The sequence below is a fragment of the Nannobrachium achirus genome, assembly GCF_963921795.1.
Source record: "Nannobrachium achirus genome assembly, chromosome: 16".
Classification (NCBI taxonomy): domain Eukaryota; kingdom Metazoa; phylum Chordata; class Actinopteri; order Myctophiformes; family Myctophidae; genus Nannobrachium; species Nannobrachium achirus.
In genome coordinates this window covers 18,616,494-18,688,582 of record NC_137823.1, presented here as the reverse complement: position 1 = coordinate 18,688,582, position 72,089 = coordinate 18,616,494, and the positions used below count along the sequence as shown (strand labels likewise).

The window sequence follows — 72,089 nt, the reverse complement described above, 5'->3', positions numbered from 1 at the left end:
AGACCAACTCCATGTCCACCCAATGCAGAAGTCAGACAGCCCAGCACCCCACACCTTCACAGTAATACCAGAACTCAACCAGGCACCCAACATCTTCACAGCACCAGTGAAAAGCCCAGCAGCAGTATCACCGCTCACTACAGTTCCCACAATCCTCCCACCGAAAAGACTCCAGATGTGTAGGTGTCTGTCAGGCAAACTAATGAACACTTCTATTCATTTCAAATGACATTCCAGGCAACAGTCAATAGATATGTCTTAATGGAAGTATAATAGAATCATTAGTAAAAGAGAGACGCAGCATGCTGGCTAAGGGCTGCAGCATATACTTCAAATAAACACAACATCGATGCTGATGTCGAACAAAGTTCTTATAATTCCTCATTTCCTAATTTTGGGTAGTGAATGCTATAGTCCCTGCCTACTCAGTAATCTGCAACCCCCCAGCTCACTCAGTCGCTCGAGACACTGAAGCATAGAGTCTCGACCATATTCACACCGTGGCTGTTTTGCTATTAAAGACAAAAATATGTTTTCCACACTTTTAGAGCATACAGTATCTGTAGTGATAATATGGCCATACCAGCAGTAGCAAAAAAGGGGAAACAAATCCTGTGTTTGTGTATTATAAAAAGATAAGTACAGCCCCTAAACAAAAACGTCTTGCGTGATGACGTACGTTAACTCTACTTAATTCACAAGGTCAGAATGACTGACAGGTGCCTGTGTCAGTCAACTTCAACTCCACCTACTCCCGCGAGCCGCTGGTTAGCGTGGCTACCCCTTCCCCCGCCTCCCCGTTCGTCCTCCCCGCACATCAGAGCCAGTATGTTGTGCTGGCTTACCTCCGGTTCAGCCAATCATAACCTGACTCCGCCAGATGGTGGCAGTAGTGCGTATACTGCATATACTGCCCTACTTTTACCATATGGAATTGCTCGGGCAGACCAGATGTTTTTCAAATTCTTTAGCAGGTGATTGGATGGGGTCGTCTGTCTATCACAGTCTGGGAGTGCCAACTCCAACCACTCATATTGGCCTGTCTGCATGACGTTACACTCAGAATCCGTCTCCTGGGTTTCCACGTGGTCTGCAGTCAGACTCTATTGGCTCAGAGCCGCTCAGAGCCCGCCCGTAGCTGCCGCTGATTCGTCCAGTCTGGGACTTTACCATCTGAGACTGCTGAGAGTTGATATCACTCCTAAAGTAGGGCGGTAAACACTGCTGCCACCATCTGGCGGAGTCAGGTTAGCCAATCACAAGTTGCGGCAGATATCTCATCTCCTATGAACACAATTTTTTTTCCGTAGCCGCTGCCTTGTCAGTCCATATGGGAGCGACGCTGTGAGACTCAGCGTCGTTCATCAGCCCACCCGTCTTTACATATTAATGTCTTCATTAGTTATGGCCCGCCTACTTTTTGACTGTTAAATCACATTCCTCCCAGCGCTATGTCCCTCCTTCCTGGAAATGTTTCAATAGGAAATGTGTCACCATAAGGAAGTGGAGCAAGTGGAGAACTTACAATACTGTTGGCAGTAAAAGAGTTAAAGCATAATGTGGTGAATTAATTTCTAGGGTGGAGAATCCTTTGACTGCAGCGATAAGGAATGGAGACGCTAACAGAGTCAGAGCACTAGTTAAAGTCCCGGGATGCAACCTAGTGTCCAGTGCAAAGCCTGTAGTGGACGGCTGTCTGGTAATCCACCAGGCTGCCGCCTTTGGCCAGGAAGCCTGTCTCAGAGAACTGCTGACAGGTAAAACAAACACTATGTTTTCTTATTGTCCAGCTTGAAGAATATTTTGACGGGAGACGTGGTTCTTACCAAGAGTTCAAAAATGTTAATCCCTATCCAAGTGGATCAAATTTCGATTTTGAGTGTTAAATATTGTCGCTGTTGTCGCTTTTTATAAATCACTGGTATTGAAAACCCTTTGCAGTACATCTGTGTGCGGGCTTTACACATATTGAACCAATGAAAAGTATTAGAAAAGTGCTTCTGACTGAAAGTGTAATATTTTGGAAATTTCTATCCCGCAGAAATATATATTATTTGATTATCAAACTTCAAGATTCAAGATTCAATATGATTCTATGATCACAGATTTGATATAATGGTAATCCAAATCAAGTTTTCTTGGTTTGAACTACACAAAATCTGATTTACTCTGAATAATAGGGTGAACTGTTTTGAACTCTTTGGGGATTCTTTGATCTGCTTTCAGTTTAGTTAAGTGTGTCTTTCTTCTTCCAGCCCAGCCTGGTATGTTGAACAAGAAAACAAGCAAGAAGGCATTGACAGCGCTGATGTTAGCTGTCGCTAAAGAGCATGCAAGCTGTGTCCGTCTGCTACTGGAGAGAGGAGCTGATCTTACAATTGTGAACAGCCATCGAGAGACTCCCCTGTATAAAGGTAGAAACACCACGCTTTGTGCTGCAGTTTGTCTTTGGTGATGCAGGAATAAGCAGTGCTATGTCTGTTAATTGTGTTATTCAGTGGTTCAAGACACTGTTCCGTGACCTGACGAGGCAGTCTTTTCAAAACATCAGCCTCTGCATTTTAAGAAAGTAGCTAAACAAAATATCCACCATTGATTTAAGTAGTTCAGAAACCAAATCACAGACAAACTATAAACCTTACTTCAACAGAAGCTATCTTGTAGCCTACGTGTTTACCAAACGGTGTCTGTTCTCCCCAGCGTGTGAGAGGGGCAATGCAGAGCTGGTGGCCATACTGTTAAGCCATGGTGCATCAGTCCACACCCCGTGTTCCCTGGGACGCACAGTGCTTCATGCAGCTGTTCTACAGAACGACGTGGAGATCTGTGAGATGTTGGTTAAAGCCGGAGCCAAAATCAGTACTGCCAGCATCTACGGCATGACTCCTCTGTCCGAAGCTGCTCAGAGTGGAACTGTAGAGACACTACGCTTCCTTCTCAAACATGGTAGGTACATGACACACTTTTATATCCTACTGGTACTGATGGTTTTCTAGCCTCGTAAACCAGGAGCCTTCTGAGATTCGAACAGAAGATGGTAGGAGTCAGTTTACTAGGCTAATGGTTTTCTAGCAGTACAAGAGGTTATTTCAAGGGCTGACAAGTAGGCAGAACGACAGAAGGACAGACTGTGTTCTGTTGTGTGTTCAGGTGCTGATATCAACGGTGCTGCGTCTGACGGTGCAACACCGCTCTATGAAGCATGTAAGAATGGTCATGTGTCGACCGTGGAGGTGCTGCTGTCTCTCAAAGCAGACGTCAACAGATCCAAAAAGACTGGTCTTCTGCCCATCCATGTGGCCGTGCAGAATTGTCACTCACGGTCAGAACACTTCTGTTTTCAATCTGTCACTCACCTTGAAGAATGAAAGTGCTTTTAGAAATGACTAAAAAAAACAATGTATTACTAAGCTGCGTCATGCTTAGTAATGTTAATACTACCGGGCAGTGTGCGTGTGTGTGTGTGTGCGTTGGCTAGGAAAGCGAATGAAGGGTGCAGCAGAAATTATGGGACCTGAGTGTACTTGGACTCCAGGCCACTGCATCCTGATCTGTCACGGACCATGTGGTAGCTCTCTGTGCACCAGTCTCCCAACGTTAAAGTCAAAGGGAATCCATCCTAACATTCCCCTTTAAGTCCTGTGGTGAACAGCAAGTGGTGACGGAGCCGTGGGCTCTGGGGATGAGGAAAAAAAGAACTCTTCAGTTGCTGAACCCATGACATAGCAGCCCTCTTAATTGAAGAAGGGGCCTTACCTTGCCTTGCCTCAAACCCAACTGGCAGGCGAAGATCAACTGAAAGAGGAGAACACACCCACGGGGGGATACACATTATTCGTTAAAGCAAAGTCTGCTGATGAATCCAGGATCAGTGGGGTTGGTTTTCACCATCAGTAACAAGCCCATCAGTGATCTCTCCAGATTACCGACTGATGGCCCAATCATCAAACAATTGGCTTAGGAATGTGACTAAAACTAAACAATACAATACCCATGAATTCAAGGCTTCATGAGGTGTCCAAGTCCAGAGGATCTTTCAGCCAGGCCCTACTCCTCAAGATCTGGAAAAATAGATGCTGGTGGTGGGGGTGGGGTTGTCTGTATGTCTTTGTCTGACTGTGTGAAAAAGTTAAACTTTCGTGCATTACATTATTATAAAATAACTTATCGTTTGAAACTGAATGATCAAATTCTTGTCATTATGAAAAAAAAAAAAAAAACGCACAATGTGCACACCGGACTGTTTGTGTTCCTGTTGTTTTCATACTTTTTGCTCCTTCAGCATCGTGTCCCTGCTGATTCCTGTCACCAGCCGGAATAGAATAATTATGAGCGGCATCAGCCCGTTGCACATCATTGCCGCCGAGCGCAACCGCAATAACATCATGGAACTTCTCCTGGAGGCGGGATTCGACCCCAACTGCCAGCTGTCTGAAGACCGACGTAATAAGTATGCGGACCACCGAAGCACGGCGCTCTTCTTCTCCGTCTACAACAGCAACCTGGAAGCCGTTGAGATGCTGCTGGAGGCTGGAGCCAACCCCAACCTGGACCTGTTCAACCCCCTGCTGGTTTCTGTCAGGAGAGGCGCTATGGAGATGGGGTCTCTCCTCCTGAAGTACGGAGCTGACGTGAATGCCTCCATCTCCACTCAGCCCTCTGCATTTCCCTCTGCGGTGCTCCTTAGCATGGACCACCTCCCCATGCTCAAACTGCTGCTGGACCATGGCTGCAACGCTCGCTCCTGTTTTCACTGCGATTACGGCAGCAAGCCTCATCCCACGCTAACACACAGTGACGAGCAGAGGAACTGGAACAGTGATGCTCCATGGAGCCGTCTCCAGGTGAGACTACTCTTACACTAAGTTTATATTAATGATTCAAAATGAATGTTTCTTTCGATTGTTATCATGGTAATAATCCACCAAAGAATTTAGCAGAAGCTCTTATCAAGAGCAATGCACGAGTGTGAGTAAATAATCATGCAAGTAGTGCAGAGAGAACAATCTAATGCCTCAAAGAAACCAGGACACCAGGAAAGCACTGAACCTATCATTTGTCCAAACAATATTCGTGGTCAAGAAAAAAAAAGTAACCAGCATATTACAATATGCTGAAGGCATACATACCAGAAGGGATACATGGAGACAATTTACAATTTAAGCATTTAGCAACGCTCTTAATCCAGAGCGATTTACAATAAGCAAGGTAATACACAAGTTTTGTGGGGACGTTTTTAATCCGAAGAATGTTCGTGCAAAACAAATGCTTGCAATGGATTCAGAATCATGAAAAAAACCTACCCCCAACTTTGATTGGCTCCCGCAAGGTTTCCCAAGGAAGTTGGGTTGGAAAAAAGTTGTGATAATGATAGTAGACACCTTTATGAACACATTTTGTGAAGAAAGCTATTGGTAAGCATTTAGTTCCCAGATTGGTCAAAAACTGGGTTTCAGACAGCGTTATTAGTCAGAAGTTGGGTGGTCGTGATATAGGCTATGTTTATTCAGCCCAGGCTTCATTCTGCCAGCAGTGAAAGCTGCGGTCAGTCTTATCTGTATGAGGTGGTGAGAAAACATTCACTGTAAGATGGCAGGCAGGCATGCAGCGCTCTTCAACCTGAGTGAGTTGAAATGATGACCTCTTTGCATTATACTTTGTTTTCTATCCTGTCTAGTTCTGTGAGGCTGTGTCCAAGCCCTCCATCCGTCACTTGGTGGGACCTCTGGTTTCTCTGCTGTTAAACTACGTCAGCCACGTCAGGCTGTGTTCCAGACTGATGGAACATCTGGTCTCTTCTCCACTCTGGACCGAAATCAAGATCAAATCAGGTACGTTTATTATCTGCTCTCCAATGAAACAGACAGTGTAGGAGAGACAGATGGTAGGACAGCTGAGAAGGAGACCGTGTAGGAGAGAAAGAAAATAGGACAGCTGAGAGAGAGACAGCTGAAGGCTCTGGTGGGATCTGATTCTAGAGATGGTCGGTCTTGTCCTTTTTCAAGAACTAGTTACAGTGATATGACATATACAGGTGTGTGTGTGTGTGTGTGTGTGTGTGTGTGTGTGTGTGTGTGTGTGTGTGTGTGTGTGTGTGTGTGTGTGTGTGTGTTTACAGTGCCTCCTCATCCTCTCATGCAGCTGTGCAGACTGAGGATCAGACATCTGGTTGGTGTTGGCAGGTTAAAGCTCCTCAGGGATTTAGATCTTCCTTCCAGACTCATCAAGTTCCTCTGCTATGAAGAGGACTGTTGTTCACTGGACCTGGACACTTAAATAATCCTCAGGTTCAACTCTTTCGCCTCTTGATTGTCTGATGACTTCACCTCCTTCGGTCCCACACAGTCTCGAGTCTACCCCATGCAGTATATGGATAGACCTTGTACCTGTAAATAACCATTAGATGTGTTTACCCACAGCTCACCGAACGCTCAATGTGTTTATAGGCAGAACTAGAAAAGTGTGCTCCTTGGAATCCCATGCACGCACGTCTCCGCCAGGCTGGGTTGCCCACCCAGGGCCCAGAAACGTTGGAAGACAGTCGTGGGCCAATTGGAATGGGATCTAAAAAATATATGCCTCTTACGTCTTGATCACATGACCCCAGAGATGATGTGCTGGTTTGTGTGAGTTTTGAACAGGATCTCAAGTAATAGCAAAAATGGATTATTAAGGAATCCAAGAGAAATATACAGTTGAAGAGTTATAGGCCAATACATGAATGGGTCTGTTATAGTGCCACCATGAGGCAAAGTCAGTTGAAACCGTCAAAAGCTGTGAAAAATGCACTTGTTTCTTAAGCACTTTAATTTGTAATGGTGTCTTTTTTAGTGCCCGGGTAGCTCAGTCGGTAGAGCTCTCCCCTTTGCACCGCAAGGTCATGGGTTCGATTCCGGGCACCGCCAACTCAGCGTATGAGTAGCACAGCTTGGCAAGTCGTGCGGCAAGTACTGGGAGCTGATGGTAGGTGTGGCGCTCCACCTCAGCAGTCCATCTCCCAGGGGTCTAGCGCATTGTAACGGGGACAGACTCCCGCGTGTTACCGGCTGATACTGACAATAAGCCCCTCCTGACCTACTTGTGTGTCTTTTATTTATGTTGTGTTTTATCCTTTCTTTTAATGTTTTCCTGTTTTAATCTGTAGATATTGTTGTTGTGTTTTTTTTGTTTTGTTTTGGAAGTTGATTTATAAATAAACTCCACCATACTTACCGAGTAGGAATGTGTGTGTAAAGATTCCCAAAGTTAATAGAAACTATAAACTATATTTTTTACGTACAGTACTGTAAGTAGTACAGTACTTGAATAAATGTACTTAGTTACTTACTTACTAAGTTTACTCAAGTAAAGAATGTGAGTACTTTTCCCATCACAGCTGGTTTCATGCATGTGCTGTGGGAGGGGCCACTCGACCACAGATCAAGTATCTGTGAGGTCATGTGACTGTTCTAAGAATAAAGTCACAGAGACAGAGACAGTCCTGTATGTCTGTCTGACAGAGAAGAGAAGAGAGATTATAACCACAGCCTTCAGTATACACGTAAGAGAAACATAACATTAATACTGTAGTTAGTTATGAGTAGTGTAATATGGTTACTTAACATTAACAGTGTGGTCAGTTATTGGCCCGTCACTGTGTGTTTCTAGGGAGGGCTCAAACAGACTTCCTCACTGTGTCAATCTAAGGCAGCCAAATCCAGCCTGAATCAGATCTGTGCCACATCCAGATTAGAATCCGATTGGTTTAATTGGTCACATGTTCAAATGGAACAAATCAGATTCCAATCTGGATGTGACACAGATCTGATTCAGGCTGCATTTGGCTGCCCAGTGTAAATGTGAGTGGGATATATGGGTGTGGGGTTGCTGGACCATGTCCTGAATTTCAGGGGTGTTATGCTTTTGATTTCTTTGTAGGACATTACCTGTGCTTTGTACTGGCTGCGGGCAGCAACCATATGAATGAATGAATGTTTATTTCGAACATTAAAGGGTCATTTTACCATTTCAAAATCAACTTACAGTATGCCAAGATCAAACCCAGTTTAAAGTGAGCGGCTTGAGAAGTTTGTAGCAACACATAATGTAATAACGGCTCAGAGTTGCTACACAGCTATACTTTGCGCGTGCGTGTATGCGTGCGTGCGTGTGTGGTGGTGGGGGGTGGGAGGGGGGGACGTAGAAATATCGAGATTTCACTGGCAGTGCCAACAAGGTGCCAGTTTTCCGCATGTGTAGTTAGTGCTATTTGTAGAAGTGTAATGTACACTAGCAACATCAAAACATATGCACATGCAATAGAAATATGAAAACACCATTGCTATTCTAGCTCAGCTCAGACCAGTGATCTTGTGTCCAGAGTGTCAGCCCTGCGTTTGGGAGGTCATACCAAAGACTATAGAAATGGGACCTAATGCCTCCTTACTAGTACGTCCCTGTGATATACTAGCATCATGACCAGGAGCTAGTATGTAGTATCATGGCTGGAGGATGTACTTGTGCATCGGGCTGCCTCATGCTACAGAAACAGGAGATGGGCTCCTGGCCTATGCTCAGCATAGCTACTTACTTGTTAATCTCCCCTTTATCAGCATCCTCATGGAGACAGCTGGCCTTTCCGTGCCAGAAGACTCTGGTCCATCGTTGGGGTTCGAGGACTTTTCTGTCTACACCAACCTGTCTGATGAGGAGCTGATCCAGATAGCCATCGAACGCAGCCTCAGTGGAGACCACAATAACCCTCCATCCACAGACACCAGACAAACTCTACGTCCTCCGCCCAATGCAGAAGTCTCTCGGCGCATAACGCCGCACCTTCCCAGCACCAGCGCTCCACCCAGAACCCAACGCGATGACAGCACCAACGCTAGGCCCAACCCCCTACAACAACACGATGTCCCCGGCATCGCTCACTATAGTTCTCATAATCCTCCGACTACAAAGCGTGCCAACCGGTAGGTGACAGAAAGACGAATGAATGAACACTTCTATTCTACTTCATCACATAACAAGCAAAAGTCAACAGCTATGTCAATAAGAGGGAGACCTCTAGCTGGCATATTAATGTACATGCTGCCTTACTCTATGGTCACGTAATAGGACAGCACGGGTAGTAGGTGAATATTGGAAACATTGTAATGGAACAAATCAATAAACATCAATACATCAGTAACACACCAATAACAATACAGCCAGTGTTGAACTAGTTCAAGTTTTAGTTCACAAATTTTAAAATAGTAGTTCAGCATTTTGAACTAAAGTTCATGGTTCCAAAAAAATTAACTAGCATAGTACTTTTCACTTTTTTTCCCCAATACGTTGCTGCAAGCTATTTGTCAAAATTATCGGCACAGCCCATATAGAACCACACACAGCAATTATTTCATCCAATTTTACTTGAACCAAACAAGTGCTGTTCACTACGCCAGAATGAACGGGTTCGCAGATAGCGTTCGTCTAGTGGAAATACAGTATGTTCAGTTCACGTTCGCCCAAAATATGAACGAGTTCATGGACAATCGTTCATTGAACGCTTTCAGGCAAAACACTGAATACAGCAGTTATTCAGCAGTAACACATCATGTAGGTGAAACCGTAAAAAAAAGTTGTAGGGCTATTGAGCCCCACAAATTTTTTAGACCTCTACAATAATTCAAACTTTTACCTGTTATGAAAAACATGTTGCCTTTTAGCATGTTTAGGCCCCTTATAATTCCTTCCATTTGAATTTGGTTTCACACTGGTCCAGTGCTCAGGCCCTAATAAAAAATAAATTAAAAAAAGCAAAAGAAGAAAAAGATATTCATAACGGCTCCTGAATAAGATTGATTGATAATCTGTCGGCATGAAGAGTCAAGTGGGATTGTAAGACATTACAGTGTATGTGGATGTGGATGGTTTTCTAGGGTGGAGGATCCTCTGTTTGCTGCCATAAGAGCTGGTGACGTTAACAGAGTCAGAAAGCTGGTTAACGTCCCAGGATGCAACCTGCTGGTGTCCAGTAAGCCTGACTGCCTGGCGATCCACCACGCAGCCGTGCATGGCAAGGAAGACTGTCTCAGACTGCTGCTGTACAGTACGTTAACACAAACACTTGTTTTCTAATCAGAGTTGTCGCATCAAATTCTGGGCCCTGGGTACAAGGATTCACTGTGGGCCCCCCATGAATGTTCTTCATAGGGGTTTAACCCATTTAGACTGGGAACGCATTATTATGCATTACTTTGTGCTTTAACTATTGAAAAATAGCAGATATACAAGCTCACAGCGCAGCAGTGCCGTGCTGCGAGCTTGTAGATCTGCTATTTTTGAAAAATCTTTAAAAAAGTCTTAAGATTTTCACGACTTTTCAAAAATAGCAGATCTACTGTATATCTGCTATTTTTCAATAGCTATATGTATAAAATAATGAAGGCCCCTCCACCTTGGGCTCTAGTAACTCAGTCCCACTTTCCCCCCCTTGTGACACCCCTGTTTCTTATTGTCCTGCTGAAGAACACTGTGACAAGAGACATATGGGTTTTATTATTGGATGTTCTCTCTGTCTAGTTCAGTGTATCTTGTTTTCTTCCAGCCCAGCCTGGCATGGTGAACAAGAAAACTGCGAAGCAAGAGACAGCGTTGATGTTAGCGGTCGATAATGAACATGTGGGCTGTGTCCGTCTGCTGCTGCAGAGTGGAGCTGATCCCGACATTGTGAATGAAGATCGAGAGACTCCTCTCTATAAAGGTAGAAAACACCACAGTATGTGCTTCGGTTTGTCCTCTAGTACCACAAGTACTGTTTATTTTACAATCACCCCTAGTATTGCTGGTTTTCTTGCAGAACATGATTATTGTTGGTGATATTGCTGGTTTTCAATCCTATACCAGGATCCCATTATGCTGAACTATACTACTGTTTGCTGCTCCGTCAGTGAATCACGCATCCACCTCATGTCAATGCACAACATTTTGTCACCTGTCGACTTCAGTTCCTCCCTCCCATAGTTCCTCCTTCCCATTCCATCCATGGAGGCAGGTCACAAAAAGTTGAAAGTAACGCATTTGGTGTAACACTCACCACTCACTCACATATGTGTCTGTGACATGTCGCTGATTGGCTTGGCTGTGGCTTTCACAGACAGCTCAGACTGTTGTTCAACACGCTGTTTAAACAAACGCTGCCCATTCAGCTGTGTCTCTCCTGTCGCTGTTCTATAACACACTGTTTAGGGAGTTCACATCTTATTTGGGGGGAATGGCAGTTTAACTCCTGCTTCTTAAATGTGCCGTGTTTAGAAGCTCTTTTGTTTCTTCTCGCCCTAAGGGCGTCTTGGTTGTATGCAATGTTCAATGTTCAGACTACTAAGGGACTAGTTAGAGCTGGGGCAACAAAATGATGCAATTAAAGGTGATACACCATGCATTTAAAAAGTATTTATGTCATATTGTTTATGTCCCAAAAACGTTTTTGAGCGGTGGTCACGCCGCTCCTATACGTGGCCGTGTGTGTAGACGTACGTGTATGTATGTGGGTGCGTCCGTATGTAGCCTACAGTACCTTTTATGACCACACATGTTAAGGGAGGGGCGCTGTTTTCAGGCCAGGCCAGGCCAGGCACAAAAAAAGCGGCCTGAACTCTAGACTTTTGCGGCCCGAGGGGAAGGGGGGGGGGGGGGGGTTGGTGGGTAAACCACCGCTCAGTTCACACGGGTGTGATTTTTCAAAAGGTTTGAGGCTAAATTACGACTCCTGAATAGAGAGCCTCTCATTTTTGAATGGCTCTCAGAGCATTTTCAGCTGCAGTACCACCTTTGGCCTGAACTGCGCCACCCCCCCCAAAATCTTTTTGAAAAATTCCTTTTTATTTATTTTTTTCTTTTCTTTTGAGCGGTGGTCACACCGTCTCCATAGCGTGGCCGTGTGTGTATGTATGTGGGTCCGTATGTAGCCTACAGTGTATGTGGGTGGGTGCGTCCGTATGTAGCCTACAGTACCTTTTATGACCACACATGTTAAGGGAGGGGCGCTGTTTTCAGGCCAGGCCAGGCCAGGCACACACACACACACACACACACACGCGCACACACACACACACACACACACACACACACACAGGGGGGAAGGGGGAGGGGGGGGGGGGGGGTTAAAAATCATTTTTTTTTTTTCTTTTTTTTTTTTTTTTTCAAAAAAAGCGGCCTGAACTCTAGACTTTTGCGGCCCGAGGGGAAGGGGGAGGGGGGAGGGGGGAGGGGGGGGGGTTGGTGGGTAAACCACCGCTCAGTTCACACGGGTGTGATTTTTTTTTATCTGGTTTGTAACGCCAAGGTTAAATCCTCCTTTACTTCATCCGTACCATCACCAGGCTGTAGGCTCATTTTACTACTTATATTGATCCCATATGACTGTCCATACAAACACATCCATTCCTTGGTTGTTCCACACAAGCCGCCACAGTCTCATAAATCGTGTTTAGAGGTGAGCATTCGGCTTAATCAAAGTGACTGTAATGGCCAATCACAGCGTGTCTTGGTAAAACACATAACAGTATAACATTTGTTTAGCAGAGTGTGGCGATTTGTGTAGTCAGTCAACAGTAGCTATTGCATACGTTACAGTATCAAACAGTGTGAGTGTTCTCCCCAGCATGTGAGAGGAACAATGCAGAGCTGGTAGCCACGCTGATAAACCACGGCGCAGAGCTCAACACCCCGTGTAACCTGGGATTCAGAGCGCTGCATGAAGCCGTCTGCCAGAACAACGTGGAGATCTGTGAGATCCTGGTTAAAGCCGGAGCCAAACTCAGTCCAGTCAGCAACTACGGCATGACTCCTCTGTCCGAAGCAGCCCAGAGTGGAAGGATGGAAGCGCTATGCTTCCTCGTCACACACGGTAGGTACATGTCACTGCTGTTTTCTATCCTACCAGAACCTCTAATACTGCTTTTTTTCCCCATCCCAGTAGGACCTATAATACTGCTTGCTTTTGATTCTACCATGTCTTCTATTACTGCTGGTTTTATACATCCCAACAGGACCTCTAGTACTGCTAGTAATCTATGCCACCAGGACCTCTAGTACTCCTGATTTTATATATCCTACCGGGACCTCTAGTACTGCTTGTTTTACATCCTACCAAGACCTGGATTAGTGCTGGTTTTATAATCTACCAAGACCTCTAGTATTGCTGGTTTTACATCCTACCAGGACCTCCCATGATTGTTTTTTCATCCTACCAAGGTTTAAATTCCATTCACACATTTAGTCTACAGTAGCTTTAGAATAGACAGAATAGCCCAGAGGTACAAGACCATTAGACAGATATGGGGCACAACTATTGAAGAGGTTTCGAGCCGCCCCTACATATTGAAGAGGTTTAGAGCTGCCCCTTAAGAAAACAACACAGACCTCTTTAGACCAACTACTGATGAGCCATGGACTGGTGGGCTCCTAATGTAAACTGTCTCCTATCTGTGTACCGGAGGACAGCAGATTTCGGACACATTACTGGCAGACAGGAAGATAATGTAAGTTTATAAGACAAATTGTGTGACGTAAAAGTTTGATCATGTACATCCAGCAAGCACTGTCAGGACCTGGACCAATCAGGGATGTCTCGATTGGCGCCAGATCAAGTCAAACCATGACTAGTCAGATCTGGCCTAGAATATAACCTGATTTCAACCAACATAAATCGTGCCCACGAAAACGGACGCCCTGGTTTAATCAGAGCGCGTCCGATAAATGGCCAGATAAATATCATGTCAGATATGTCCCAGAATATAAGCTTCATATTTCAACAGACAATAACACTAATCCTATAGTCCATATGACGTTCTGGTAATGACGTCAAGATCATCCCCATCAATGGGCTGTGATCTGGCCGAGTTCTGAACTTCACCGGATTCACCGAGGGACATTATCATAACGTCATCATGACGTCATTTGGCTTGCAGGGCAGAGAAATGTGTCTTCATCCATTTGCTGGCAGGGATCCAATGTTCATGTTGTACATTTTAATAATCCCAGGTGCTGACCTTGACAAACAAGCGTCTGATGGATCGACAGCCCTTTATGAAGCGGCAAAGAACGACCACCTGGAGATCGTAGAGCTTCTCCTGTCCCTGGATGCAGACGCTAGCATACCAGGAAAGAGAGGCCTGTTGCCGATTCATATCGCTGCCCGGGAAGGACGTTATAAGTATGTGCACTCACATAATGTAATAAACCACAAACTGGCTGCTACGCTCAAAAAACATTGCAATTGTACACTGGAGTGTTCTAGTATTCTATGTTTCATGTTTCTGAAACAGTGTTCAAAAGTGGTTGCAGTGTTATTTAATACTATTGTTTTAGCTTGCCGCATAAGCTGTTATAAGTTATGAACGTGTAATTATTTTCTCGTGATTAATTTCCAGCATGGTGTCCACGCTGATCCCAGCCACCAGCAAAACGAGGGTCCGTCGAACTGGGATCAGTCCTCTCCACCTGGCGGCAGAATACGACCACAACGACATTCTGGAGCTCCTGATCTCGGCCGGGTTCGACCCCAACGCCCAGCTGTCCATGGACTGGACGAAGATGTACGAGGACCGTCGCAGCACGGCGCTCTACTCCTCTGTCTTCAACAACAACATGGAGGCCATCACCATGCTGCTGGAGGCAGGAGCCGACCCCAACCTGGACCTCCTATCCCCTCTGCTGGTGGCTGTGAGGCAGGGCTGCGTGCAGACTGTCAAGCTCCTGTTGGAACACGGAGCCAACATCAACGCCTACATCCCCTTCCACCACACCAGCTTCCCAGCCTCCATCCTCTTCAGCATCAAGCAGCTTCACATTCTCAAGTTGTTGTTGGACAATGGCTGCGACGCCCGATCCTGTTTCAACTGCGACTATGGCAACGGGCCTCATCCACCGATCAAAGTCACCCGCTTGGAGAGATTCGGCTCGGACGACACGCGCGACCATCATTTCCAGGTAAACGATCTGTGTGTGTGTGTGTGTGTGTGTGTGTGTGTGTGTGTGTGTGTGTGTCTGTGGTCTATCGAAAGCTACGATAGAAAATCAAGACGCTCGGGTGTCGCATGTGGCAAAGTGCCCGCCCACAACTTCTCCCCATGATATTACTGTATGTACATTAAAGCATATCTCCACCATAACCACCTAGAATATTGTCTCGGCTCCTACTGCATCATCAATTGCTGATTGATCCAGAATTCCACAACACTAATTACTTACAGTACAATCCTACCAGGACTTCCTGTACTTCTGGTGTTATGTCCTACCAGCTGGACAATTGCATTCACTATGTATCCCAGGTTTAACTATTAAACCAGGTAGCCATTATTACTTACAGGTAGGATAGGGGGGAAACCGTGCGAAACAATTAATCTGTTATTCTAACAATGTCATTTATTTGTTTTGTGAATTTGCAGTTCTGTGAGATCATCTCCATGGACAGCGTCAGCCGGTGGGCAGGGCCCATTATTGACGTTCTATTGGACTACGTAGGTCATGTGACATTGTGCTCCAGGCTTCAGGAACACCTGGACAGCTACTCTGGTTGGCAGAACATCAAAGAGAAAGCAGGTAAGAAAACCACACCCACTGTACAGTGTTACAGTTATACAGTTTAGTATGAGAAACTGGACATCATGTCTCCGTCCGACTGTGTACGCTTTTTTCCGGTCTATGGGTTTGACGCTCTGACATCACTTTCTTTTTTTTCTTTTTTTATCATTTTTATCCCACGATTTTGCAACCCTTACCAGTGCCAATTGCCTATGTAATCCTGGGCTCTGCTCTCCCTCTGCCGCGCCTGGGGAGACAACGGACTGACCTCATGCTTCCTTCAATGCATGAGTAGTCAAGTTGTTTCTTTTCACCTGACAGGGGGGATTTCCCCGGGATGGACGTTGCGCGTGGAAGGAACACGTTATTCCAACCAGTTCCTTTCCCCTCCATCAAGCGCCCCGGCTGGCCAGGGGGAGGCATTATTGAGTTAACGCTGATGAAGGCTTAACGCCGAAACGCGTCCGTTTGTCGCTGCTTTGCAGCTTACCATGCCGACCTTATAAAATAAAAAAAGTGCCTTAAAAGGACTGCTCCGTGAGTGCTGGTGTTCTCTTTGAGAATCTTCTTTGTAAAGTTAAGTTTCCCGACCGTGCACCCGGTAAGAAGTTGAGTATTGTTGAAACTAGTTGGAGTCGAGCGCGCACTTCTACTTTAGGCATTATTGAGACCAGGATTACTGCATGTTTTTGAGATGGTATCAACCCTAGGAGACACGGGGAGAACATGCAAACTCCACACAGAAAGGCCCTATCGCAAACCCCACCTAGGGTGTGGGCGCTGATGATGCGGAGGGAGAAATGCGCCCCCAGCTCCCACAGCACCCCCCGGCGAGAATCAAACCCAGGACCTTCTAGCACTGAGGCGAAGCGCTAACCGTGCCCCCGCTGACATCACTTTCTGAAATCAATGTGATGTCAGGGGAACCACACTAACAGAATTCCTATTATGCCCTTATATGGAGATCCCTGATCAATATTATGCCCGTGTCTAACAGGACTTCATATGGGAGTGCCCATATCAGTTTGGCTGGTTCTACAGACAGGGATCTCCATATATATGGGCATAAAAGGGATTTCATAGACGTCATAGGACTTTCACCTGACAAAAAACTGAATGAGCATGTTTGGAGTCTCACAGGATATCTCCATATGGATCTCCATATGGGTACAAGGGGTCTCCTTATACTGTATGGGTAACTGGTCCGATACACATCACTGGCCAGATGTCCAAGACATGGCGCGATCTCGCCCTTTAGGGCAAGGTCGCTTGTTGCCCTTAGGCGTCTTACTGGTGATATATGATATGATATGATATGATATGATATGATATGATATATGATATGATATGATATGATATATGATATGATATGATATGATATGATATGATATGATATGGAATACTTTCTTAATTTAGGCCTAAAATTATTGAATGCTTTAACTATTAAAAAAGTTTGTAGATCTGCTATTTTTGAAAAAGTCGTGAAAATGTGTGCAAATCTTGTATTTTCAAAGCAAACGTTTGTAACTCAAACTTTGCTTCTGGGTGGTCCCTGGAACTAAATATTTTGAGATGGGGTCTGTGGCCCAATAAATATAATTTTGGGGGTCCTTCACATGAAAAAGTTGGAGAACCACTGACATAGTAGTCTCTCAAGAACAGAATAACTGAGCTCCATTTAAGTGAAAAGGACCTTTTCTTTGACGATGGCTATAGCCAGATTGCTGACATAGAAACATTGGTTTTTCAAAAAACCTTCATTCAAAAGACACTTATAGAATCGGGTCAAAATTCAAATTTTCAAGATTTTTCAAAAATAGATTTTTCAAAAATAGCTATTTTTCAATAGTTCAAGCATTCAATAATCCTAGGCCTAAATGGGTTACAATAAGAACCAGACAGTAAGAGAGGTTCCATCAGAATAAGAAACTAACAGATCTGGATGACCAGGGCTGGTAGTCTTTGCTTTATTCTATATCAGTGTTTCCAAAATATAAGAAACGACTCATAAAAACTGGTCCGTGACCGGAACAGTTCTCTCTCACAGTGTGTGTAAGTGCAGAATGTTGTGTGTTCCAGTACCACCGTGGAGACTCATGCAGCTGTGTCGTCTGAAGATCAGACAGCAGGTTGGAATCCAACGCCTCAGAGATATGGAGACCTTACCTCTTCCTGGAACTCTCATCAGGTTCCTCCAATACCAGGAAGCTTCTGTGGACGAACCCCAGCTATCATTGGAGGACATGATGAACGCATGGAGCTAAGGATATTGTGGGGAAACCAGCAAGTGACAACAAAGATCATTGTGTTTCTCATCAGGGACTTTGAGATACCTTTACTTTATTTTGACGGGACAGAGTTTACAGTTTACAGTTTAGGCATTTAGCAGACGCTTTTAATCCAAAGCGACTTACAATAAGCAGATAAAACATCACAATAATAAACAAGATAATATGTCAGTACCGGTACATCAACACAATATAACAAATGCAAATGAATATCTAGAAAACAATATAATCAGTCAAGAAAAAGAAAGGTTCTAAAAACCCTAAAAACAAATGCTAACTAGCTTCATGTATGGTCATTGAGTGTTTCAGTAGTGCTAAGGGTTTAGGTGGAGTCTGAAAAGGTGAGTCTTCAGTCCACGGCGAAAGCTAGCGAGTGAGTCCGTTGTTCTAAGTGCGACAGGGAGTTTATTCCACAACTTTGGGGCCAGGAGGGCAAACTGTCTCGGACGAGTGGATTTTTGCCCTGGGGTTTTTAGCGAGGGTTCTGTCAGCATATTACATAGAATACATAATTTAGCAGTGATGCAAATGTTCATCCACAGTCCCCACATAAAACACAGAACCGTTTACAATAAAATACAAAACCAAACTAAAGAGCGTACGGTGACATCATTACAGTCATCATCATAAATAATAAAGATACATACTTAAAGTGAAGTGTTGTTTAAGGTCGCAAGCCTGGCCTGGATATCAAGCAAACATTTCTTGGTCAGTAGGACAATCTCTCATGGCCAATGGGAGATTATTCCACGTCGTGTAACCCAGTGAGTGGTTCACAACCTTGTCTTGTCAACCCTAACCCAAAATAATCATATTTTAACTGGGGACCCCCCATCCTGACCAGCACTAAAAGTTGAGGCATTAATGTTTTTGTATATCATGTTTTCTATCGCTATTTCACAATTTCTGCCTCTAATATTTGACAATTTGGCCAATGTTTAATTGTCATTTCATTGAAAAGTCCTTAAATTGTCAATTTGGAAATGTGCTATACACTTAAACATTATGTTGGTTTGTTTAGTGATGAGTGAGATAGAGTAACAGTGCTGCGCATTGTTTTTAATATACATGAGGTTTGTAATGTCATAGAGCAACTTTCTGACAGAAAAGCCAGTGGTCTGGATAAGATCACAGCTGAACACTTAAAGTTAGCAGGCCCCAGGTTGGCAGTGTTGCTGTCTCTCTGTTTCTCAGGGATGTTGACTCATGGTACTCTACCTGACTCCATGCTGAGTGTAGTTCTGGTCCCTGTAATAAAAGACAAGGCTGGGAAAGTAGGAAGTAAAGACAACTACAGACCCATAGCTTTAGCTAGTATACTGTCCAAAGTTTTGGAAAAACTACTCCTGGACAGATTAAGTGTTTACATAACTACGACTGACAATCAGTTTGGCTTTAAGCCTAAGCATAGTACAGACTTATGCAGATTTATGCACTGAAAGAAGCAGTGGAGACCTATAGAAGGCAGGGCTCTACAATGCTTGTTGGGTTTATTGATGCATCCAGAGCTTTTGATTGTATCCATCACTATAAGCTTTTTAACTCTATCAACGCTTTGAACGTTCCCGTTCGCCCCATTTTTTACGGCGGCGGAACGCCAATTGTACGTTCTTTGGCTCGTTCTTTTGTACCTTGGTTTGATGTCTGTAACCTGATGAGGGGTCGCGCGGGTGTGTACCGTTGAAACAGCTCCTGTAAAAGTACTCTTAAAATCCCACTGGACGTTAGCATCAATGGAGTCACAACACTCTTCCATGTGTTTTTCTCTGGATCTATTGCTCTGTAGCGACTCATCAGCCTTGAACAGCCTTGACAAGCGAGAGTCGATCTGAGACCATTTTCACATTCATTCTTGCATGAGGCTGCCCCCTACTGCTGGTAGAGCCACGGTACACCTCTTTAAGAGAAAATTTCAAAAAAAATGAATACATCTTTGTCTATATCATCGCAAAGATAAGGTGCTTTTGCTGGCACAAAACCCAATAATAAATAACAACATCTGGCAGGGAAAAAGTTAATAAGCTCAAGCTTAGGGGTGTGCCTAGGGTTGGACACGGTAACCGCCGTACCGCCGTACCGCGGTAAACCGAGGTCTACCGCGGTGTCAGTGTGCTTACCGCGGTAAAAAAAGACAAAAAAAAGTATATTTTTTATTGGAAAACCAGCGAGTTTTAAAACAGGGGAGAAGCGAGGACCGCATGCGCTCCATGCCGCTCTGCTCTGGGCCGTGTACCACAGTTTGGAAGCCACATACGTCACTCTCACTCTCAGAGACACAGACAGTCAGACCTACACAGGGCAGCAGCAGCTGCCTGCGTAGAGGAGTACAGCGTAAACTTTCTCTGTAATCCACACGACACAAGGATGTTAATACATACCTTGTGTTGTGGCATATCTTTTTTTATTCATACGGATTACTGGCGGAGCGCGGGCCGCGTGGACTAAAAGCGAAAATGAAACTATTTTACTTTTTCCATCGCGTCGCACGTTGTGCCCCGTCTGTCGGCGCGTCGGAGATTTTATAACCTTTTCTGTCAAGTCTTGTAACTAAAACCTGTATATAGCAGCACTCAATCACTGCGATTTGAGAGTTGAGACGTGACGTGAGTTTACAGAATCACTGTACACGATCTGACTACCCGTCCTCTTCTGGTTTGTTCACACAGCTGTTTGTGTCTGAAAAGCTAAGTAGCTAGCCTACGTTACTATGGTAACCCGACAGTGCAGATCTAAAAGCTCAGAACGCGTCGCGGATGCGATGTGTTGTGAGCTTGTAGATCTGCTCCTTTCAAAGCCATACCCGCTGTGCTGTACAGAGAAGTATAACTCGGGCAGTCAGGCTGTGGAGAGGCGACTTTTGGGAAGATGATTGCAATATTTTGGCTTATCGCCGAACCTTAATTAATAGATACGGGGGTGCGGTAATTACCGCAGTACCGGCGGTAAATGGGAAGACGGTAATCGCGGTAACAAAATGTCGATACCGCCCCAGGCCTAGGTGTGCCTAGTTGCTTAATACGTATTCTAGTGTATTGGTATTCTCACCAGAAAATGCAAGTCAAATGGGGAAGCACCTTATCCACCCCCTTTCAGGTGGGTAATGGAGTCCGTCAGGGGGGGATTTTAAGCCCCGCCCTCTTTAACTTGTATATGGACGACCTGTCTAAACAGCTGAGAGGGTGCAGTACAGGTTGTTTGATCGGTGAAACCCTTATAAATCATTTTATGTATGCTGACGACCTAACTATACTTTCCCCGAGTAGCAGTGGGTTCCAACAGCTGCTCAATATCTGTACTAATTATGGGATTGACTTTGATATTAAGTATAATGCTAAGAAGAGCATGGTCCTGATCTGTAGAACTAAGGATGACTTAGAAATCAAGTTTCCTGCCTTTTACCTGTCTGGCTAAACAATGTGTGTGTCAAAAAGTACAAAATATCTTGGGCATATTATTACAGACACCTTGAGGATGATGAGGATATGTCAAGACAGAGGAGAATGCTTTATGTACAAGCAAACATGTTGGTTCGTAAATTTCACCATTGTACTACAGAGGTTAAAGTAAACCTGTTTAGAGCGTACTGCACCCCTCTATATACAGCCCCTCTGTGGGTGAAGTATAAGAGACAGAGCTTAAGGAAGCTGCAAGTAGCATACAATGACTGCCTTCGTATACTGTTGAAGAAACCTAGGAGCACAAGAGCCAGTGAGCTCTTTGTTTCATTGGGTCTCACCACCTTCATGGCTCTGTTGAGGAACCTGACTTACAAGTTCACTTGCAGACTGGATCGCTCCTTGAATGGATTAATTGGACAGATGACAGACCCTGGACGTAGCTCAGTCAGGTACACGTCTTCCATTAGAGGACACTGGCATGAGTGCCTCTTTAGCCCCAGTGGGGCTCGGTGAACATTGACAATATGAGTTTTTTATTTTATTATCTTTGTAATGTGTTGTCTCTACCCTGTGGGCCCTGAGCCTGTAATAAAGTTTATATTAAGTTAATCATCTGGGGACCCCCCCCAAAATAATTTGGAGACCACCCCCTGGGGCTCCCGACCCACAGGTTGAGAACCACTGGTGTATCCCTGTACGGATAGGACATTGTGTCATAATGTGCTGCGTGAGCCTGTACTTCACAGTCCCCTCCAGGGACATGCAGAGAATGTTAGAGAGGCAGGGGCTGAAATTTCTAAAAGGGCATTTTGGTGAAAATATTGAAAATAGCAGGCCTCCAAGCTCAACGGGTCGTAGCGCGACGCGTTATGAACTTTGAGGTCGGCTATTTTCAATACTTGTTACCACACTAAACTAAGCATTTAAAAGGCAATTCTGGAGATGTGGCGTAACGTCATGGATTTCTAGTTTCTACACAGTGAGGACAATTCTTTCAACATAAGATGCTGCATTCAAGTTCAGGAGAGTTTGGACAAGGCAATTCTCTTGAATGCTGCCTTCAGGTATGGCATGGAAAGAGGGTATTTGCATTTCTTTCGCCTTAGTGAAAACGGCATTCATGGTCTGTCTGGAGAGGGCACTTTTTACAGACAGGTAAAAGGGCAGGGGCTCAAGCCCCCTTTGATGTATATGTGTATGTGTATAGTTTTAGCACAAGGAATGTTTGTCATGCAAAACAAATAAATGCTTGCAATGGATTCAGAATCATTAAAAAACCCTAGTTCGACCCCCCACATGCTACTTAAAGCAGTTTTGGGCGTTTATTTTTTCCTTTATAGTAGTGAATGGGCCCCAAACGTTTACCTCTATAAAAGAAATTGCTCGATTCTGAAAGGTGGTCAGCAGATGCTTTCACGAATGTACAGACTGTATATAGACAACATTTTTAGTATATAAAAATAAAAAAAGACAATATACCATGTTGGCAGCCGGACTACTGTAACACTTCAGAGTCTAATGGCCTATGTAGTCAGGCTCATAATTCACCCTTTGTCAAGTCCCGCCCGTTGTCGCATTGAAATTCAGATGCTTCTTATTGTTGTTATTCTGTGTATTTGTTCAATTCTCATTTTAAACTTGGTTTCAGTAAAAACTTTTTTACAAAAATTTTTGTATTTCTACAAAAAATATGTTTTAGCAAATTCAAATAAAAAAAAAAGGGAAAAAAAGGGCGGAACCCCCATTCTGTATTCAAAACACACCTTTTAGCCTACTACTCAAGACATATAGGGTACAGATTTTTGCCAGACCCATGAAATGGGTAGGCCTACATAAGCAAATGTCTGTCCGGGTTTTCTATATAAAGGGTATATATGATGATGACATGATGATGACATGCCTACAAAAGGCATGATGTCATAAATGATGATGACAGACAGGGGGTTGGCAGAACCGGGGTCTGGCACAACCAGGTTGACCTGGTCTAGTTTATAGTGTATAGACCAATTATTTGTTTATTACAAACACTGAGACTGAATGCACAGGTGACTGTTTCATGTAATCAATAATTCCCAAATGATCCCCAAACCTGTTGTTTTGGGGAGCGCTGGTTTCAGTTCATTCAACCTCCTCTTGAGTGTTGGCTAGTGAGGTGCGCCCCATACATACAGTATACTTCATTGTGCAACGGTATATTGCACACAGAGAATAGCTGACATACAAGCTCAGTTTCACGTGGCGGATGCGACCGTTGTGAGCTTGGAGGTCTGCTATTCCCTTCCGTTCTTTGCGTGTGACACGACGGAGCATGAATCAGGCTTGAGGAGCTGCGGCTGCACAAGCCAAGTCCAGGCTCTGGTGCCGTGATCATAAAACACTCCCTCCATTCTAATGACGGCAAATGGAGGTGGGGTTTGAAGGACAACTATTATTGCTTACAATCAAGAGAAAGGATTACATATTTCAAGAGTGAGAGATCACAGTAAAAATCCTAAGCATTATTCCTCCACACGGAGAAAAACAGCATCTGAAAGTTTGATGGAATGCATTTTTACTCGTGAGTGCAGTGACCACTTTTTCATTGTATCCTATGAGAGGTGGGGTTCATTTGGTGCCGTACTGCTGGTTCTTATCAGTGTGACGTTGTCTGATAAGAGGTCTATTAGAGGGGCACATTTCTTTTTAAAAAAAAAAGAAGAAAAAAGAAAACCCCAAAATCTGGACAAACCATGATCCATTCATCAAGACCTAATTATCTTATTTTGGAGTGCTCTATTCAACATAATGCTTCACTTCACGTCACAATACATAATATAAACTGTAAGACGGAATTAATTTCCAATCCCCAGGCCATCGGATTCCTTGTGACTCGCATCATGGCAACCACACTTGCAATTTTCCAGAATTGCATCTTTACTTGTGCCAGCAGAGCGCGCAAGTAGGGTGATGAGTGCTGTCTGTATTTATATGAGTGGGTATGTGGCTGACAGTACAAAGGCAGGAGCTTTAGCCAATGAGGGAGCAGCGTTCTCGGTGACATCACCACCGACCAATAAGTATGTGTCCAAACTACGTATACAGATAGCCCTTGTGACCCTACTTGCACGCTCTGCTGGTCGTTTTCTTTGCAAAATGACTATGAGTGCACAAAGTGCAAGTTGGCACCTCCACAGAGAGCAGTCCAGTTCTAGTTGTGGGCTTGCTGAAAGGCAGGGCCTTTAGCCAATGACGAGCAGCGTTCTTGGTGACATCACCACCAACAAGTGCGACCTGATAAAAATGCACCCATTTGAAATCTTTGGGCTCGCTGACAGGCGAGACCAAGTTTATTCTCCTCAAAAAAACTACCGACAGTACAAAGGCAGGGCCTTTAGCCAATGGGGATCAGCGTTCTTGGTGACATCCATACTGTTCCTACGAAACAGTGTGGGCTCGCATGGCACACCATGTATGGGCACTCCAACGGGCATGGAACGTTCCATGTATGGGCACTCCAACGGGCATGGAACGTTCCATGTATGGGCACTCCAACGGGCATGGAACCTTCCATGTATGGGCACTCCAACGGGCATGGAACGTTCCATGTATGGGCACTCCAACGGGCATGGAACGTTCCATGTATGGGCACTCCAACGGGCACTCCAACATTACTTCTCCTACATTCAATCCCTCGGATCCCCTATATAAAGATTTGGGAGAAAATACTACAAAAGAGTTCATGTGGGTGTTGTTGTTATTTATATCAGGTCGCACTTGTTGGTTTGCCCGTTGGGTAGTTTCATTATGCCCATATATGATTTTACATGGTGTTCCATGTGAGCCCACACTGTTTCGTAGGAACGATATTTCTAGTTTATTTATTTTTCAGTAACCCTTATCCATTTTCGTGCCAATGAAGTTCTCACCACACATTTCTGTGTTGCCACTGCTGTTGAACCTGCAGGCTCACCTGCCATTGACAAGCTTCCAGCAGAATGTAGCGCCTCCATGCTGTTCTTCCCATTCAACGTTACTTGCTGATAGGAGCCGCCAGCCAAACTCCAAAACCTAAATCTCTGCCGGTGTGGGTACCAAACGGGCTCGCCTGCAAGACGGGCGTGCAGGTCCTGCGCTTGCGACTGACGCCAGACATTATGACTGGCTCTCCGTTTGAACGATGACGTGGCATGTTGTGATTGGCTTTTGGCTTTGAATTCCCCCTCAAACGTTTATTGAACACTGGAAAATAACATTCCAAAAAAAAAAAAAACACATTTCTAAATAATGTAGGAAAAAAAAAACTTTTAATAATAAATAGTCGACCCCTCCTCGGCCGAGCCACGGAGCGGAGCTGGAGCTTATAGATCTGCTACATTCGCTTATTTTTTCACCACCGGGGCCCGCCGCTCATGGCGCACAAACCTCACAAATCCACATGACAGGTCCACATGAAGGGAGGAACAGTCAGTTTCAAGTAAGGCGTTCCATTTAATAGGCCAGCCTGATGATAGGCAGAACACGGCTTGTTCAGCAGTTCAATGGCAAAAGAAAAAAAAGAGCGGTGGTGTCCATTTATTTCAAGGCTGTGTGTGTGTGTGTGTGTGCATGAGTGCATGCATGTATGTACATTTCAAGGCTACTCAACAGCACCTCTCTGGTCACCCAGCGGTACGTGCATACACACACGGCCACGCTATGGAGACGGGGTGACGACCGCTCAAAAAAGAAGGGAAAAAAAACTACCCAGTGGAAGTGAGTGGTGACCTAGGCTGCTCAACAGCACCACTTGAAGGTAGGTCACCCAGCGGTATTGCAGCCGTTGGGGCCGTACTCATACATACGGACAGACAGGCATACACACTCAAATGTTGGACCGCTCAAAAAAAAAAAAAATCACCAGTCAGCCTCATGAATGATGGAGCTACAGTGACAGCCCACTTTATGCTTTGGCCTATACTGTAGGTCGTAGAATCAAATGGGGAAAAAGTAAGAAAAATAACTGGGACATGTGGCTATTGGCTTCCAAATTTAGTGAAGGGGCCTTTTTAATATTATTGTTATAATTATTTGGCCAAAAATGTTCTCATTCATCACAATACCAGAAGAGGTGAGGGGGCACAAATGCAAAACAATTTAACTGTACAGTATGTTACTCTTTTTTTCTCCCACATTGCCATCTGTGGTGTATTGCTGCTTGCAGCTACTATATATTTACACTTTTTATTTTGTTTATTTTATTTATTGTTTCAGTAACTAATTATTTTTTTACCCCTTGTCTCCCACAATTTAATGCGCTAATTATCATGCCAATGAAGTCCTTACCACATGTTTCTGTGTTGTCACTGCTGTTGTACGCTACTGGCTCACCTGCCGTTGACAAGCTTCCACCAGGGTGTAGCGCTTAACCTTAATCGTTCGTGTCCCAAATGGTAAATTGCTTTTGGTGGAGCCTGACCCCAAGCTGCTTTCAGTGTCAAACAGCGAGTGTACAACCAGTGTTCACTCCAGCCTCTTCACATCCTCTCGCTGGAAGTGCTGACTGCCTTGCTGTTCTGTTATTGGATGCCCGTCTCTTCGGTCTATGGGATGGTATAGGATTGGGAGAAGGAGTAAAAAAAAAAGTGCTTTGTTGCAAACGCTTTGTTGCAAACTCAAAGGGGTGTTTCAGAGCTGACGCAACTTTGATATGCGTGCTCATATCATAATCAAACATAATTCAAATGGCTTGAATCGTGTGTTGAATGGTCTGAGAGTGAAAATGTCCCACTTGATTAAGCTGCTGGAACAGCTCAAGGATGGTCACTCTCTCCTCCCTCATCATCGTCCTGTTCTCCTCCTTCATCTCCTCCATGTCGCCACTCCCGTCCTCGGTCCCGTGCAGCTTATTCAGCGCCTCGTCCTCCAGGTTCTTGTTGATGAGCAGGAAGCGAGGACTCTCGATGAAGAAGGGCGCCAGGACAAGCTGCAGCAGCGCAGGGATGGCAGTGAGGCCGAGCAGCAACGGCCACAGGGCGACGTTGCCCATCAGCGACTCCAAGCCCAACACCTGTGCGACCAGGATGCCTATGACGATGGCCAGCTGGTGCAGACTCCCCAGGGCGCCTCTGATGGCGGTGGGAGCCACCTCGTTGATGTACATGGGCACAAAGCCAGAGGACAGGCCACAGTAGAGCCCGGCGATAAAGCGGCCAATGATCAGCATCTCCCAGGAGCCCGCCAGCTTGGAAAAAGCCGCAGAGGCAAATTCCAGAGCTAAAAAAAGAGAAAGAAAAATCCCACCCAGTGGGAGTGTGAGTGGTGCCTTAGGCTGCTCAACAGCGCCACTTGAAGGAAGCTCACCCAGCGGTATTGCAGCTGTTGAGGCCGTCCGTACTCATACATACGGACAGACAGGCATACACACTCTGCCAAATGTTGGACCGCTCAAAAATTTTTTTAAGAAAGGATATCACCAGTCGGCCTCATGAATGATGGAACTACAGTAACAGCCCACGTTATGCTTTGGCCTCTGTAGGTCGTGGAATCAAAGAAAAAAAAGAAAAAAAAAATTGGGACACGTGATCTCTGGACAGTGCTAAAAGGATATACAGCTTTTTAATAGTCCATGCTGTTTGGCTGTAATTGGCTTCCAAATTTAGAGAAGGGGCCTTTTTATTTATCTATTTATTATTTTTATAACTGTATGTTGCAGATACTCTTGTTTTTCTCGCATTGCCATCAATGGTGTATTGCTGCTTGCAGCTATTGTATATTTACACTTTTTTGGGGGTATTTATTTATTTGATTTATTTTTTACCCCTTGCTTCCCAATGTAGTAATTATCATGCCAATGGAGTCCTCACCACACATTTCTGTGTTGTCACTGCTGTTGTACGCTACTGGCTCCCCTGCCGTTGACAAGCTTCCACCGGGGTGTAGCGCTTAACCTTAATCGTTCGTGTCCCAAATTGCTTTTGGTGGAGCCGTGACCCCAAGCTGCTTTCAGTGTCATACAGCGCGTGTACGACCAGTGTTCACTCCAGCCTCTTCCCATCCTCTCGCCGGAAATGCTGACTGCCTTCCTGTTCTGTTATTGGATGCCCGTCTCTTCGGTCTATGGGATGGTATATGACTGAGAAGGAGTGTAAAAAAAAAAGATGTGCTTTGTTGCAAACTTCAAATGGTTGTTTCAGAGCTGACGCAACTTTGATATGCGTGCTCATAACATAACTGCTTGAATCATGTGTTAAATGGTCTGAGAAAAAAAAATCTGAAAATGTTCCACTTGATTAAGCTGCTGATACATATACAGTAAATATATACACAAGAGTGTGCAAGTTGGAATTTGGCTACTGTAACTGCAACAGCATGTTCAGGGACATATCTCAGAGTTCAATTTTGTTCTTATAGACGCTCAGCCAAAGCCGCGGTGGATTTGAAGTTTGAAACCCCAGACTCGGCAGTGGTGAACATGTTATTTACTCCTGTGCCATGCGAGCGCCCTTTCGTCAACATGTTTTACTAAACAGATGACGCTTCCTCCTCAGGCCTCCCAACCTTTCCCTGTCCTCGGCCTTCTGCCTCCTTGCGGAACCCGGCGGAGATCTGTTCGAATGTTCTTCCCTTGGTCTCTGGCACCTTGAAGTGGGTGAAGATGGCGATTATGATCAGGCACACGGCGTAAATGAGAAACACACAATTGCCCATCAGGTCGACTGCATACTCGAAGCTTATGGTCACAAAGAGGTTGGCAGCGTAGTTGAATAAACCAGCCACAGACATGGCTGTGCCCCTTGGGCCCTGGGAGAACAACTCCGCAGTGAGGATGAAGGGGATGGGCCCTGGCCCAATCTCAAAGAATGCCACAAAGGAAAATACACCCACAACAGCAACATATGTCCACCCCAGATTTAGAGCAATGGTGATCAGCACGGAAGAGCCAGCCATTCCCACCATCCCCACCATCACCAAGCGCTTACGACCGGCACGCTCCACCAAAAACAACGAGACAACAGTGAATGCAAAATTGACCAAGCCGACTCCAATAGTGGCCCAGACAGGATGCGTCACGTTGGCATTCTCAAATATGCTGGTGGAATAGAACATCACAGCATTGATTCCTGACAGCTGCTGGGACAGCTGCATGAGGATGGCGATTAAGAGAGGCAGGCGGTAGTTGGGCGATCGGAACAGCTCAAGGATGGTAACGCTCCTCTCCCTCATCATCTGCCTGTTCTCCTCCTTCATCTCCTCCATGTCGCGACTCACGTCCTCAGTCCCATGCAGCTTCATCAGCGCAGTCTCGGCCTCGTCCTCCAGGTTCTTGTTGATGAGCAGGAAGCGGGGACTCTCGATGAAGGAGGACATCAGGACAAGCTGCAGGAGCGCAGGGATGGCAGTGAGGCCGAGGAGCAACGGCCACAGGGTGACGTTGCCCATGAGCGACTCCAAGCCAAACACCTGTGCGACCACGATGCCTATGACGATGGCCAGCTGGTGCAGAGTCCCCAGGGCGCCTCTGATGACGGTGGGAGCCACCTCGTTGATGTACATGGGCACAAAGACACCGGACATGCCACAGTAGAGGCCGATGATAAAGCGGCCAATGATCAGCATCTCCCAGGAGCCTGCCAGCTTGGAAAAGCCCATGAAAACCACCGAGGCAATGATGAGAACGTTGCTCATCAGCATCGCGCCCCTCCTTCCAAAACGGTCCACAAAGCGCCCCGCGGAGATGGAGCCGAATATGCCACCGACCACGAATATGGCAACAGTGGTTATCCAGAGGAACTTCAGGTAGGCGTCAGAGATGGCTACCTCATAACGCCCGTAAGAGGCATCACTGATGAACAGCTTGATGACATTCTGAGGGGCATTGAGAACCCCGATGTTGTAGCCGTTCACGAAAGACATGAAGGCGGCTAGCAGCACGTTCAGCATTAGCTGGAACGTCAGATGTTCCTTGAAACCCATGACTCTTAACTCTTTCTTTCTTGGTTGACAACTAAATTCTTCTCGACGTCTAGTCGACAACTAAATGCTTCTCGACACCTTAAATAGACTGACCAGAGGTCTGCTGTGATGTCACACATAACACAAACCGTTGCTAAGCATGGCGAACAACACCGATTTTTTTTATTAGTGTGGTTGCCCACAGGGCAATACACTATAATCCTGGGGAAACTTTATTATTATTATTAGTGGCCAAGCCACGTAGTGGCAAAGGCCATTAATATTATACTCTTTCTCTATTCTTCCGCCACTTTTTCTCTAGTGGCTTGACCGTGCAGTTGCCTTTTATGAACCAAACGGCTAGAACACGAAGCTCGCAACAATTGGCCAAAGGGTGGCAAGCTGCAAACTTTGAACAGGTATAGCTCATGCTCTTTTGGCAAGGATGTAGAAGGTTATTCCAAATATCACTGAAACCAATCTTATTCCAAATGGCCAAAGGGGGGCGCTATATGAAGCGTTTGAAAATTCAAACTTTAAACGGGCATAAGTCATGCCTCATTTTGTTTAAAGACATGCAAGTTGCTTACACACATGCCTTGACTCAAGCGGAAGACATCTGTGTCATTAAGTAAGCTCCGCCCTTAGATTTTCCGCCATTTTGAGCAGTTTGTAAAATGCTTAAACCCGCTTTTATCCTGGGATGCACAGAACTTTTTTTACATGAACTTTGGACCAATATCTAAAGATCTGTCAGATCGGACTTTTTTAATTGAAATATTATTTTTTTAATAATTAGCCCTATTCACGGCCCGCCCACCTACTTCCGTTTCTCAGTTTTCCCTGGGTGCTGACTTCAATTTAGAAGAGGAAACTATACTGGACTTAAAGCCAACAAATCGCTATTTCTAACGGTAAAGTAAATTATAGTGCTTTGTGCCGTTTACTATCTTGTGTTCTTGATCATGCTAGCCGTATTTTATACTTTACTATTCGGAAATTGCATTAAATTTGCGATTTCTGTGCTGACTCTATAGGCTATTATAGGATTTACCCCTTCAAAACGGGACTTCAGCACCCGGGGGATGCTGAGTGGGCGGGTCGTGAATTGGGCTAATTCAATGGATATTGCAGTTTTATGCAAATTATTCTTCTGCCTCTAAAACATAGATTCAAAGTAATCCTTTCTCACTTTGCAGAGCTGTGCATAGCTCACCTGGTAAGGCCGTTGTCTAGCATTCCAGAAGTCCCCGGTTCAAGCCTTACCTCATGCATTTAAAATGCACTTCACAAAATATAGCTGTGAATGTGTAACCCTGGTATTGCAACCCAACCAAACATGGCAACCTTGTTAAGCAAGAGTATAAATAATGGTTGAGATGATGGCACTCCCTCCTCCTCACGACCATGCGGTTTGTTTGGAAACCGCATGGTCGATGCTGCTGGTTGCTGCCTTCAGTGCTACATTCTGTGCCTATCTATACATACTCAGCGCGGTGAGTTAACAGTGCTGGTTTATTGCCAATGGCTTGGTTGGTTGGTTTTGCTAAAATATGTTGAAATGGGTCTGCTAGTTGTTTGGTGATTTAGCAAAAAGGCTAACTTTAACATGGGATTTCCCCATTGATTGTGCTAAAATGCTAGCAGACCAAACAAATGCAGAGCCACAAGCTCAAACTGCTTGATTGATTATTTTATTAGACAAAATGGAGAACAGTACAAGTATAGTCAATACACACTGCCTAAAAGGAACATCCCAAATAAGGTCTTTTTACGGTATCTTTTTACATTGGACACCCAACTGTATTTAATTCATGGGCTTGAATTTTGATTATTCACTAAAGTGAATGTTTTTTTTTTAATAAAGCAATGATTTATTTGAGAGTATATTGTGGAGTGTCGCTAGCCAACCGCTGTTCAGATAACAGCATGTTGAGTCAGTTGAGAAAGGACAGAGCTGGCTGGAGAAGGCAAAGCCCACCCCTGGGCCAAGTATTGGAAGGGTGGTACCTGCCAATTTACCTGTTCAATCAGTCTAATCTAAGCACACCTGTGGAGAGCAGGGCTGTGGCCCACTCTCAAACAGAAGTGCTTCTCTGCTCCACTCTTCACTGACTCCTCCATGCTGACAGTCGGGCTGATGGCAGTAAGAGAATTATACACTCCACATGTCCTTTTAAATGCTTTATAGTTATGAAGTTATGAAATCCCAATGTTGCGTATCCGTAATTTCAGGTAATATAGGAGAACATGCACCAGTGATGGGTGCATTTGACAGCTAGTAAACCCTTTAACAATCCCACTTGACCGTGGAGAACATGCACTGATGAGTGCATTTGGGAGCAAATGAATTGTGTGGAATGAGCATGCCTAAAGGGGTCAGAAACCCCACCTCTTTATTTGTTTTATGGAATTTCAGAACATGAAAAGAAATCTGAAATGTAGGCGTGGTTATCTGCTATTGTGGGGGGAGGGGCGGAGTAATGCGTGCATATCGTTGTATTCTATCAGAGAGAGACAGAGCGAAGCTGTCGCAGAGGGTCACTTGTTGCTGTTTCCATTTCGGAAACACATTTTAAAACCAGCCATTGGAGGTGTAAAAAGTATAAAGATTCGGCAACTCCATGTTCTATAACCAATTAAAATGGGGAAGTATTTTACAAACAAGCTGTCTGAGCTTGTATCCATGGACAAACTTTCTCCAGCTCTGGACTATTTACTACGGAACCTGAGAAGAAGGGACGCTAGGCTAGCGCTGATAGCTATTTTCTGTGGTGTGTGTGTGTGTGTGTGTGTGTGTGTGTGTGTGTGTGTGTGTGTGTGTGTCGTGACAGTGCGTGCACACACACAACGTCTACACACGAAAAATAGCAGATCTACAAGCTCACAACGCGTTGTGAGCTTGTATATCGGCTATGTAGCTATGTAGCCGAGGTAAATAGCCGTAGAGCCCGAAACCAAAGTGTTTACATGAGAAGCTGCTGCTGCTACGGCTATTAGCTCGGCTACGTAGCTGATATACAAGCTCACAACGCGTCGCTTTCGCGACGTGTTGTGAGCTTGTAGATCTGCTATTTTTCGTGTGTGGACGTTGTGTGTGTGCGCGCGCGCGCACTGTCACTCCGCACGCACACACACACACACACACACACACACACACACACACACTACACAAAAAATTGCTATCAGCGCTAGCCTAGCGTCCCTTCTTCCCCGGTCCAGAGCTGGAGAAAGTTTGTCCATGCAGCTCAGACAGCTTGTTTGTAAAATCCTTGCCCATTTTAACTGGTTATAGAACATGGAGTTGCCGAATCTTTTTACTTTTTACACCTCCAATGGCTGGTTTTAAAATGTGTTTCCAAAATACAAACAGCAACAAGTGACCCACTGCTACAGCTCTACAGTCTATGCTCTGAACGACTCAACGAGACACCACAACGAGGGCAGAATGAAACCACGCCCCCCTTGATACAACTCTATATTAAACACACGTTAATATTAATTAGATATGCCAACGTCACATTGCACAGTGGGACAGTTTGAGCTAATATTTAATGAGTGGCGCGAAATATTTCTTTTCGACCTAGAAACTGGAAGTACACAGAAATAGCTACAGAGACAGCAGAAAGCTCTGAATCCCCAAGCCTATGGCCAAATTGAACCATATCACTGCTCCCTATCACAAGTGACTCATTGATAGAATATATATTTATAGAAAAAGTGATTTTCTGTTTCATGGCCCTTTAAGGACTGAAAGTACTAACCCTAGGTTGAATAGACTGTTAGACTGTTTTTTGGAGCTGTGTGCAGCTCCCTATACGTGGCTGTGTGGGTCTGTGTGTGTGTGTGTGTGTCTGTGTGTGTGTGTGTGTGTGTAGCCTGACTTCGGCGCGTAACTAGTGCCGCACCATTTACGCCACTCGCGCAATATATACATCAAAATGTGCGGCTCGGCCGGTAATGGTGTTCTATTACCTTTCGTTCCGATCCGCCTTACCATGCCGACGTAATCGGCAAAAACGCTTAATTGTCCCCATTGACTTATAATGGGACAATGCAAGAAATCACTTTCAAGTATTTTTCTCTCGTAAACCATAGGAGCTACAGTTTCAAACCTCGGAGAGGAGATTCATAATGATTTTAAGAATGAATCGAAAAATAATTACATCACTCGGCCTCATGGTGGCGCTATAACGGCCCACTTTACGTTTTGCCCCGTAACTCTTGAACCGTAGATCGGAAAATTAAAATTCTTTTTCCCCTGGATTCCATCTAGATTTTCCGCCATCTTGAATTTTCTCCAAAACACACTTTTTGCTCCTTTTCCTACATATTTTCTTCAAATGTCACAAAAATCGGTACACATGATCCACACACACACACACACACACACACACACACACACACACACACACACACACACACACACACACACACACACACACACACACAGCTCCACTTCACACGGGTGTGAAGTCAATAATTCTTTTTTGTATTTGTCGCATTCCTAAGACAGAAAAATGTATTATAGTAGATTTACCCCCATTGATTCTGGATGAGGACCCGAATGCATGTGTGTCCCTGATGGAATGGATTATTATATTCCATATGAATAGACAGTTTCCCCCAAAATGATTGAATTCACTCCCACACAATAATAAATGAGACCACACAGTGCAAGTCCGGGTTTTTCTCTTACTGTATATTAAATCAATGAGCATACAAAATAGATGTCCAGTGCAGTACAATAAACATGTGTCTCTTTTCTTTCTCAATCTGAATCTTCATACAATGTAACATCAGTTCACAAATATACTTCAGTAGGTACAGGGAAAATAGATTTGTCAAGCATTCATTGGACAGTTAAGCATAACAATGGATCATGAGATGGTGTTGTGACTGAGTCTCGTGAACTCAGAAAGGATGTAGAATGTTTTGGCTTCTCATTATCCAGTGTCCGGGACACTTTGACATTTCGCTGGTCAATCTCTCTGTGTCATTCTCCTGCAGTAACGACAGCTCGTCACAGGCATTAGTTATTTGTTCAAAACATCATGACATTGACATTTAACACTGAAGTTGGTGTTTTAAATATAATAGATATTAAAATGTTTTTAACCCATCAAATTCCCCCCTAAAACAACAGCTGAAGGAGTTAAAGTGTCGACCCTAGAACCCCAAACAAATGCTGCCAAAGGGACAGAGAACTTATGGTTCACTATCAGCCAAATATTTAATTAAACTCTTTTCGATAGCAGAGTCAAAGAACTGTATATTTCCAAAGGTATTTAAATCAGAACATCTAATAATTGAATCACAATAGGTACAAATATTATGATAACTTTTAAAAGTAGAGCTAAAAGAAAAATATAGCTGTATTTTCTTAATTATTAATTATTATTATTATTATTACAAAGGTTCAATGTCCCAAGGTTTGTTGAAAAATTCCCCATGCGATCAGGCGAGTCAAAACACATCAACACGTTCCCAAGTCATAGTTATAATTTAGGGCTTTACAGTCAAAACAAGACGAACTTGACTCTTCATCATTTGTTTACTTTAACAAGACAAAAGAATTTGGGTTAAAGGAGACATGCATTCTGGTTTTGCCTACCCTAGTAAACTAGACTCCTCTGGTCTGTCTACAGGGCTAGGTTTGACCCAGAACCAGCCGTGGGGGCCATAATTTCCTGCCCATCCCCGATTACCTTATGTAAGGTGTTCGTACCGGTAGGTTGTCCCTCTAGATATGTGGAGATGTCGGAAACCGGAACCTCCTTAAGCCAAGTGTTCCTTCCTTTTTACCCTTAAGGTTAGTTATTGGCTGCTTTTGTCCGAGTCAATTTCTGTAAGAAAACACTTTACAGCGGGAAAAACGTGTGTAATGTCTTTTGATACTCACGAAATACCATATAGAATTTCAACTTCCTTTTGACATTTCTCCTTTGGACAGACAATGAGGGTGTCTGTCAAATCATTGTCAATTATCATCAAAATATCTTATCTGTAAGACAAAGGAAAAGAAAAGACAAGAAACAATCAATCAATACTGTAAGTAGTAGGTTGTGGGTAATAGTTTTTTTTTTAAAAAGGTTTAACATCATAATGATTCCCAGAACAGAAATTAAACAAAATACTTTACAAAATACTTTAGACCGTATCAAACATTAAACAAGGGAATGTTGTTATTAACTGGAAGAGAGCAGGTCTAAATAATCTCTCACACACAGACCATCTGTCCTTGAAGGCTACAAATGTCTTCTAGCCACACATACGCACACGTACGCACACGCAAGCAGAGACAAGAGTGGGAGAGAAAGTGGGAAGTTGATAAGGTAGTTAAAATCAATTAATGTAAAATCTTAAGTAATAGAAAATCAATGTAAAATCAAAATCAATGTAAAATCACTGTAAAATCAGACAAACAGATAATAGGCAATCAGATAAACTCCCCCCTTGAACACACAATGTCCATTGTGTGTGAAAACATTAAAGCATAAATGAACTTTTAAATGAAATGATTTTTTTTTTTTTTTTTTTTTTTTTTTTTATAATCAATAATCATACAATTAATTAATAATCTTTAATAATAACATTTTTTTTTTTTTTTTTTTTAATAATGAATCCAACTACTGTACTGTATAATCCTAACATGGCCTAAGATGGGCTGGCTAAAATAATCAAAAGTGGGCTGTCTACTAGGGCCAAACACTGTGTGCCCGTCGTCCCCGCAGACAGCCATACACTACCCAAAATAAATCAAAGAAGGTAAACTGACAAATTAAACGCCAAAACTATACTAAACCAGCCCATTTATTTTTATTTTTATTAACAATAATTAATACTATTCAAAGAGAGTAGTCAATATAATACTATTAGAATGAAGGTTACCGCCCTTAGAGACTTTGTGGCTGCAGCGATGTGGTCTGGTTGCAGCGGGCGTGTCACACCATAGAGTTCCATCAGGGTCAGAAAGGCCAGGGAAAGGCAGCCATGGTTCTGCTCCGCCCTGGACTCCAACAACTGCAGGCTCTATGAGTGGAGAACTGACAACAATACTAAATTAGGCACGAAATGCAACTACTAGGGTTGGCACCGTGATCAGCCGATCAACGGGGTGCCACACATCTGAAGTGTCAGTAGTAAGTAGTCATTATCATAATCATCAACAATAGCCAAGTTATCTGGGTGGCATACGTGGGTGGCCCAATGGGCCTTTATCTAGTCATGATTGTACTTGTACCTGACCTGACTCAGTTGGGGGACCGGGACCCTGTGTAGCAGGGTTCTGCTGCTGTTGGGCCTGCCACTTCTTTCCACAGCTGAAACAGGTGATTGTGTGTGTATTGTTCTGGGCCCTGTTAGTGTTTGTGTTGATGTTGTTACCTTGACTCAGTCCTTCAGGTCCATTCCCGGCTGGGGGATCCCGCTGATCACCACTGGGACCCCTCTTCGGGTTATGTGTTCGGTGGAGTGTCACTTGTCCATCATCCGACATTACGGCTCGCAACTTAACTAGTGGCTTGGGCTCTGGAACGATGTCGTTGTAATACCTGGCTAGTATTGTGATCTTATCTGTCGTTCTCAATCTCCATAGCGGGTCATGCATAATGATCGCCTGTCTCAAATGGGGGCGTAAAGCGTCAATCAAAAGCTGATTAAGCACACTAGCATATCCTGGCAGCCCTTTTGTGAAACCAGAGTGGCGGTCAAACTGAGTGGTGAAGTGATGGACGAAATCAGAGACGTCCTCACCCTGCCTCATCTTAATGTTAGTGATTAAGGAAAAGTCCACGTTACCCCTAACAAGGTCCTTAGCCTGATTAATCATAACCTGTACTGCGGCTTCATGTGGGGCATTCCTGACTTTACCTGCAGGGTTACTACCTTGGGCCGGCACGGGCCGCATACACTGGTATGGGTGACCGTCTGCCTGTAGCCAAGACCGTCTGCCTATAGCAGAAATCTGATAAGGAAAAGTTTTAGGTGTGCAACACATAGTAATTAGTTTTTTTAACTTCCCAGGTGTCTAGTCTTAGCTCCACAATTTCTGCCTTTACAGATTTTTCCCACTCATCAGGGTTGCTGTGGATATCGGGTAAACGTTCAGCCGTGTCTCGAGCATCCACTGGGTACCAATTACGGTACACAAATGTAATTTTGCCATCCTCTGGGTACGCCAAAAGAGAATCGTTAATTTGACTAGGTGTGGGTGTGTGAACCTGTTCCCGACGCTCACCTGTGTACACTTTTTCCTTAGTGGGTGTATGGCCATTCTTAGTGGGTGTTGGTTTTGGTGGTTTGCGTGGAACGCCGGGGACGGGCGGATTCGTGTGGTCAGCGGGATCTCCCAGCTCGACCTGATTACAAGGAGGAGAAAAAACAACTGAGTTATTTAAATCATTGTCACATCTTTCTCCTTCATGTTGCCTCCCCCCTCTCTCTACCCCCTTCCTATCAGATAGAAGTGTAGGTAATGAGGTTTGCATGTCAATGTGATGTCGTGCATTGATACCCCCCTGGCGTGGAGGCCCGTGAGTCACAGCCACAGGTGGGGGAGGTTGTGGTGATGGTGTTCGTCCAGCCGGGCCGACCTCACTGTTGTCCTTCACCTCTGGTGTGGCATGGTGTCGTCCAGCCGGGCCGACCTCACTGTTGTCCTTCACCTCTGGTGTGGCATGGTGTCGTCCAGCCGGGCCGAGCTCGCTGTCGTTCGCCCCTGTTCTGGCACGGTGTGAGGAAGGCAGAGGCTGGCTGTCCGATTCTGAAGGCCTCTCCTTTTCTTTTCTCTCCCTCGCTGCCTCTCTTTCTGCAGCCGCCCAGCGCAGCTGCGCCAGAGCGAGAATCCCAAGCCTGGCGACCTCATTTTCGGCTTTCTTCAGACTTTTCCGTTGTGAGATTTTATCGATATGTTGATACAGTACTCCAGAAAATCTCGTCAAGTCCTCAGTCGTGAGAGAGTCATCATATCCGAATTCCTTTCTCCATATGGGCAAAAATGGTGCAATTGTGGGGCACCTAGAAACAACCTGTTTCATTTCCTCATTGTCTATCTTAGCCGTTAAAGCTGTTATCAGTTCATTCTCCAAGCTTTGGAGAGAGGCTTCAAACTCAAAGTTGTTGTTCAGTTTGTAAAAAGGTTGTTTAGATTTCGGCAGGTGTTTTCTGTCTCCCTGTGCATTTCCCATTTTTGAAGCTGGTCGGTTAGGAGGAGGATGAAATCAAAGCTAGTTTGCTTGCCACCTCAGCTGGCGGAATAGACGGAATAAAAAAAATAATAAGACTAAAAAAACGAAACACACTAGATAAGACACAACATGTAAGCGTAAAGCATGAAGATTTCCGTCAGAACGTTCTGTTCTGGAACATAAAGGAAATCTACCAATTAAAATAATCACGCTATTTCTTATGTGATTAAGTGGCTTGAAACAGCCGTATTGGGTTATGCACTGGCCAAGAGATTCTCCCTTCAGAACAATTGCTTTTGTTCTGGGTACACTAAACAAAATCGTGTAAAGATTTCCTTCAGGACAGAAATAACTTTCGTCCTGGCAACACTAAACTGGAGTCTCGTGCTAAATAACACCAACTAATAATATGGACAAGCATGAATCTGTGACCAACAGTCTGCTATGTCCTCAGAACAGGAAACCGCAGTCCCTATTCTGTTACTCAAACGTGCAACAAAAAGCAACAAAACATTAGACTAAAAAAACATTAAACATTAAACAATCAAAACGCAGCTTGGGCTAGAGGTAGCAATTCTCTAACTTAGCCGGTACAAATCTTTAAGTACTTGACCCATCTGTGATTTTCAGTCCAAAAAGGCATGAATAAAATCAAAACTTACACTGTGTGCTTTATACACACTTCTCAAGTCCCATGGTAATTTCTCCGCGCGCAGGAGGAAAAACGAGTGGGAGAGAATCCTTTCAGTGATAATCCGTGGGAGTCAGGGGAAATGTCTGATAATATCCTCGGCTGGTTGTTTCTCTAGCAGAGATGAACGAAGACTCCAAAACAAACTGTCCAGCAGCTGTATCGAATCCATAAACGTCAACTCAGTAGAAATCCGCAACTGGTTCTAGCAGCGGAAGAGACAAAATGAGTCCAACAAAGTCCCCAATATCTCCTCGGAGCTAATCCGGCAATCGAATGGGCCAATTGATGGAATGGATTATTATATTCCATATGAATAGACAGTTTCCCCCAAAATGATTGAATTCACTCCCACACAATAATAAATGAGACCACACAGTGCAAGTCCGGGTTTTTCTCTTACTGTATATTAAATCAATGAGCATACAAAATAGATGTCCAGTGCAGTACAATAAACATGTGTCTCTTTTCTTTCTCAATCTGAATCTTCATACAATGTAACATCAGTTCACAAATATACTTCAGTAGGTACAGGGAAAATAGATTTGTCAAGCATTCATTGGACAGTTAAGCATAACAATGGATCATGAGATGGTGTTGTGACTGAGTCTCGTGAACTCAGAAAGGATGTAGAATGTTTTGGCTTCTCATTATCCAGTGTCCGGGACACTTTGACATTTCGCTGGTCAATCTCTCTGTGTCATTCTCCTGCAGTAACGACAGCTCGTCACAGGCATTAGTTATTTGTTCAAAACATCATGACATTGACATTTAACACTGAAGTTGGTGTTTTAAATATAATAGATATTAAAATGTTTTTAACCCATCAGTCCCCATCCGGAATCAATAGGGGTAAATTTATTGAAAGCAAATTATTGTTTTAGGAATGCGACTACATATATGTATATATATATATATATATATATATATATATATATATATATATATATATAGTGGTGGTTCGTTCAAGCACTGCCCGTCAGGTAGGCCCCGCACGTCGGAGAAGCGCACCCTTGACGGTAGAGTGAGGACCACGAGAGTGACACACACACATGTCTTATTGAAATACAGAGGGTTTTCAGAGGTCACATGAGGGAAGGGGACTTCCATTAAATGAATGAATCAGTGCGGAGTCGACTCAATCTAATTATAATATTTGCTTAGGTGTAGTGGAGAAGAAGATATAATACTGGTGAGTCAAGTCAAGCCACCTTTATTTGTATATCACATTTAAAAACAACAGTTTGACCCATTCAAACATCATTTAGACTAAAATACATCAGAAACATAAAAAGGTAAGGTCAAAACAGACAATGAGTCAGTTTCCTTCAGAATGAGCTAAAAGCAAAAGAAGAAGAGGTGAGTTCAATATGTAGACGGGCCGGCAACCACCTAAACCTAAACTTAACCCTAACAATAACCTCAGTAAAGCTAACGCTGGTGAATGCTAACCTGGTGAAATGCTAACCTGCCGACGCTGGTGAATGCTAACCTGGTGAAATGCTAACGTGCCGGCGCTGGTCAATGCTAGCCTGGTGAATGTTAACCTGGTCGGACCAACGGACCCTCGAACCAATGCTCAGTCCCAGGGTGGATCTATTCTAAAAAGTTCAATGGTGGAGCTGGAGTTGTAGCCTAATGGGTGATTGTTCCAGAGTAGATGCATTACAGCTCAGTTAATGTCTGAGCTGTGTGTGTGTGTGTGTGTGTGTGTGTGTGTGTGTGTGTGTGTGTGTGTGTGTGTGTGTGTGTGTGTGTGTGTGTGTGTGTGTGTGTGTGTGTGTGTGTGTGTGTGTGTGTGTGTGTGTGTGTGTGTGTGTGTGTGTGTGTGTGTGTGCATGCGTCTGTCTGTCTGTCTGTCTGTCTGTCTGTCTGTCTGTCTGTCTGTCTGTCTGTCTGTCTGTCTGTCAGTGAATCTGAGAAGTATTGTAGTGCTAACATAATGTAACAATGAAAATTATTAGGCAACATTATCTGTATTTTAACAGTCATAATGGTGGTACTTGGTGGTCAATAATTGTCACTGGATGAAAAATGGGTTACAAAATCGTGGGATATGTATAAGCCTATATATATTTTTATATAAGTGTTACTCAGCTAAAACTAAAAAGGTAGAAAACCTTTGCTGTATTTAGATTTCATATCATGGTTAAGAAATCCTGGGCCAGTTTTAAGACGTGAGTTTGGTGGGGATCTTTTAAGTTTAATATCCTTCAAATTCTATTGGCTTTGCACAGAAACATACGGTAAAAATACTTTTACTTTAAAAGTACTTTTCAAAGCCTGTACTTTTTACTTTTTACTTGAGTAATTATTTGAATTGAGTACTTTTACTTGTTTTACTTTTACCATGACAATAAAGCTGATTCTGCTGGTAGGACAGAAAACCAGCAGTTCCAGAGGACCATGGGTTCAGTGACTATTAGTCTCACATAGACAAATGATAATCTCCACCCAGAAACATCGGGTGAAATCTAAATGAATATACAAATATACAAAACAGTCTCATGAGAACAGCTGCTGACCATGGACGGATTAACCCCCGCGAGGGCCCCTGGCCGATAATTTTTTAGGGCCCCCCCACCCCCACCATAACCCCTCCTCCCTCCTGACGCGCACAATCCAGCTTGGATTTTAAGCCATGATGATCATCTGTGGACCAAGAAAGCACCTGTAGACAACAGAGGAGGGGCCCACACATTTGATTTTTGATTAAAATATACATTTAATTTTTGAAAATTGTCAATGACCACGCGGGCCAGTTCCCCCAAGGGCCCCTGAGAGCCAAGGGCCCCTGGCAACGGCCCTACCAGCCCAATGCTTAATACAGCCCTGCTGCTGACCAACCTACGGCCACTGCTTTAAAGGCAATATCACCATTCCGATACAAAGGGCCACCCTGAAGTCTGTTCACTGGTTCTGCAATTAATGGATTTTAATCTTTGAGTGACCAGTCGTTTGTTCGTTTGTCTGTGTCCATGTCCAGTGAACAACAGTCCTCTTCATAGCAGAGGAACTTGATGAGTCTGGAAGGAAGATCTAAATCCCTGAGGAGCTTTAACCTGCCAACACCAACCAGATGTCTGATCCTCAGTCTGCACAGCTGCATGAGAGGATGAGGAGGCACTGTAAGCACACAACCACACACACACACACACACACACACACACACACACACACACACACACACACACACACACACACACACACACACACACACACACACACAGTCTATATCATATCAATGTAACTATTTCTTGAAAAGGTCTCTCTCAGCTGTCTGTTTCATTGGAGAGCAGATAATAAACGTACCTGCTTTGATCTTGATTTCAGTCCAGAGTGGAGAAGAGTCCAGATGTTCCATTAGTCTGGAACACAGCCTGACGTGGCTGACGTAGTTTAACAGCAGAGAAACCAGAGGTCCCACCAAGTGACTGAAGGAGGGCTTGGACACAGCCTCACAGAACTAAACAGGATAGAAAACACAGTGTGAGGCTAACTGACTTGGCCATTCCTTTTCATCATTTCTGCTCAACCTGTCCTATCACTGTCATGTTGAGGATTCAGGTGTGAAGATTCAGAGCACTGTGCAAGCTCCTTATGGTCCGAAAGTACGTTATGTCAGAGATGTAGTCGGCCCTTGGGTGTTTTAATATTTTCTTATATGGCCCCCTTTGAAAAAAGGTTCGGTCGCCCCTGTGCTAAATGCTTACACAGTGAGTTTTTTGGTGGATTATTACTGTGATAACAATAGAAACGTTAAATTTTCTCGTGAATATATGGACATAAGAGTGGTTTCACCTCGAGTGGTTTCCTCTGCTCTTCACTGTGTGTTAGTGTGGGATGAGGCTTGCTGCCGTAAACGCAGTGGAAACAGGAGGGAGCGTTGCAGCTGTGGTCCAGCAGCAGTTTGAGCATGGGGAGGTGGTCCATGCTAAGGAGCACCGCAGAGGGAAACGCAGAAGGCTGGGTGGAGATGGAGGCATTCACGTCAGATCCGTACTTCAGGAGGAGGGAGGCCATCTCCATAGAACCTCTCCTGACGGAAACCAGCAGGGGGTTGAACAGGTCCAGGTTGGGGTTGGCTCCAGCCTCCAGCAGCATCTCAGCGGCTTCCATGTTGCTGTTGTAGACGGAGAAGTAGAGTGCCGTGCTGCGTTTGTCCTCGTAGATCTTACGTCGCTCTTCAGACAGCTGGCAGTTGGGGTCGAATCCCGCCACCAGGAGAAGTTCCATGATGTTATTGCGGTTGCGCTCAGCAGCAATGTGCAGCGGGCTGATGCCGCTTCTCATGATTCTGTTCCGGCTGGTGACAGGAATCAGCAGGGACACGATGCTGTAGGAACGAAAAGAAGACATTAAAACCACAGAAACACAGAGAGAGTCATTGTAGAAGGTAAGTGATTGATTGTAAACAGAGAAGTTTTCTGACCATGTGTGAGCTTTCTGCACAGCCACATGAATGGGCAGAAGACCAGACTTGGTGGATCTGTTGACGTGTGCTTTTAGAGACAGGAGCACCTCCACGGTGGAAACATAACCATTCTTACATGCTTCATAGAGCGGTGTCGCACCGTCAGCTGCAGCACAGTTAATATCAGCACCTGAACACACAACAGAACACAGTCTTTTTGTCTGTGTATATGGCTGTCAGCCCCTCTGTCCAGGTAGTATAGTAGGGTTGTACTGCTAAAACCATCAGGTTCTAGTAGGATATAAAACCAGCAGTACTAGGGTGTCATGTACCTACCGTGTTTGAGAAGGAAGCGTAGTGTTTCTAACTTTCCACTCTGAGCAGCTGTGGACAGAGGAGTCATGCCGTAGTTGCTCGTTGCACTGATTTTGGCTCCGGCTTTAACCAACATCTCACAGATCTCCACATTGTTCTGTAAAACAGCTTCGTGCAGTGCTGTATATCCCAGGATACATGGGGTGTTGACTGTTGCACCATAGCTTAACAAAATGGCCACCAGCTCTGTATTGTTCCTCTCACATGCTGGGGAGAACAGACACTGTTTGGTAAAGATACAATAGCTTCTATTGAATTAGGCTGTACACTGTTCAGTTTGTCTGTGAAAAGTCAATGTAAAGGTTTATCGTGGTTTTCTTCAAGAATTATACTTTTTTCTTTTTTTTTAACGAGCAGGTAGCTTGTTCAATTGTTTACCGTGTTAAGTAAGAGAGAGTTAAAGGAGCTATAGTCAACTTTTTCATTGTAGGGCCGACACTTTGTTTACATCCTAGTCTATAGACTAGAATGTAAACAAAGTGTCGGTCTGACAATGGCCAAAATGATTATTTTATCATTATTTTACACTTTTTGTGGTCATTTTTGAATAGAAACATATATGAAGCTTAATGTTTTATAAAATATTTTCGAAACATTATTTTTATTTTAGCATCCGTTTTTCAAGAAAAAGTTAACTATAGCTCCTTTAAGGTACAGATGAACTAAAGGAGGATTCACCAGTATTTTTCAACCCTGCCTCAAGCACCGAACTGGTTTCTCCATACCAGCTACCAATGAATAGAGGCAAATGAATGACAAATGAATGTAAACAAGACCGTAACGGCACGCCGTCACTTGTGTGTGACACCAAAAGTAGTGACCCACTGAATACTGTAGATTGGACCACTGATTTTCGGGAGTCGAGTGGTGACCGTGCATTGTGCAAGCATGTCTCCGCTGACAGAGACGCAGATGTAGGAAATGTGTCGGATGGATTCTTTTTCCTTTGTGGAAATAGAAAGAACAGGGAAATATAGGTCTTAAAAGAGTAGTTCACCCCCAAAATGACTCTTTTTCTATTGATTACTAAGCCATGGAGACTTGAGTTCAATAATATTTTTAGTTTTTTGTCTTATTCCTAAGACAATAATTTGGTTACAACAAATGTACTTCCACTGATTCCGGATGGGGACCCGAATGCATTTGGGTCCCCATCCAGAATCAATGGGGGTAAATTCACTGCAATAATTTTTTTGTCTTAGCAATGTGACACATTCAAATACATATTATTGAACTCAAGTCTCCATGGCTTGAGTAATCAATAGAAAAAAAGTCATTTTGGGGGTGAACTACTCCTTTAACTCCTTCAACTAAGTATCAAGAAATCCAGCAGTATTAGGGGTCCTGGTTGAAGAGAACCCCAACAGGGTTCAGTAAGAAACCACTGAATTGACTTAACACTGCTAATTCCTGCATTATCAATGACTGCAGCACAAACTGTGGCGTTTGTACCTTTTTGGAGGGGAGTCTCTCGATCTTTATTCACAATTTCAGGATCAGCTCCTCTATCCAGCAGCAGACGGACACAGCTTACATGCTGTCTACTGACTGCTAACACCAACGCTGTCTCTTGCTTTGCTGTTTTCTTGTTCAACATATCAGGCTGGGCTGGAAGAAACAAGACACACTAAACTAAACAGAGAGAAGATAACAATAATGATAATCCCCAAAGAACTGTGTCTCTTGTCAAAGTGTTTTTCAAGCAGGACACTACGAAAACAAGTGTTTGTGTTACCTGTCAGCAGCACTCTGAGACAGGCTTCCTGGCCACAGTAGGCTGCCTGGTGGATTGCCAGCCAGTCAGGCTTTATACTGGACACCAGGTTGCATCCTGGGACGTTAACTAGCTTTCTGACTCTGTTAGCGTCACCAGTCTTTATCGCTGCAAACAGAGGATCCTCCTCCCTAGAAAACACAAGAATAGGCAGCATCACATCTGACTCCCTGACCACTCAAAACTGGAGCACGATGCGGGCTGCTGAACGTGGCTTCACTGGGCTTTGACAAAACACTGCTTTTTGAATAGTTCCTGAAGCGCGTTATGCCCTCTGCCGATTGCACTAAATCGTTGTAGTCTGATCTTTTCTCGGGCAGTACAGTTCCTATAGCTGGCCACAACACAGCCTGATAGAACGCCTTGAACTGAGCTGTTGTAGTACATGGATGGATGCAGTGTCCTACTTCCAACTTCCTCAGGCGGCAGAGCCGCTGCTGAGTGGTGTGTGTCTCCCATTTGAGCTCCTCCTCGATGTGTACCCCCGGAAACTTGAACTCGCTGACCCTTGACCACAGCAGCTCATTGGAGGCAGTGTGGGGTTCAGTGTGGGGTTCAAGTGGCCAAGGACACTTCGTCATGTAGACAGGAGGAGCCGGGATTCGAACCGCTGACCCATGGATCATTAGACGACCTGCTCTCCCTCCTGAACCGTAGCGTCCCTTTTTCTTCTTGCTTGGTCTCCTTTCTCCCCTTGCCCCCTCTCTTCTTCCCTTTCTTCCTTCTATGGAAATAATGATACATTTGGGAACTACCGTTGTTTCCTGTTGAGAACTTGAGATTGGCACATTTCACCCAGGTTTTTTCTCACTCACGTCGCTCACTGTCTGCTGAACTCACTCATCAACAAAATAAACAGAAAATAAACAAAATAAAAATAAAACAATTCACAGGAGGCAAGCAGTGATTACCCCATGATGTGCACTGCAATGTAGTTTCAAATGCACTACATTGCAGGCGCTTTTTGAGAGTGAAAAAATAAGAAGACACGTGTGTATGTGTGATCTGGGCAGCTTGCCCCAGGAAATGTGCCAAACTCAATAGGGAACAACGGTATGCACAAAAATAAATTTCACCCACTTCTTCAATTCTGTAAACCTGTGATGTGACAATAGAGCTTATTCTGATTCTGATTAATCTTTGTTCGGCTAAGTTACACTATAGGTCAATTAGAACTGCAGTCAGTCGAGGTGCCAAACTTGCGCTTGTGCACAAGTAGGCCATGTACGGTGCGCTCACCACTGGCATCACCAAGAATGCTGGTCCCTCATTGGCTGTTAATGATGACATTGCCAGAAATGCTGGTCCCTGAATGGGCTACGGGCTTAAACAAACACAGACACACATATGCAAGTAATACGAAAGAAAATTATGTCATATTCATTTGTCTGTCAGACACCTACCGGTCAGCACACTTTGTGGTCGGAGGATTGGGAGAACTGTAGTGAGCAGTGATGCTGTGAGTTAGTAGGGGGTTGGGCCTAGTGCATGGGCTGTGATCGTGTTGAGTTCTGGTGCTCTGAAGGTGTGGGGTGCTGGGCTGTCTGACTTCTGCATTGGGTGGACATGGAGTTGGTCTGGTGTCTGTGGATGGAATGTCATTGTGGTCTCCACTGAGGCTGCGTTCGATGGCTATCTGGATCAGCTCCTCATCAGACAGGTTGGTGTAGACAGAATAGTCCTCACACCCTAACAATGGACCAGAGGCTCCTGGCACGGAAAGGCCAGCTGTCTCCATGAGGATGCTGATAAAAGGGAGAATAACAACCCAACAGAAATAATCAGATATTCCTGACCCGTTTCAAACACATGATTGACACGTGACATGTCCATGATTGGTCGGCTGCCATCCAACCATGTATAGGCTACTCAGTGATGGGCAGTAGCTAGCTACAAGTAGCTTAGCTACATAGCTTCACTACATTTCTAAGTAGTGTAATGGAAACTTGCTACATTTCTCTGGGGGTAGCTTGTAGTGTAGCTGAGCTACATTTAATCAAGAGTAACTAGTAGTGTAGCTTACTACATGTTCCAAGTAGCCAGGCCATCACGGCCAGGATGATTAAATTAATAAATAGACCAGTCATTACAATAGTGTCTCAAATAGTGAGGGGTATACATTTAATTTAAAGCCAGACAGAGTCAGTCTGTTTTATAATAAACAATCAAACTGAGCATTTTTTGCCGGCCCATATGTTTGATAGAAAGTTGTTCTTGATTAAAAAATAAATAAAATAGTGTTGATGTAGCTAGCTACTTTAGCCAGCCCTGTAGCCCTGTAGCTTGTAGTGTAACTTGCTTCATTTCTTGTTGTGTAGCTTGTTGTGTAGTTGAGCTATTTTTAATCAAGAGTAACTAGTAGTGTAGCTTACTATATTTTCCAAGTAGCTTGCCCATCACTGAGGCTACTGTACATGTACAACCACCAAACCACAGCAGATGACAGATCACTGGTGTTTGACCACATAAGCTGACCAATCAGAACGTAGCGTATCACCCTCTTGGCCCTTTTACATGCTGGAAGGCAGTTTTAGACATGACTGATGTATCTTCATCAAAATGACTTCAGAGATACTGTGTACCGATGTGTGTATTTTGGACAAAGTGTGTAGGAATTGTAACGCAAAATAGTGGAGTCTTTTTTTTCATATTTATTTATTTGGGTACAGCAGGTTACATGTATCATACCATTGGTTTAGGGTTTCAATTATAATTTAGTCCCTGTGTCCCAGTTTTTTCTTTTTAACAAACACCATCTATAGTGGAAAGTCTAGTTGGCACAAAATAGTCAGAGCCTACAGTATAGAGTTGTGTCATAATTCAAGGAATACAGGGACAAGGGATTTTGATTGTGCAACCTAAGGTTCAATCAAGAGTTATAGGTCAAAACTTAGCCTACTATTTCACTGTCTACAACAACCTTAGGCACGGGATGCCAACATTGGCACAGGGGAGGGTGATCACTGGCACACTGGCAGAAGTGTTAGAGAGACAATCTTATTTTGAAACCACATATCTTTTTAAATGTGGTAAATTAAATGAAGTCACCTAATATACAACAAATTAAATCCTGCACATAATTCTACATTCATTAAGACTCTGACTGGGGAGGAGCGGAGATAGGTGGATTATTTCTATGATCGTTATAACAGTATGTCCTGCCAATCAAAATATGTCCGATTTTTTGATGGTGTGTCATTAAAATGTATGTTGACATGGCACACTTACTATCTAGTAAATAAAAACATGGCACTTCATTTCAAAAAGGTTGCTGACCCCTGGTCTAAAATGACTGGAATCACAAAAGACATGCATTAACTTTACATTCAGATAAAACCTACCAAACCATCCACATGCAGCTAAGATTGTTACAGCATCTCTATTCAACCAAGTCTCCAACAGAGACCAAGAACATTGGACCATTGTAGACTCTTTGTAAACAAAGAGGAAAGCATAGACTTCGGACACTTGGCCTTTACAGCAACTGAAAGATCACCCAGGAGTCTGTTGAGCTCCTGCTCCAGGCAAGCTCACTGAAGCCCCTCCATATTAGCCTAGCTCAGCTATACCATCATCCACCCATGTTAAAACAAGGAGGGGATGTTCTAGAGTCGTGTACTAACTCTTCAAATTGGGCACACCCCTTAGCTCCAGAAAAGGGAGCTAGCCCCTGATTGGCTAGTTACAAAGTAAGGCGGACTTTGTCTCTCTCGCAGCATGTCTCATGTGAGCACATCACATTCTCCATGCAGCAACAGAACAGATAACATGGGTCTTTTTGCATACTGAGGGCTCCTGAGTAGTGCATTCCCGAGGTTTCTGTCTTTGAATAGGAATGTCCACTGCTGTGTTTAGCTGATAAGTGGGTATACTGTAAACAATGACAGTGACTCCCCCCTCCCCTGCTCCCCTCCACCCCTCGTTTTTGTTACCTCCTCCCTTGCATTTCTTCTGAATGAGAGAACCTCCAGACTCTATACTGCAGTTATTTAGCTGCATTAGTATAGTCTGGCCAAGCCAGGCTACCTCCATACAGTATAATCCCGAATGTCCCTCCCCTCCATTCCGGACTCCATTCACTGGCTTCTGGTTGCTGCCCGCAGCCAGTACAAAGCACTGGTGGGATCCGCTCATAATAGGGGTCATAGGGTCAGTTATAATGGGGCCAGACGGACCAACGTGGCGGCGTCAGGACATGATCCAACCCCACACTCCATCTGTTCGAATTACTGACCACAGTATTAAAGAGATATTTCACCCAGAAAATGACATATTTTCTATCAATTGCACACCCCATGAAGAATTCATGGGAGTTTTTAGTTTGTTTGTTTGTTTGTTTGTTTGTTTGTTTGTTTGTTTGTTTGTTTGTTTGTTTGTTTGTTTGTTTGTTTGTTTGTTTGTTTGTTTGTTGTTGTTGTTGTTGTTGTTGTTGTTGTTGTTTTTGTCACATTCCTAAGCCAATCATTTGAGACTCAATGTAGACTCTTTGAGTCTCCTACCGGAAACTAATCCGGTCATCAAATTATTAACTTGGTAATGTGACAAAAGCAAAAACAAAATCTCCATGGGGTGAATAATCAAGAGGGCAAAACTCATTTTGGGGGTGAACTATCCCTTTAAATGAAAGTAACAATAACATTTAAAACTAACCACAGTATTAATGTTTAGTAATAGTACTTAGAGCACCCACACTTATCACAATATTGTGTTAATTAATCATGTATTCATTCATAACTAACCACAGTGATAAAGTTAAGTAACTACTATATACTATTCATAGCTAACCACAGAATTAAAGTTAGATGTTCTTACATTTATATTGAAGGTTGTTGGTTATCTCGCTCCTCTTCTCTGTCAGACGTGCAGACTGTCTCTCTTTCTCTTACTTTATATTCGTAGACCGTCACATGATTTGATACAACTATATTCATGGAGCACATTTCACTCGTTCCAAAGTTTGTGGTTTATAACTGACAGGGCTATGCGCCCCCTCTCCCTCCTGGGCTTAAGTCCCATTGTAGGGATACCCGAACAACAACTGGTCAGCTATCTATGATGTCAAAGGCGTAACATCATTTCTTTTCAGAGGCAGGTATAAGTAACTGTCAATCGTTGGACCTCCCACAACACATGACTTAAAGGAGTAGTTCACCCCCAAAATGACTTTTTTTCTATTGATTAGTCACACTAATGGAGAGTAGAGTTCAATAATATCTTTTGGTTTTTGTCACATTCCTAAGACAAAAATTTGATTAGAGTAAATTTACCCCCATTGATTCCGGATGGGGACCCGTTTCGAAGCGGAACGGAACGGAACGAATGGGGGCACATTTATTGTTATCACATTTTTGCTTATGGAATGCGACAAAAAACTAAAAATATTATTGAACTCTAGTCTCCATGGCGTGACTAATCAATAGAAAAAAAGTCATTTGGGGGGTGAACTACTCCTTTAACCAGGGCAGTCATTCCATGGAGGTCATGACAATTAATGCCCAAATGGCCCAAGATGTCACCATTTTCTCCTCTGCCTCTTTCTTGTCAATACAGTTTTTATAAACACATTCTATTTTGATTGTCTTACGTACCAGCTCTTATGTCTTAACTTAAAGGACAACTTTGTTTTTTTACAACAAGGGTTCATATTTAGTGGCCAAGGCCACGAAGTGGCAAAAGGCCACTCATTGATATTGGACTTCATCATTGTGGGCTCGCCTATAAGGCGAGCACACTTTAGATGTTGTCATTGTGGGCTCGCCAGTACCTGGCGAGCACACTTTAGATATTGTCATTATTTATCTATCAGGCAGGCAGGCAGTCATATCAAGTATCAAAAAACTTCGGTTCCTTTCTACTCCTACATACTTAGTGAGAAAATGAAAATAAAAACATCAATGTGTTCAGTTTACAGTGGCGAAGTGTGCTATTACTTTTTACAGCAATCGGCCAAATGGTGGCGCTGTAGGAAGCCTTCGAAAGTGCGAACTTTGAACAGGTATAGCTCATGCTGTGTTATACATACAGCCATGAAACCTGTATACACTTATGCGTCTCCTCATGCCGAACAACTTTTACCCTCTAACTTTTGACCTCTGACCTTTAGGTCTCCCACAATTCGGAATTATATGAAAAACAGTAAAAATCTATCTCCTCCTGGGTTTTTTTTGTTACGCGCACAAAACTTTTTTCACATGAACTTTGGACCAATACGGTCAGATTTATCTCGGTGGATTTCTTTTAAAGTGAAATATCATTTTTTAATAATTCAATCAATATTGCGGTTTTATGCAAATTATTCTTCGGCCTCTAAATCATACATGCAAAGTTACACGTTCATGGCATTTGGCAAAGATGTGGAGGGTTAGTCAAAGTATCACTGAAACCAATTTTATTCCAATCGGCCAAAGGGGGGCGCTATACGAAGCGTTTGAAAATTCAAACTTCAAACGGGCATAAGTCATGACTCGTTTCGTTTGAAGACATGCAACTTGTTACACGCGTGCTTTGACTCAAGCGGAAGACATCTGTGTCGTTGTTAAGTAAGCTCCGCCCTTCAATTTTCCGCCATTTTGAGCAGTTTGTAAAACGCGTAAACCCGCTTTTATTCTGAAATTTTCGCTCCACGTGCACAAAACTTTTTTTACGTGAACTTTGGACCGATATCTAAAGATCTGTCAGATCGGATTTCTTTAAAATTGAAACATGCTTTTTTAAATAAATTCAATAAATATTGCAGTTTTATGCAAATTATTCTTCTGCCTCTAAATCATACATGGGTGGGTGACGTGACGTAACGTTTTCGCTGTCCTCGGTGTCAAACATGTATAAATAAAAAATATATTTGTCAAAAACCTTCTGAATATTGTGCAGGACATTAAGCTTTATGTGAACTTACTCAAGATTAAAACATTTCATTCCTCATTTCTTCAGAATCTTCAACCAAACATGGCAAAACTCATATGGTGTGACTGTCCTGACCTTGTTTCTCAAAGTGGGAACTTGAATAAAACTAAGAAAAATAATTGCTAAAAATCATTTGAAAATGAATTTAGGCTAAAAAGAATGTCTATTTTGAGCCTATATCTTTTCAAAGTCAAAGCATAATGTTTTCAGTCATTTCTGATCAAAAACATTTTGTCCCCCAACCCAAAATCATTTGGTGTGACACTAGTTTGGAAAAATTAAACAGGCAATTATTTGGACACCTATTGGCTAGAGAGGTCCTTCTTCTGTAAGGCTATTCAGCACTCCCAGCACAACTGCAAGACAGGTGTCTGAGGTGAGTTATGATTTTAACATTTTCATGAAATGCCATCTTGTTGAAACGTTGACAAACTCACCATTCTGGATGTCTTTTGGTGTGACACCTTTTCTTTAAAAAAAGCTTAAGTTATTTGACGTTTTGGTCATATTTCCATGTAGATCTAGGCTGCTTTGTTATAGCTAGCATGCTGTTAGCATGCTAATGTGTACATAGTAGCCTCAAGGTAAACCTAAATGGAGAAAACAGTAATATGGTGTGACACTTAATCATATGGTGTGACAGGTCTGCTTGTCACACCATATGACTTGACTGTCACACCATATGATTTATACTGTATTTAACTACAGATATAACAACAAATAACAAAGTTCCATGTTTCTTTTGTACATTTAAACATTTGTTTTAAACATTTTTACATAAAATGAAATTTAGCTTCATTCAGTGATACTTCAAATTCATCAGACAGAGCAGAAACCCCTTCACAGAAACCTTAACATATTGTTTCAATCTAAACAATATTTTCTCTTTGTCTTAAACTATACATTCCATTTTCTTTTGTCAGCTGGAAAATGACAAGTGCTGAGAGAACGAGAAAGTACAGGGAGAAACTAAACAATGACCCAGCAAGGAGAGAGGAGCCAAAGGGGCGAGACTGCATTTTCTACGAAGAGCAGGAGGTTGTCTGTGGCATAGCAGAACCGCAACAAGGCAGCCGGTTTGCTACCCTCACCAAATACGACTGGCTGATGTACAATACAGTCTAAATGTATAATCTAATCTGATCTAATACTTTTGTACTTTCACTCACTGGACTGGACAGTGGACAGTGTTAAGGTAGGACCCGAGACAAAACTAGCGAAAATAGCTGATCTACAAGCTCTCAACACGTTGTGCTGCGAGAGCTTGTAGATCAGCTATTTTAAGAGTTGCGCAACCCAGCACTCTTTAGCTAGTGGAGATGTGGTGTAATGTCATGATTCCTAATTACATTTGTTCAACACAAAATGCTGTGTTCAAGTTCAGGAGACTTCGGAAAAAAGCAATTTACCTGAATGCTGAGTTCTGTTTCCACTAATTGGTGTTAATAAAATGTTGCCTTCAATGCCTTGGCTCCAAGTGTGGCTATGCGCCTTATTGTCCCTTTAGGATCCTTCTGCCGTGGGCCGGCAGAAGACTTAGGTGTGCGTAGCATTCCTGTGCACATCCTCATCATCCATCTACTACTACAATTCTTTCTTATCCCATGTTAAAGCCCTACAATAATATCCTGTTCAGAAATATTAAGGCCATGTTATCCTGGGTAATTGTTTAATCAATCAGTAAAGTTCAGTACTCACTAATAGGTAGGTTAAAACACAGTTTGCTTTGACACATGAAGATATGATCATACGGTGTGACACTAAATCATTTGGTGTGACATTCCAAATAGTGAGAAATCATACCTTTATTAATGATTAAACCAAAAAAATGTTTATGGATTACATAGAGAATATTATCAGGAAGAGTCACAAATATTTGTGTAATTTTAGAGAAAGTTTTGACAGAATACATTTAAAATATGTTGTAAGATCATGAACATGGGCCTCACACAGAGTGTCGATTATGAAAAAAATATACAGATATAATTAATTTTCAAAAAACTATAGTGGATCACTGGTTAGTTATGATAAAGGACTTTGATAAAGTGAGTAACTTAAGAAAGATGTACTCCATTTTCATTTTATGAACAATTATTTTCATGTCACACCATATGACGATTTTAGGCACAAGTACAACAAACTGCTGAATAAAGTCTGATTCCAATAACATATCTAAAAACAAAATGTATTTCCATAAGGTTGAGAGTGAGTAGAACAAAAGTAAATAACTTTTATGCCTGCAATTTAAAGTTTTTTTAAAAACACATTTTTTGGGGCGTCACGTCACTGACCCACATGCAAAGTAACATGTTCATGGCATTTGGCAAAGATGTAGAGTGTTAGTCCAAATATCACTAAAACCAATCTTACCCCAATTGGCCAAAGGGGGGCGCTATATCATTTTGAGCAGTTTGTGAAACGCTTAAACCCGTTAGGATTTTTTTTTTGCAATTTGCATGAAACATTCTACACACAATCTAAGGACCTTTATCTAATATGCCTATGAAGTGCACACACACACACACAAAAAAATAATGAATATAGCTGCAAGCAGCGATAAAGTGGCCAAAGCCAAAAACACCTCAAATCATGAACACAGCCTGCAATGTGCGTGAAATCTTGCAAGCACATTCCCAATAGGTCAAGGAACAGATACCACCCTTCTTACATTGGCCTGTTATAGCGCCACCAGCGGGTCAACTTTTGCACAACACATTTTTGGAACAAAATGGACCAATCTTTGACGTCAGTAACGTCAAAGAGAGCACTGCCTGCGATCTTGACATTTTGTACTTTTATAGCCATTGTTTTCCGGCTTGAAGCGAGCCCACAATTGTTTCGAAGGAACAATATTTTTCTAGTTATTTATCTATCAGTCATATCATACTGTAGACGGGAACTTCGGTTCCTTTCTACTCCTACATACTTAGTGAGAAAATGAAAATAAAAACATCAATGTGTTCAGTTTACAGTGGCGAAGTGTGCTATTATTTTCTATAGCAATCGGCCAAATGGTGGCGCTGTAGGAAGCCTTCGAAAGTGCGAACTTTGAACAGGTATAGCTCATGCTGTGTTTGAGTTACAGTCATGAAACCTGTATACACGTATGCGTCTCCTCATGCCGAACAACTTTTACCCTCTAACTTTTGACCTCTGACCTTTAGGTCTCCCACAATTCGGAATTATATGAAAAACAGTAAAAATCTATCTCCTCCTGGGTTTTTTTCGATACGCGCACAAAACTTTTTTCACATAAACTTTGGACCAATACGGTCAAACTAATCTCGGCGGATTTCTTTTAAAGTGAAATATAATTTTTTAATAATTCTATCAATATTGCGGTTTTATGCAAATTATTCTTCTGCCTCTAAATCATACATGCAAAGTTACACGTTCATGGCATTTGGCAAAGATGTGGAGGGTTAGTCAAAGTATCACTGAAACCAATTTTATTCCAATCGGCCAAAGGGGGGCGCTATACGAAGCGTTTGAAAATTCAAACTTCAAACGGGCATAAGTCATGACTCGTTTCGTTTGAAGACATGCAACTTGTTACACGCGTGCTTTGACTCAAGCGGAAGACATCTGTGTCGTTGTTAAGTAAGCTCCGCCCTTTGATTTTCCGCCATTTTGAGCAGTTTGTAAAACGCGTAAACCCGCTTTTATTCTGGAATTTTCGCTCCACGTGCACAAAACTTTTTTTACGTGAACTTTGGACCGATATCTAAAGATCTGTCAGATCGGATTTCTTTAAAATTGAAACATGCTTTTTAAAATAAATTCAATGAATATTGCAGTTTTATGCAAATTATTCTTCTGCCTCTAAATCATACATGCAAAGTAACATGTTCATGGCATTTGGCAAAGATGTAGAGTGTTAGTCCAAATATCACTAAAACCAATCTTACCCCAATTGGCCAAAGGGGGGCGCTATATCATTTTGAGCAGTTTGTGAAACACTTAAACCCGTTAGGATTTTTTTTTGCAATTTGCATGAAACATTCTACACACAATCTAAGGACCTTTATCTAATATGCCTATGAAGTGCACACACACAAAAAAAATAATAATAATGAATATAGCTGCAAGCAGCGATAAAGTGGCCAAAGCCAAAAACACCTCAAATCATGAACACAGCCTGCAATGTGCGTGAAATCTTGCAAGCACATTCCCAATAGGTCAAGGAACAGATACCACCCTTCTTACATTGGCCTGTTATAGCGCCACCAGCGGGTCAACATTTGCACAACACATTTTTGGAACAAAATGGACCAATCTTTGACGTCAGTAACGTCAAAGAGAGCACTGCCTGCGATCTTGACATTTTGTACTTTTATAGCCATTGTTTTCTGGCTTGAAGCGAGCCCACAATTGTTTCGAAGGAACAATATTTTTCTAGTTACTATTATTCTTCCGCCACTTTTTCTCTAGCGGCTTGACCGTGCAGTCGCTTTTTACGAAACTCGGCAGTATGGCAGAGGACTATGCCAAACGGCTAAAACGCGAAGCTCGCAACAATCGGCCAAAGGGTGGCGCTGTAAGAAGCCTTTGAAGAATGCCAACTTTGAACTGGTGTAGCTCATGCCCTGTTTCAGGTACAGCAATGAAACCTGTATACACTTATGCGTCTCCTCATGCCGAACAACTTTTACGCTCTGACTTTTGACCTCTGACCTTTACTTCTCCCACAATTTTGAATTATATGAAAAACAGTCAAAATCTATCTCCTCCTGGGATTTTCGCATCACATGCGCGAAACTTTTTTGACATGAACTTTGGACCAATAGGGTCAGATCTGTCTCGGCGGATTTTTTTTAAAGTGAAACATTATTTTTTAATAATTCACTGTATATTGCAGTTTCATGCAAATTATTCTTCTGCCTCTAAATCATACATGCAAAGTGACACGTTCATGGCATTTGGCAAATATGTAGAGGGTTAGTCCAAATATCACTGAAAGCAATCTTACTCCAATTGGCCAAAGGGGGGCGCTATACGAAGCGTTTGAAAACTCAAACTTTAAAGGGGCATAAGTCATGCCTCGTTTCGTTTGAAGACATGCAACTTGCTTACACGCGTGCCTTGACTCAAGCAGAAGACATCTGTGTCTTTGTTAAGTAAGCTCCGCCCTTTGATTTTCCGCCATTTTGAGCAGTTTGTAAAACGCTTAAACCCGCTTTTATTCCGGAATTTTCGCATCACGTGCATGGAACTTTTTTTACATTAACTTTGGACCAATATCTAAAGATCTGTCAGATCGGATTTTTTAAAAATTGAAACATGCTTTTTTAATAATTCAATCAATATTGCAAGTTTTATGCAAATTATTCTTCTGCCTCTAAAACATACATGCAAAGTAAAATTTCATGATGAACTACTATAGAGAGTTAGTCCAAATATCACTGAAACCAATCTTACCCCAATTGGCCAAAGGGGGGCGCTATATCATTTTGAAAGAAGGCGTCAAGTACATTACATGAAACTTTTTTTTTTCTTTTTTTTTTTAAATGACAGGTCCATTATGTTTGACTGCCGCAGTGTAGTGGTCAGTGCCTGTGCCTGATATTCGGATGGTTGTGAGTTCGAACCCCACGTTGGGTTGAGTTGATGTTAACATCCTGGATGCCCATGGCATGTGCGTATGTCAAACTCTTTAATGTTGACACGTCTGATCTAACTCCAGATACAGCCCTTCTCTACCGGCCGTTTTTTTTTCTGTTCTGAGTAAAAGAAAATATGATCACTCGAAAATGTCAGAAATACTCAGATTACATTTACTCAGATTGATTTCACCCCAAGCCTCCAAAATATAAAAAAGAAATCAATAAAATCAAGGCACTCAGCCTACATAGAACTTTTTTTTTAAACAAACATGGTTAACAGATCCTGTGGCTGCCTAGTGTAGTGGTCAGGGCATATGCCTTACATGCAGAAGCTCGTTGGATCGAATCCCACCTGGGGTTTGTATAAGCATAAAACCATGACATTTGGTAGACTTTACAGTTTGGTTCCTTGAACAATGTCTGATATGGAGCCTTCCTAAAAATGTCCCCCAACCCCCCTTGATGCGTATTTTAATATCCGCCATTACTAAATAATGTATTTTGCTTCATAAATCCTGAAACCTGAAACAAGCATTATAATACAAACTGTCATGTCTACACCTATGTTGTGATTTCCAAGGATTGCAATGATACCATGTACCAGCTCAGTGGCCTAGTGGTTTGAGTGTCTGCCCTGAGACTGGGAGATCTGGGTTCAAGCCCGGGTCGCGTCATACCAAAGATTCTAAAAAATGGGACCCAGTGCCTCCATGCTTGAAACTCAGCATCAAGGGTTGGATTGGGGCTAACTCCCTGCGACATACTAGCGTCATGTCCAGGGGGTGTACTTGTACACCAAGCTGCCTTACGCTACAGAAACAGGAGATAGGCTCCTGAGTCCTGCCCTATGAGATTCATAGCCTGGCCGATTCATATGGTCTTCATAGCTCAGCAAGGCTTACTATGTACATCATCAAACTGTCCAGGTGCATAGTATCACAGTTTTTTTTTATGTCTGTTGCATATAGGCCTACAGTCTTTTGCATACATGTTGTGTAGAGGCCAATCTGTGCTTTTACCTATAACCACCGATTAGTGTAAAACTTTGTATGCAAACTTCCCAGAGGCCAAGGAAAAACCTGTGCCCTGCATTTTTCACATCTGCCATTTATAGCGCCACCAGAAGGCCGACTTACAGTATGTAAAACACATTCTTCGATATTACTCCTTCAGATTTTATCCGAAAATCACAATCAGTACACAGTATCTCTACAGTGATGTAATCATGACGGATTTGTCAGATATCATATTCTATCTAATTGGCTAACATTGAATTCCAAGGTTTGCAGGATTGCTCCTTTTTGAACAAAATGTCTCAAACGCAGCCTGCTATGTGTGTGAGATTTTGCACACACATTCCCACTAGGCCAAGGAACAGATGCCACCCTTCTCACATTGGCCTGTTATAGCGCCACCAGCGGGTCAATCTTTGCAAAACACATTTTTGGAACAAAATGCTTCAAATCCCGCATGCAGCGTCCGATTGCCGTGAAAGGCCCAAGAACACGTGGCACCCTTTTCACTTTGGCCTATTATAGAGTCACCACTAGGCCAAAAAAAAACTACCTGACCTGCCGGAATCCTGTTCGGAAGAACACTGCTTCAAGTTTTTCTTTGATATTCTTCTTTGCTTTCCCTTGATGCCTTTTTGCTTTCCTGCTTTTTATGCCTTGGCCACTTTATCGCTGCTTGCAGCTATATTTTAGATTGTAATTAGAGAAAAGAAAAAATTAGGGTTAAAATGTTTTCATTTGCTTCGTTCTATTGTTTTATCGCGTTTACCGTGCTAAAATGTTGGGCATGCGTACGCATGGGGGCATGCGTACGCATGGGGGCATGCGTACAAGTGGCTAAATAATATGTCTTTTTAGACAAAATAAGCCAGCAGTTTCTTTATTGCCATTTACAGTAACATTTCTAGCCTCCATAAGTCACATCCAACCATGAAAGGTTGCGTTGTATCTTGGGAATGGGCTTATTCTGTGTAAAATGGCATATTTAGCCACTTGTACGCATGCCCCAACCACTGAAATAAGAATCTCTAAAAGAATAGAAAGAAGTAAATTAAATAATTTTAACACTCATCTTTTATATTCTTTAATTACAATCTAAAATATGAACCCTTGTTGTAAAAAACTAAAGTTGTCATTTAAGGGCTGGAGGTGTGGCAAATGCATCCAAAACAAAACGTCCAAACGGCATTTGCCACGCCTCTAGGTCTTAGAAAGATGAAGTGCCATGATCCCCCCCCACACCATGATTATCAGGTACTATGATTATGCTAGGAGGAAGATTTTTTTCAAAAAAGTGTACAGAAAGAGTTAAAATTAGGTTTTTATGTGGCCACACCCACCAGTTCATTAAGTATGCCTGGTTGTCATGGTGGGTGGTGACCCAGCTGAAGTTAGCCACACCCACGTGTGTTGGGTGAATGGTAAAAGGGGAGGGGATGATTATCTCCAGATAGGGTGATGTCACTCTATCTGTGTTTTTGGATCGGCACTTTTGAACCACAAGGTGGCAGCCTCGAGAAAGAAATACAAAATGCAAAGAGAATACATAATTGTATAAGAAAAAGAAGGTGCGCATCAGCAATGGTTTTCTCAGTGGAGTGCTAGACCTAAAGTCAAATTTACATAAAAAATAGGAATTAAATTCCAAAAAGGTAGCACATCCCTAATGTTTAAATCAGGAGGACAAAGTACTCACATTTCCACTTATTTATTGGCACACAAATAAGTGTGTGCCAATAAATAAGTGAGAATACACAATTGCTCATAACAACCACACCAGGTGGTGTAATTAAATACTGTCAACCTCCTAGACACATGAAAACCAGAAAAAGTACAAAACTATGGCAACACCTCTTTAAGACAATCAAAATAGAGCCCAAAAACGTTCATCTTTGGTTGAGATTCTGTATTCTTATTGGGCAGTTGAAACCCTGTGCACATAAACGTAGTAGTTTCCCTTCTGTGTTTTTGTAAAACACTGGTTAGTGATTACGGGGAAAGTTATGATGAAAGTTTGACACACAAATCAAATTCAGTACCAGGAGACTATGTAAAATGCTGAAAAACTTAAAGCTATGATTGGTACCCTGGAACACAATTAATAGATGGTACATTTTTTTTGATAAACACACATTCCATACATGCAAAATGTCAGAACCTACCATGTAGAAGAAAAAGCAAAATGTATAACACTGGAGCCTCAATTGCAGAAATCTATCAAATGCTGCCTCAGCCCAAACAAAAAAATGCCAAAAGTGGACAATTCCAAAATAGATCCATTACAGCTCAAAATCAGTACAAAATGTGAAATACTGTACAATATTTATTACAATTCAACAATGTTTTATGTCAAGAGTACACAAACACACACACGCAGATTTACAGTACTGCCGTAAAACACAAAATCAGCCCAACAGATGATGTACAAATATGTGCTAGTCTAGTAGATCAGAAACCACCCACCACCCCACCAACCCCACCTCACCCTATTTCTGATCTAGGATCTGATCATCCTTGTACTCCTCGCACCTCGCTATTGGTTGATTGTAATGTTGCTGATAGGGTTAAACTGATTTGAAACTGGGTTAACAGGGTTGATACAGAGAATGGTATTATATGGAAAGCACAACTGGAAAACATTAGATTTTCTTAATAGAAACAGTTATGTTAGTTTACGGACTAAAACAGTGACTTCACTGTACAAAGAGCATATTTTGAATGGAGCTACAATAGTTGATATCTCACCCACCTTTGTTTAGTGACTATAGTCTCACGTAAACAGATGATAAGACTCCACCCAGAGATATCTGGTGAAATCTAAATTCAATGCACAGTAGGAGCTAGAACAGTGGTGAGAACAGCTGCTGACAAACCTATATGCCCACTGCTTTGAAGACAAATTATATCAAAAATACTAAATATGAAGACAACCCTGAAGTTTTTTAACTGTTTATTCAATTAGGTTTTCTATTGTTTTATTTCCACAGATGTGAGTAGTTTAATCCATTGGTTGTTTAAGTGTCCATGTCCAGTGAACAACAGTCCTCTTCATAGCAGAGGAACTTAATGAGTCTGGAAGGAAGATCTAAATCCCTGAGGAGCTTTAACGTGCCAACACCAACCAGATGTCTGATCCTCAGTCTGCACAGCTGCATGAGAGGATGAGGAGGCACTGTAAACACGCACACGCACACGCACACGCACGCACGCACGCACGCACGCACGCACACACACACACACACACACACACACACACACACACACACACACACACACACACACACACACACACACACACAGTTTATGTGATATATACAGATATATGTATACTGTAGGTAACTAGTTACTAAAAAATATATATATACGTATATATCTCCAGCCAAACACCATCTCCAGCACCACATTGTATCCAGCTGATCTAGAATCAGCACCGACCAGGGCATTTGACAGTCAGTCTGTTTCATTGGAGAGCAGATAATACCTGCTTTGATCTTAACTTCGGTCCAGAGTGGAGAAGAGACCAGATGTTCCATCAGTCTGGAACACAGCCTGACGTGGCTGACGTAGTTTAACAGCAGAGAAACCAGAGGTCCCACCAAGTGACGGATGGATGGCTTGGACACAGCCTCACAGAACTAGACAGGATAGAAAACACACAACTAGACAATATAGAAAACACACAGCCAGACAGCCTAGAAAACTATGCTGCTGCTCTCCCTCTAACCAAGCTCTGCCTCTGATCAGACCCTTCCTCACTCAGGAGACTACCCAGCTCCATGTCCAGCCTCAGTCATCTCCAGGCTTGACAACTCTAACTCTAAACCTCCTCACTGGCCTCCAAGCCTGCTCACATAAGCCACTCCAAATGATCCAGAATGTCTCAGCACGCCCGGATTTTAACAACCCAAATCATTTCACATGTCTGGCCCCTATTCTGCTCCCTTCATTAGCTTCTGTGTGCTGCCTGCACCCAGTGCAAAAGGCTGATGTTGGCCTAATAGGCAATCAAAGGCATGGCACCCCCATACCTTCAAGACATGATCCAAACACTTGAAACTGACAGCACAGAAATGTGTGTGTGGGGAGGAATAGGGTGTTTCCCTATAACACCCTAGACAACACCCCTCACGTCCCCATATCCCAATTTGGCACTGTAGTCTGAAGACGCACCTCTTCAGTCTCCACCTCAACCCCTAGCACGTCTCTCTCCTAGTTTCTTTGATGCGCTACACTGTTTTTACAGCACTCTACTTATTTACTTATTTACCCTGTTGTTTGCTGTCCTTGCTTCCTCCGCTTACTCCGAGCCATACCATGAAAACAATGGAAACAAACGTTTGTTCTATATCACCTGGAGACGGCTCCGTGGAGCATCACTGTTCCAGTTCCTCTGCTCTTCACTGTGTGTTAGTGTGGGATGAGTCTTGCTGCCATAATCGCAGTGGAAACAGGAGCGAGCGTTGCAGCCGTGGTCCAGCAGCAGTTTGAGCATGGAGAGGTGGTCCATGCTAAGGAGCATCGCAGAGGGAAATGCAGAGGGCTGAGTGGAGATGGAGGCATTCACGTCAGCTCCGTACTTCAGGAGGAGGGACGCCATCTCCATAGAGCCTCTCCTGACGGAAACCAGCAGGGGGTTGAACAGGTCCAGGTTGGGGTTGGCTCCAGCCTCCAGCAGCATCTCAGCGGCTTCCTTGTTGCTGTTGTAGACGGAGAAGAAGAGCGCAGTACTGCGGTGGTCCTCGTACATCTTACGTCGCTCTTCAGATAGCTGGCAGTTGGGGTCGAATCCCGCCTCCAGGAGAAGTTCCATGATGTTATTGCGGTTGCGCTCGGCAGCAATGTGCAGCGGGCTGATGCCGCTTCTCATGATTCTGTTCCGGCTGGTGACGGGAATCAGCAGGGACACGATGCTGAAGGAAAGAAAGGTATAGCTTAAAAACGCAGAGACTGGTATTTGTAATAACTGTGAACTGTCATTGTAGAAGGTAAGTGATTGATTGTAAACAGGGAAGTGTTCTGACCGTGTGTGAGCCCATCCATGTGGCCCATCCACGGCCACATGGATGGGTAGAAGGCCAGTCTTTATGGATCTGTTGACGTCTGCTTTGAGAGACAGGAGCATCTCCACGATGGACACATGACCATTCTTACATGCTTCATAGAGCGGCGTTGCACCGTCAGCTGCAACACCGTTAATATCAGCACCTGAACACACAATAGAACAGAACACAGCCTGTTTTACAGTCTATCTGCCTACCTGTCTGCCCCTCTGTCCAACAATGTATCTTGTACTGCTAGAAAACAGCAGTACTAAAGCAGTACTATAAAACCAGCCGTATTACAGGTCCTATTGGGATATAAATCCATCAGTACTAGGGTATCATGTACCTACCGTGTTCGAGAAGGAAGCATAGTGTTTCTAACTTTCCACTCTGGGCAGCAGTGGACAGAGGAGTCATGCCGTAGTTGCTGGTTGCACTGATTTTGGCTCCGGCTTTAACCAACATCTCACAGAGCTCCACATTGTTCTGTAAAACAGCTTCGTGAAGTGCCGTATATCCTTGGGTACGTGTGGTGTTGACCGCTGCACCGTGGCTTAACAAAATATCCACCAGCTCAGTATTGTTCCTCTCACATGCTGGGGAGAACAGACATTGTTTGGTAAAACAATAGCTTGTGTTGAGATAGGCTCTACAGTTTGTCTGTGATTTGATTTCAGAACTATTTTCTTTTCTTAACATGCAGAGGCTAATGTTTTGAAATGCTGACTTCGCTTGAGGAAAACCTGTACCCACAAGTCAATATACTTTAGTGCTTTTCTTCAAGAATCATACTTTTTCTTTTGAGATGAGCAGGTAACTTGTTCATTTGTTAATTAAGGAACATACAGAGAGGGAACCCTGTGTGCATATACGTAATTAACTTGTAACTTGGTTGTATTGAGCATACAAATTGATGAACTAAAGGAGGATTCACCAGTATTTTTGAAACCCTGTTCACCATCTTCTAATTAGTCCCAAGTAATCAGCAAAGTAAAGAAGAACGTCAACAAGAACCCTGTGCGAATAGGGGGGCTCTCTCCATTCCGACATGTCTCCATTCCGACATTGACTTCTTATTGTCGGAATGGCAACACTTCCATAGAGGATAGGGTTAGGGTTAGGGTAAGGGTAAGGGATAGGGTTCGCGTCGGAAAGGGACATGTCGGAAAGGAGATATGTCACCCCATGAATATTATTAACTTATTGGTTGTATTGAGCATACAAACATTCACTAAGGGCCATGGTAGGATAGAAATCCAGCAACCAGCAGGGACAATGAGGAACAACATTGGGAACCACTGAATAAACATAACACTGCTAATTCCTGCATCATCCATGACTAACTGCAGCACAAACTGTGGCGTTTTACCTTTAGTGAGAGGAGTCTCTCGATCGTCATTCACAATTTCAGGATCAGCTCCTCTCTCCAGCAGCAGACAGACACATCTTGCATGCTGTCTACCGACTGCTAACATCAACGCTGTGTGTTCCTTCTCTGTCTTCTTGTTCAACATATCAGGCTGGGCTGGAAGAAACAAGACACACTAAACCAGGCAGAGAAGATAATAATAATCTACAGAAGAACCACGTCTTCCGTCAGAGTGTTCTTCAGCAGGACAATAAGAAAACGTGTGGTTGTGTTACCTGTCAGCAGCACTCTGAGACAGTCTTCCTGGCCACAGTAGGCTGCCTGGTGGATTGCCAGCCAGCCAGGCTTTATACTGGACACCAGGTTGCATCCTGGGACGTTAACTAGCTGACTGACTCTATTAGCGTCACCAGTGTCTATCGCTGCAAACAGAGGATTCTCCACCCTAGAAAACAATGCACCACATACACTGTAATGTTTTACAATCACACTGACTCTTGATGCCAACCATAGGACGATTATGGATCTCTCGCTCTGGGGCTCTTAAGATTCTCAAATTAGCCTATCTTCATTTTATTTGCTATGTATTTATCACGCAAATCGGTACACAGTATGTCTACACTCATGTCATCAACATGGATCTGTCCCATTTAGCACCACCTTCAGGCTGATTTTTTAAAACACATTTTTGGACACTGCTCCTACAGACTTTGCCCTAAAATCACGCAAATTGATACACAGTATGTCTACACTCATCTCATCAACATGGATTTGTCCCATTTAGCGCCACCTTCTGGCCAATTTTTTAAAACACATTTTTGGACACTGCTCCTACAGATTTAGCCCTAAAATCACGCAAATCTGTACACAGTATGTCTACACTCATGTCATCAACATGGATCTGTCCCATATACAGTAGCGCCACCATCAGGCTGATTTTTTCAAACACATTTTTGGACACTGCTCCTACAGATTTTGCACTAAAATCACACAAATCGGTACACAGTATGTCTACACTCATCTCATCAACATGGATCTGTCCCATATAGCGCCACCATCAGGCTGACTTTTTCACACATTTTTGGACACTGCTCCTACACATTTTGCCCTAAAAACACGCTGCGACCTGACGGTCGCTTATCTCCCGATTAGGGAGTCTTACTGGTTTAAAGGTATACTGGGTAAGATCACTGATCTGTGTGTGTGTGTGTGTGTGTGTGTGTGTGTGTGTGTGTGTGTGTGTGTGTGTGTGTGTGTGTGTGTGTGTGTGTGTGTGTGTGTGTGTGTGTGTGTGTGTGTGTGTGTGTGTGTGTGTGTGTGTGTGTGCGTGCGTGCGTGCGTGCGTGCGTGCGTGCGCGTGTGTGTGAAAGGTATCAAAGTGATTGCTGTATTTGATGCATTCAATGATCAGAGTGAGCACTGAACACGCTTGACACTTTTTTGGCCCAACTCCTCTGAAGTTCAAAGGGATCAATTAAGGGCTCTGCCCGAGCTTCCCCCCTCCCCCCACAGGCAAAGAAGTCCCTGCAAGGGATGAATGTCAACATAAACAGTAGAATGGGGTCAATAAGAAAACAATGACGTAATATTCATTTTTTGTCAGGCACCTACTGTACCGCTTTGTGGTCGGAGGATTGTGAGAACTGTAGCGAGCGGTGATAATGTGATCCTGTAGGGTGCTGGGCTTAGCGTTGGCATTGCTGTTAACATGTTGGATGCTGGCTTGAGTGCTGGTGCTCTGAAGGTATTGGGTGTTGCGTTGAGAGACCTCTGGATTGGGTGGACATTGAGTTTGTCTGGAGTCTGTGCATGGAGTTTTATTGTGGTCTTCACTGAGGCTGCGTTCGATGGCTATCTGGATCAGCTCCTCATCAGACAGGTTGATGTAGACAGAATAGTCCTCAAACACCAACGATGGACCAGCGGCTCCTGGCACAGAAAGGCCAGCTGCCTCCATGATGATGCTGATAAAGGGAGAATGACAACACATACATACTGTAATCAGATATTCCTGACCTATTCCAAACAAATGATTGACACACAACATGTCTGGAACATTGAGAACATTGGTGTTGTCCTGGACAGTCAGCTCTCTTGTCCTGGACAGTCAGCTCTCTTTCAAGTCATACTGTACATTGCATCGGCAACTCAATCCTGTAGATTTACACTCTATATTATTCGAAGGATCAGACCCTTCCTCACCCAGGAGTCAGCTTGGCTCCTTAACCAGACATCAGTCACTTCATCGACTCAGGTCGATGAAGCCTGGCTGGGCTTTAAATCCGTCTTCAACACTACCCTAGACGAAGTGGCTCCTTTGCGTAGGGTCAGGGTTAAAGCCCGCTCACAGCCATGGTGGAATTCGGATATCTGTGAATCAATAAAACTCAGAGACAAAAAATACTCTTGAGAAACGCAAATGTAATCACAAACTAAAAAAAGGCCCCAATAAACACCTTGAAGCCAAACTCCAAATAGTCAGTTTAGAGTTTAATAAACTGAGAAACCGGACAACCTCCTTAATCCTTTCTGCCAAAAAAAACTACTTGGATGAGAAAGTTGAGGAAAACATCCACAAACCACGAGACCTATGGAAGCTATTTAAAACCCAGCTAGGCTGTGGCGCTAAACTTAGATCCATAGCCAGCAACATATCCATCCAAACTCCCATCACCCTCCTCACTGACAGTCTTGATGTAGCCAAAAACCTCAACATCTACTTCACCTCCATGGACAAAAATCTGGTCAACAAACTGCCCGCTCCATCTGGGCTGTTTGGTGTTAGGCACATCCTGAAATTCTACAGGAACCTTGGGGTATGCAAAGACAACTTTAAACTTGCCACGGTGACAACTGATGAAGTGTTTAAAAAACTGTGCACCCTACATCAATACAAGGCCGCTGGCCAGTGGCCATGACAAAATCGCCCCCAAATTCCTCATAGACTCAGCTGCCACCATTGCCCCAATCATTACCCACATTATTAATCTATCTATCAAGCAGGGTTATGTCCCCCAGGACTTCAAATTAGCTAAGGTAACCCCCCTGCACAAAAAAGGCAGTAAACTTGACCCTGGTAAATACAGGCCAATCTCAATCCTTAGTTCCATCTCTAAGGTAATGGAAAAAAATTGTCTATGAACAGGTGGCTAAATATCTTGAAGAGAATAAACTGATCTACGAGTTCCAGTCTGGCTTCAGAGAGTCCCATTCCACAGATACATGCCTCATCTATTTGAATGATTACATCAAACGTGAAATTCACGATGGCAAATATTGCGGCATGGTCCTGCTGGACCTCCAGAAGGCATTTGACACCGTCGATCATTCTATTCTAATTGAAAAACTCAAAGCTATTGGTCTTGACAGCACAGCAGTGAGATGGATGCACTCTTACTTGGTGGGGAGGGAGCAGATGGTGGAAGTCAACGGAACCCTGTCCCCCCCCCCCCCCCCCTGTAAACTGTGGAGTACCTCAAGGGAGTATACTAGGACCACTGTTGTTCTTAATATACGTAAACGACATGTCATCTGCTTGTGACTGCAATCTGTTTCTGTTCGCGGATGACTCGGCTCTCCTAGTCTCAGGCAGAGACATATTGCAGGTTGAAAAGGCCCTTAACTGTGAACTAAACATGATCTGAACCTGGCTCAATGACAACAGACTCTCAATTCACCTAGGTAAAACTGAATGTATCCTCTTTGGATCTAGTCAGAAACTTAGCCTAGTTGAGAACTTCACAATTAAAGTAGGTGACACTGTGATTGAAAGAAAAAAACACATCTGCTACCTGGGTTGCATCCTGGAGGCTAACCTATCCAGTGAAAAAATGACTACCAAGGTAATCAAAAAAAGTCAACCAACGAATTCGTTTCTTGCAAAGGGTTGCCCCGCTGATCAATATTAAATCTCAAAAGACACTAGGAGGTGCTCTTATTGGGCCCCTCATTGATTACGGAGTCCTTGTCTGGTATCGCGACGCCCCAGCTGCCTTAAAGTTAAAGCTCCAAACAAACTAGGGTTGTGCTTGGTCTTCCATCTCAGACCCACCTTACCGATCATCACCACGAAAGCGTGGGGTGGCTCAAAGTAGCTGACAGAGTACAGCATCTTGCAATGGGCCAGGGGCCAGTTGCACCACCAGAACGTAAGTTCTGCCCTAAGTTAGGGAGTAAAGTCCTTACTAGAGGCTTAGTAACTACTAGTTAGTTTGTAACTAAGTGAGTTACTAACAGGTGTTGCACCACGACTTCTTAAGGCATAACGTAACTAGTAATGCGTAGACTGTTCCTAAAGTAATGTATAGTCGCATAAAATGACGTCATAGCTCCCGAATCCAATGAAAGCGAACTGTTTCTAGTAAGGAAATAAAGCTTGTATCGTCTTTTGTCAACAGAGACCTCCGTCTCTCCACTGGCATGTGCAGTACAGTACACAAGTCACTGATATGCGCGCACAGGGCGAGCGCATCCCTGCCAGCGCACTGCCCTGCAAACGGATTGTATCACAAATTATATTGGCCTCATACATTTTCCCCCGTTGTGAAGTAACGCAGGGCAACGCATATTTGGACACAGGGGAAGAGAGCGCACCGTTGAAAAGTACTCAAATGAATTAAAAAAGTATCAATCCTGCAATATAGAAATACTCAGACACATAGCAGACACATCGTGAGCTTGTAGATCGGCTATTTTCAAATGGCCGAAATATATATAGGGCTTAATGTATGTTTTAAACAGATGGGTCGTTTCATTGTTGAATTAATTAAATAGCCGATATAATGCTGTCTGCCGCGTTAGTAGTGAAGTTGCTCTACTCCCATAGAGATAGGTTACTTAGTAAAGACTTAGTGCTGCCCAAGGGGTGGTGTAAATATTTAGTTGCTACTTAGAGATACGTAAGAACTAATTTGTGTGGTGCAACACCTGACATTTTAGTAATGCGTAAGTCTTGACTTAGAAGCCATTTACGTTACAACTAGGCTACGTTATAACTTAGTAACAGCTGGTGCAACCCCACCCTGGTGTACAAGATTCACTACACCTCCAAGATACCCATGTACCTGGCAAGCTACTTCTTAAAGGTCAAGGATGTTCACGATCACAACACCAGAGGCAGCTCCACTAATCATCATCAACGTAGATTTAACACTAAACAAGGCGCTAACTCGTTCTCCTGCTATACCATCAACATGTGGAACGCCCTTCCACAAGACTTAAAGGAGAGCAAATCCCTAGCCTCCTTCAAAATTGGTATGAAAAGTCACCTTCAGACAGCTACTACCCGTGACTTGTATTTGATGTTATGCTTTTGAAACTGATATTATCCTAGATAAAGTATGTTCTATCCGTCTGTCTTTCAATGTTATATGAGATACTTAAAGTGTGGTTCCTGTGGAAATAAGCCTCGGCTTTCTAGGATCTCCTTTTAGTTGACCTTGTACCAGTGATTTGTACTGTCATGAAACTGTACTTTTTTCTATTGCAAACTTCTAATAAATTCTTCGATCAATCAAAAAACTTCAACATTTGATTACTGTAACTCTCTCCTTACTGCACTTAGGCCTTT

The 72,089-nt window shown here is 43.3% G+C and overlaps 2 protein-coding genes across 2 annotated transcripts; both read right to left on the bottom strand.

The window, feature by feature from the left end:
• Positions 1-26,772: 26,772 nt before the first annotated feature.
• On the bottom strand, positions 26,773-30,169 carry LOC308300860 (solute carrier family 2, facilitated glucose transporter member 1-like; the record flags this gene model as incomplete). Its single annotated transcript, XM_080744757.1, has 3 exons — positions 26,773-26,796; positions 26,985-27,437; positions 28,754-30,169. The coding sequence occupies 3 exons, from the start codon at positions 30,167-30,169 to the stop codon at positions 26,773-26,775; spliced, it is 1,893 nt and encodes a 630-aa protein (XP_080600883.1).
• Positions 30,170-40,992: 10,823 nt separating this feature from the next.
• LOC308300859 (ankyrin repeat and SOCS box protein 2-like) lies at positions 40,993-63,887 on the bottom strand (the record flags this gene model as incomplete). The annotated part of the gene is made up of 11 exons (XM_080744756.1): positions 40,993-41,039; positions 43,340-43,493; positions 43,829-44,363; positions 44,460-44,631; positions 44,778-45,023; positions 46,269-46,424; positions 46,552-46,721; positions 47,005-47,097; positions 47,994-48,279; positions 63,591-63,744; positions 63,834-63,887. The coding sequence occupies 11 exons, from the start codon at positions 63,885-63,887 to the stop codon at positions 40,993-40,995; spliced, it is 2,067 nt and encodes a 688-aa protein (XP_080600882.1).
• Positions 63,888-72,089: the final 8,202 nt, after the last annotated feature.